The following is a 72,089-nucleotide window of genomic DNA, read 5'->3' as shown; positions in this document are numbered from 1 at the left end:
ATGAAAACTTGGCTTATTAGGCAAATCGGGCCTTGAATAGTAGGCTGATAAGTGCGTTCTGGCTACTAGGTACGACATATATATATATATATATATATATATGTCGTACCTAGTAGCCAGAATGCACTTCTCGGCCTACTATGCAAGGCACGATTTGCCTAATAAGCCAAGTTTTCCTGAATTAATATATTTTCTCTATTTTTTTTCTTACGAAATGATAAAGATACCCATTTCATTATGTATGAGGTCAATTTTTTTTATTGGAGTCAAAATTAACTTAGATATATGACCGAACCTAACCAACCCTACCTAACCTAACCTAACCTATCTTTATAGGTTAGGTTAGGTTAGGTAGCCGAAAAAGTTAGGTTAGGTTAGGTTAGGTAGGTTAGGTAGTCGAAAAAACATTAGTTCATGAAAACTTGGCTTATTAGGTAAATTGGGCCTATCATAGTAGGCCGAGTACGACGTTCTGGCTACTAGGTACGACATATATATATATATGACAATGTCAGACCACGGAGGATAAATGAAACAGGATATTGCCTTAAGTACTTTCGTATATTAAATACATCTTCAGAAGGTCCTTCTGGACCTTCTGAAGATGTATTTAGAAGAAGAAGGGGTGGACGATGGTCGTCGGGTCAGCCGCCGGGAGAGGGTAGCTGGGTGGGCTGGCGAGGCCTGTGGGAGGCTAGGGAGAAGGATGTAGCCAGAACGCCATATATATATATATATATATATATATATATATATATATATATATATATATATATATATATATATATATATATATATATATATATATATATATAAATATATATATATATATATATATATATATATATATATATATATATATATATATATACATATATATATATATATATATATATATATATATATATATATATATATATATATTTATATATATATATATATATATATATATATATATATATATATATATGTATATATATATATATATATATATATATATATATATATATATATATATATATATATGGCGTTCTGGCTACATCCTTCTCCCTAGCCTCCCACAGGCCTCGCCAGCCCACCCAGCTTCCCTCTCCCGGCGGCTGACCCGACGACCATCGTCCACCCCACGACCGATGTCGAGCAACGCCCACCATCACCTCCCACGCATCGTCACCCAACGCCCACAGTTACCCCACTCCCACCGGCACCCCACGCCCACCGTCACCCCACGCAACCCAACGCCCACCGCCACCCCACGCCCACCGTCACCCCACGCAACCCTACGCCCACCGCCACCCCACGCCCACCGTCACCCCACGCAACCGAACGCCCACCGCCACCCCACGCCCACCGTCACCCCACGCAACCCTACACCCACCGGCACCCCACGCCCACCGTCACCCCACGCAACCCAACGCCCACCGCCGCCCCACGCCCACCGTCACCCCACGCAACCCAACGCCCACCGCCACCCCACGCCCACCGTCACCCCACGCAACCCTACGCCCACCGGCACCCCACGCCCACCGTCACCCCACGCAACCCTACGCCCACCGCCACCCCACGCCCACCGTCACCCCACGCAACCCTACGCCCACCGGCACCCCACGCCCACCGTCACCCCACCCAACCCTACGCCCACCGCCACCCCACGCCCACCGTCAGCCCACGCCCACACACGTCACACGCCCTACGGCTCCCTCACCAGGAAAGGGTGGAAGGGCACATGTGGTGGGGTCAAGAGACTGGGTCACCAGTGTGCCAATAAGTGCTTGAAAAAGATAAGTTGAGTCCAGTCCTGTGGTGACTGGACAATTGTGAGTATCGTGTTGAGAGCACCACACCCAGTGAGCCAGGACACATTCACCAGTGTTTAGTGACAAAAGGAAATTATCCAAGTGTTACGTGCCACATCAACCCTCCCCCCACCCCCTGAGTGTAGTGCCTCCCCCCCCCCCAGTGAGTGTAGTGTCTCCCGCTCGCCCGCTCCACCTGTGTAGTGTCCCCCCCCCCTCCGTGTGGTGCAGTGTCTTCCGCTCCCCCGCCCCCACCTCCCACGATCAGGTGGTCGCGCCTTCCCCTCCCCGGCCCCCCTCCCAGACCAGGCCAGCGCAGCCTCCAAACCCCCACCCACCACCTCCACGAGCCCACCCACCCCAGACATCTGCCCAGACATGACGCATAGTATAGGGGACAACCTCGTCCCCCCCAGCCAGGAGGGAGAGACAAATACTCCAGTGCAAGGTGACAGTCACTTCACCTAAGGGGATGGCAGAAGAAGCCGCTACCAGCCAGCTCACCCCTCCCGAAGCCAATCAAAGGAGAGACACATGCAGTGTTTGTGGGAGCAACATCAGCATCAACTCGGTCTCCAGAGTCATACGCCAGCATGGCGACTGTCCTGGGTCAGGGAGGCCTCCCGTGGGAGGCCTCCCTGACCCAGGACACTTACACTTAGTGTATACCAGACAGAGGTACGCTTAGGTGTACCAGACAGAGGAGGCAAGACACTGACCTCATCCGTCAATAAAGCAATTAGGGATTTTCCTAGGGCTGACAACCTAGTCCGCCTCCCCAAACACACCAAACACCGCCGAGGGAGACCAAGTACGACAATCAGCGACAACAGAAAATTAGGTACCCAAGTCAGCAAGAAAATTGAAGAGGGCAATACAGTCGGGGCACTCAGGTTGATCACAAGTGAGGACAAAATTTTGCCCAGGGATGAAACCACAGCCCAAGCACTGAGAGAAAAACACCCCCTCAGGGCCGTAGGTGGACCTCCCCCACAGGTCAGGCTCGCCCCTAACCAGGAACCTCTCGTTCTCCGGGAGTCAGAGGTTTATAAAGCTATCGTTTCATTTCCCCCGGGCTCCTCAGGAGGCTACACAGGGGTAAGATCTCAACATGTGAAGGAAATGGTGAACCCTGTTCTTGGCCCAGCTGCAGAAGCGCTCCTGACAGAAATCACAATGTTTGTCAACAACTGCCTCGCCGGGTTAATCCCTGATGAAATCAAACCATTCTTCTTTGGTGCATCCCTATGTGCCCTGAAAAAGAAGGGGGGAGAGATCAGACCCATTGCCGTTGGTAATACCCTTCGCCGCCTAGTTGCAAGGGCTGAATGGAAGCAACCACCATGCTGCAACCCAACCAGCTGGGGTTTGGAGTCCCCCAAGGCTGTGAAGCAGCGGCTCATGCTGCACGAGCCTACATTAGCTCTCTTACTAAAGACCAGGCAGTAGTAAAATTAGATTTTAAAAACGCTTTCAACTCGGTCAAAAGGGAAGCAATCCTCACTGCAGTCCAGGAACATTGCCCAAGCATTCTCCTGTTTGTGTCAGCAGGCTACAGCAAAGACTCAACCCTCCTGTTTGGCAAACATGAAGTCACCTCAGCAGAGGGAATTCAACAGGGAGACCCATTTGCACCGTTCCTCTTTTGCATAGCGGTTCGAGAAATTACAACCAGACTGTCCAGTGAGCTCAACATCTGGTTCCTGGATGATGGCACTCTGGCAGGCACACAAGATTCCCTCCTGGAAGACCTACAGCTGGTGAAGACACGGGGGGAGTCCATGGGTCTCGTTCTTAACCCCTCCAAGTGCGAAATTATTGCATCCAGTGAAGTAATTATGAGAGCAATGAAATCAGTTTTACCAGAAGCCTCAGTCGTTAAACCTACCGACAGCACACTACTCGGAGCACCTCTGGGCCACAATGCCATTGCTGCAGTCCTTGACGAAAAGTTTAGAGACCTAAAGAGGATGGAAGAGAGAATTGGGGACTTGGACTCCCACGATGCCCTCTACCTTCTCACAAAGTGCCTTACCTTGCCCAGGCTAACATACTTCTTAAGGTGTGCACCAACTTTTGGCAACCCGCTTCTAAATCAATATGATGAGCTCCTCAGGTCAATATTCAGGAAGGCGCTCAACCTAGATTTAGATGACAGTCAGTGGGACCAAGCAACACTACCAGTGAGATTTGGAGGGATAGGCATACGAAAGGCAACTGAGGTGGCACTTCCAGCATTCTTATCCTCATGTACAGCAGCCAACGAATTGGTAGGGCAGATCCTACCAGAGCGTATGAGAGAGACAGCGGGAACTCATGATCAAACGTTCATCGAAGCAGCCAGACAATGGGACACCATTGCACACCCTCAACCCCGACCACAAGTCCCAAAAAGACCACAAGCAGGCCCACTGGGATAGCCCCATAATGGAAAAGACTGTCACAGCAGTGATTGACAACACTGATGCTGAAAACAAAGCCCGCCTCCTAGCGGTAACAGCACCCCACGCCGGGGATTTTTTATTTGATGTGCCCAATGCAGCCCTGGGAACTCGCCTCAGTCATGACGCTCTCCGCATTGGAGTTGCCCTTCGCCTTGCCGCCCCCATCCTCACCGAACATAGGTGCATCTGCGGAACTGCGATGGCAGACCAATATGGTCGTCATGGTCTGGTATGTCGTAAATCACAGGGTAAAATTGCAAGACATGAAGAAGTCAAAGACATCATCAAGAGGAGCCTCGCCACAGCCTGCTGCCCAGCACAAAGAGAACCACACTTATCCAGACCTAACGACCCTCAGAAGCGCCCTGATAGGGTCACCTTGCTACCTTGGAAGGATGGTAAGCAAGTGGTATGGGACTACACGTGCGCTGCCACACTGGCCAGAACCTACCTCCACTACAGCACACGTGAAAGCGGTGGTGCTGCTTCTTTCAGGGAATCGCAGAAAATTATTAAATACAGAGGTCTAGCACACTGCTACAGCTTTGTTCCGATCGGCTCGGAGACCCTCGGTTCGTGGGGAAAATGTGCATTGAAGTTCCTGAAGGAATTAGGGGACAAATTGATCAGCGCTTCAAAAGACCAGAGAGCAAAAAGTTTCTTGTTCCAGCGCCTCAGTGTTGCGATTCAGAGGGGAAATTCCTGTTGTGTCTTGGGCACTAGTCCAACTTCAGAGGAATTCGAGGAAGTGTTTGACTTCCAACAATCATCGAACCCGTCTGTGACATTCATCAATGTTTCCCATTGTTGTGTTTTTCAAGAGATCCATAACCTTTAATCACCTTTTTGCATTATTATTTTTGTATCAACCCATGTATATCTTGTAACCATCAAATGCATAATAAAGCACAAAAAATAAAAAAGGAAGGGGGTGGTAGGAGAAAAGCACACAGAAACTGTATTGGAGGGGATCTAAACATTCCCTCTAATGCGTTATGCGTGGTTTCCTCCGAGGCTAAGGGACCCCCTTCTTCCAGCTAGAGGTGGTACTCCCTTCCATTTATATATATATATATATATATATATATATATATATATATATATATATATATATATATATATATATATATATATATAAATATATATATATATATATATATATATATATATATATATATATAAGCCTATACTTGCATAAACCACAAGTGAAGATAAACAATCTTTGGACAACACCCACCAGTGGGACTCGAACCCAGAAAGCACAACTACCTTCCAGTAGCTGGCATAACTAGTATGCTTTAACCCACTACGCCATCAGACTTCTTTTGTAAGGTCTGATGGCGTAGTGGGTTAAAGCATACTAGTTATGCCAGCTACTGGAAGGTAGTTGTGCTTTCTGGGTTCGAGTCCCACTGGTGGGTGTTGTCCAAAGATTGTATATATATATATATATATATATATATATATATATATATATATATGTCGTACCTAGTAGCTAGAACGCACTTCTCAGCCTACTATGCAAGGCCCGATTTGCCTAATAAGCCAAGTTTTCATGGATTAATTGTTTCTCGACTACCTAGGCTGAGAAGTGCATTCTGGCTACTAGGTATGACATATATATATATATATATATATATATATATATATATATATATATATATATATATATATATATATATATATATATATATATATATATATATATATATATATATATATATATATATATATATTATTAAATATGACCGAAAAAGTAAGATTAATAATTTTAACACGAATTTTCTCAATCTTTCGTACATTACGCTTCACTGTTGGAGGTAAATCAAAAATCACTTCTCCAAAATTCATTTTTATTTCTAGTCTGACGCGACACGGGCGCGTTTCGTAAAACTTATTACATTTTCAAAGACTTCACAAATACACAACTGATTAGAACGTATCTCTGATTTTATATCTACATTTGAGTGAGGTGGTAAGGGTGATGTGGCATTAACACAAGACAGAACAGGAGGGGATATTAATAGGGTATTAAAAGTATCAACACAAGACAGAACAGAAGCAATGGGTATTGAATAGAAGTGTTTGTAGAAAGCCTATTGGTCCATATTTCTTGATGCTTCTATATTGGAGCGGAGTCTTGAGGTGGGTAGAATATAGTTGTGCAATAATTGGCTGTTGATTGCTGGTGTTGACTTCTTGATGTGTAGTGCCTCGCAAACGTCAAGCCGCCTGCTATCGCTGTATCTATCGATGATTTCTGTGTTGTTTACTAGGATTTCTCTGGCGATGGTTTGGTTATGGGAAGAGATTATATGTTCCTTAATGGAGCCCTGTTGCTTATGCATCGTTAAACGCCTAGAAAGAGATGTTGTTGTCTTGCCTATATACTGGGTTTTTTGGAGCTTACAGTCCCCAAGTGGGCATTTGAAGGCATAGACGACATTAGTCTCTTTTAAAGCGTTCTGTTTTGTGTCTGGAGAGTTTCTCATGAGTAGGCTGGCCGTTTTTCTGGTTTTATAGTAAATCGTCAGTTGTATCCTCTGATTTTTGTCTGTAGGGATAACGTTTCTATTAACAATATCTTTCAGGACCCTTTCCTCCGTTTTATGAGCTGTGGAAAAGAAGTTCCTGTAAAATAGTCTAATAGGGGGTATAGGTGTTGTGTTAGTTGTCTCTTCAGAGGTTGCATGGCTTTTCACTTTCCTTCTTATGATGTCTTCGATGAAACCATTGGAGAAGCCGTTATTGACTAGGACCTGCCTTACCCTACAGAGTTCTTCGTCGACTTGCTTCCATTCTGAGCTGTGGCTGAGAGCACGGTCGACGTATGCGTTAACAACACTCCTCTTGTACCTGTCAGGGCAGTCGCTGTTGGCATTTAGGCACATTCCTATGTTTGTTTCCTTAGTGTAGACTGCAGTGTGGAAACCTCCGCCCTTTTCCATGACTGTTACATCTAGAAAAGGCAGCTTCCCATCCTTTTCCGTCTCGTAAGTGAAACGCAGCACGGAACTCTGCTCAAATGCCTCCTTCAGCTTCTGCAGATGTCTGACATCAGGTACCTGTGTAAAAATGTCGTCAACATACCTGCAGTATATGGCCGGTTTCAAGTTCATGTCGACTAAGACTTTTTGCTCGATGGTACCCATGTAGAAGTTTGCAAACAGGACACCTAGGGGAGAACCTGTTTGGCCTTGAATAGTAGGCTGAGAAGTGAGTTCTGGCTACTAGGTACGACATATATATATATATATATATATATATATATATATATATATATATATATATATATATATATATATATATATATATATATATATATATATATATATATATATATATATATATATATATATATATTAGTAAATTTTGGTAGCAGTCTTTCCTGTAGACATATATTATTAAATATGACCGAAAAAGTAAGATTAATAATTCTAACACGAATTTTCTCAATCTTTCGTACATTTCGTTTCACTGTTGGAGGTAAATCAAAAATCAATTCTCCAAAATTCATTTTTATTTCTAGTCTATTGAAATAAAAATGAATTTTGGAGAATTGATTTTTGATTTACCTCCAACAGTGAAACGAAATGTACGAAAGATTGAGAAAATTCGTGTTAGAATTATTAATCTTACTTTTTCGGTCATATTTAATAATATATATATATATATATATATATATATATATATATATATATATATATATATATATATATATTTATATATATATATATATATATATATATATATATATATATATATATATATATATATATATATATATATATATTGGTTTATACTGGCAGCAGGTTTTCTTTAAAACATGTCTCATTGAATATGACCGCATATTCTGTGTTTACTATCTTCTGGTTTAGGACTTATATCCCTCAAACTATTATTCTTGCATCAGGGTTTAGTTGAAATAGGAGTTCTCCAAAAGTCTTGTTCGATTTTCAAGGTGAAGAAAAAAGTAAATTACTATAGAATGTATTACATTTATTATACAATTGCACAACGTTTCGAACCTACATGGTTCATTCTCAAGTGATTAGAAATTACAGATCTTGTTAGATTTATACCAGTATGGGGTCACGTGAGAAAACAATTTGAATAAAGGAAAAGGCAAAAAGATAAATAGGAGGAAATTAGGGGACGAAGCACATACAAAGGTTAATCGGGTGTAATAGGCCTATTATGTTGAGCAGTGTCTTCTGTGTTGGCATCGTTATGTTCCGGTCTTGTTCTTACTCTCATGGTGGGTAGAGTAAATAGTTCTGTGATTTGGGTATTCATGGTAGGTTGTTCTATTCTTATGTAGATTACATCAAGAATTTGTAATCTTCTTACATCTTGGGTTTTGTCTATTATACGAGTGTTTAATTCAGCATTTCTCTTGTTAGGGTGATTTCATGGGCTTTTCTCATGTGATTCCTAGGGGCACTGGATTGAAGATGACGATCCGGTCATCAACTTAACAAGAGAAATGCTCAATTAAAACGCACCTTTCATTGAGATATATTGAAGGGATACCCTGCTGTACCCGGTTTTCATCTCCCTCCTCTTTCCATCGTTACCACGTATTCTCCTCTCATCACCATATCTCCCCATGGATCCCTAGTCCCAATTCCCTTGGACCCCCCCCCCCTTCTGTCCCTATCATCGTCCTCCCCATCTTCACTCCCATTCACAATTTCTCTCCCTATTCCTTTCGCTTAGAAATTTTATTATTAAAAAACACTTGAACATCTGTATAGGTCCCACAGAAAATATATTAAGGTAACTGAAAATTTCATTGAAAACGTCTGAAAATATGTTAAGATCGCCACCATGTATTTCACACTTGACGATGAAAATCGCATGTGGTTCTCAATAAATGATAATATTTATTAAAGAATTTAATTTAGGCCGACCCCACTTCCTGTCGCTTAAGTAGAATCCCAGGTTATATAAATTGTTCAAGGTCAGGGTGGTACAGCAGTCGAGGTTGCGGCTGCAATTCGGTGGTCACGGGTTCGAGTCACCTAAGAGCTACAGTTGATTTTCTCATTGATATATATTACGATAATATGATGTTTCTCTGTGTAACCATTTTCTCTGAACTCCAACACAACCTACGACCAGTACGTGAGCTACTCCTATGAGTATTAAATACCCTTTAAAATTACCATTCCATATACCTCGATACGAAAGAGATTTCCAGATGGACACTTCGCACGTGACTTACATATGGTCACAAGCGAGTCCGTGTATTGAGTACACAAACCCATCACCCATCAGTGTCAAGGTCAGAATGAAAGAGCATCGCAAAACTGAATTGTTCTAGTATGAATCGCGGTGTTTAGTGTGTAACCCAGACAGAATGTTTTGTAAATGCACCTGAGAAAATGATAATACATGTAGCAATAATTAACCGCAAAAAGCATCATTAAGGGTGCTCAGATAACGGCGTGTATTACTGCAATTCTTACAGCACTGAATTAGGTCTCAGATGAAGTGAATGCACATATAATCGATTTCAAAGATCTTCTGCCATTGAAGCGGGTCACTAAATGGGCAGAACAGCTGAAATCGAACTTGCAGATATATATCTTGCCACTTGAAGATAATTAAGTCTGAAAATTTGTTTACTTCGACTCAGAGAGCGCACGTAATATCCTGAGTAATAGCGCAGAGTAATATCCTGTGATGTTATTTTGTTCGTCAAACAAACAAAAAATAACATGACAGGATATTTATATTCAATGATATTTTGATGAATGGTTTAGCTACTGAAGGAAATACATGTGAGATTACATTCTTCTATGTACCATCTCAGGTTGGATTCTGAAGGCAGGATACTTTAGATTAGCTTAAAAAAAATATCTCCAGGAGATCAGCAATAAAAAGCCATTATAAGTATTTTATTAACTATGATAAAGAAAACTGAAGCAAGTGTCTGATGAAAATCTTACTGAACGAACAAATATGCAAAGACCTCAAAGTTGCAGCAATAAAAATTATAACGAATAATGTTAGGAAATGTTTATATATGGAATTAATAAAGCAAGAACTCGTCAACACGATGTTTAAGTCGGTCAGATATGCCGGGGTTTCTGGCGTTTACGGAGCATTTCTGGCAGTGTGACGGTCCTAGTTTGTGACGCAGAAGTCTGCCAGTATGCAGGAGTGTGACGGTAGGAGTTTGGGTGAACGATGGAGTGTGATGGTAGGAGACTGGATGTATGCAGGAGTGTGGCGGTAAGGATTTGGATGTATGCTGGAGTGTGACGGTGGGAGGGAGGATGTACTGTACCTTGTAGTTTGACAGCGGAAGAATGGATGTACAGTGAGGTGTAGAGGCAGGGGTCTGGAGAATGCTGAAGTGCAACGAAAGCGATCGTAATGACAGTTGGAATATGACGTAGGAGTATTGATTCAAACTAAACTATGACGTTTGGAGTGTTAATGTTATTAAAGGAGGGATTTTGAGAGTCTGTATGTACATGGTAGTGTGACAGTTGTGGAATACATGGCAATTGGGCGAGTGTCACAGTGAGAATTTTCAATGTTTTTTCCCTGTTTTGCCCAGGCAATGATCATCATGCCTATCATTATAATGATGAAGATAGGCATGACGACCAGTTATCCACAATACCAAACTATTATCAGTGCTCGAGGTACTACGAGCATTTCATTCACGTGGCTATTTCACCTTCATTATATAACGATAAGAAAGAGTTTTCCGAGTGCACACGTCACACGGGACTTAATATGTCATTGATGCTTCCGTGTATTGAGATTATAAAACAAACGCCCAATAGTGCCATGGTCAGAGTGAAGAAACATCGCAAAACCTAACTGTTCAGGTATGAATCGCGGCGTTTAGGTTACATTAACATTCCAGCCAACTAATAGAATTGACTTTGTTAACCTTACCAGCAAGTTGAAGGCTATTGGAATTGATAATTGCCGGTGTTGTGTGCTCGGAAGATCAGATCTATACGAGGAAATATTTATGAATGTGTTTCATAATACTGCTTACGTGCCATCACCTTTGACCCAGGTTGAGGCACTTGGCACTGTTACCGTCGATATAAAAGGCGCGACGCTTCTTCTTGAAGTCAATTCACTTGGAGCCTTGCTACAGCCAACATTATGGTAAGACATAATTTACCTGTAGCTGGTTGATTATTAAAGTAGAAAAATTTAATTGATAATATTTTGCTACATTGTTGAACATTAAAATATATATTAGAACAAGTAGTACACAGATTGCCAACATATACTATGCGCAGTATATGCGTGAACTTGATGTAATGTGTATACTCCTTACTGAGGTAAGGTCCATACTTTATTAATTTTCAGAAGCTGGTGATAGTGTCGATGAGCGTTGCCGTCCTGGTGGCCTGCAGTTGTGCTGAACCCGATGCAAGTTCCTTCTCCACCTATCCTTACGCAGGTGGAAGCTATGGGCTCTCCAGTCCAGGCATTGGAAGAGGCTTCGGTTCATTTGGTGGAGGAACACGTTACGGTTCCTTTGGAGGTGTTGGTGGAGGCTACGGTTTGGGAAGCGGAGCCACGAGTCATTCCATTTTCAACCTTGGAGCGCCACAGGGTAGATATGGAGGCAGCTTTGGACGCGGCTTCGATAGAGGTTACATCGGAGGATCCTCTGGCCTAGGTTTCGGTGGCAGTTCCCTTGGTGGAACCTACGGTGGCAACTTCCAAGGTGGAAGACTCGGTGGAAACTCCTTTGGGAGTGGTTACGGTGGTAGCTTCCTTGGCAGTGGTTAAGGTGGCGGCTCCACTGGCAGAGGGAAACAGAGTTATTGTTTCACAATGGAAATGAATACGGGAATTGCACAAACAAGTGAACGTATAGATTAAAGGAAGTCTGACACCTTATCTTTACTTTTTTTTGTTCAGCACTCACATGACAACTTTCGTATAAAATAATTTCAAATAAAAAATTCAAAGTCAAATTATGTGCCGTTTGATATGACGGAATAAGTCCCAGTCGTGTGAAATTGGTTTCAATTCATCTCAGTAGAGTTCATGTATGAATCAAGGTCCGAATATGCAAGTCTTATTTCGTTTTGTATTATTATTGATGTATTTTAGAAGCAAAAATAAAGAATAATATAATGCATATTGATTTAATATCGTTAAAACATTGATATCTATAATCAAGGTGTATATCTGCCAGCCACTGGAGCAAGGCTCAGAAAATGAACGACAGAATGGCCGATGAAACATAAATGCTGAAAATGAAGGATTCTCAGGATTATTAATGGTGATAAAGTTAAAAATATGTCATCCGGAAAAGGCTGAAATTCCGATGTATGAATGCGTAAAGGTCTGGGAGTTATAAGTTATAATTATTAATTCACTTTTTTGTGACTAATACATAATGAATATTTTGTAGTACTACTGAGCAACTGCTTAAATGATGAGCATGAAGTGTACAACACGCCAATGATGAGCAAAGAATGAAGAGCAACTAATTATTAAGCATAGAGAATGTATAATATTCAATTATTAAGCATATAGGTTCTACAATATACAATAGATGGGCATATAGGAAGCACAGTAACGAAACAAGGATCATGAGGTGAACATTATCCATATCAACTGGAACCTGCCAGTAGATTTTGTAACCTGAGGGTGATAGAATCAATTTTAAAAAATTAACAATAAAAAGCATTAATAAGGGTGCTTAGTTTGTAGGTAAGGGCGTGTATTAGTGCAATTCTTACGGCTATGAAGTTGGTCTAAGATATACCGCATGCACATATAATCGATTGAAACGATCTTCTGCCATTGATACAACATTGTAGCGGGTTAGATTCCTTTCGATATTGGTCTCCGAATGCATTTTATAACTAATGAGTTAGCCAAAACATTTGCTCATAAAGAGGTAATTGATTACCATTTTGGACTGACTTTGAGCAGTCTGAGGTTAGAAATATTCCGGGAACATCAACAAACTCTCGTAGACTTGAAGCAAAGTAAAATTCACACTAGTTACTCCCTCTATCATCATTGTATTATGCAGGAAGAACCGCATGTCTATGGATCATCTAATAAGGTTAGCAGACTATTTACATGTTACCACTGTTAGGCTTAGTCTCAGCTACAAATATCTCTGGGAGGTTACAACATCTGCTGATGTAGATTTGACTAAATGTAAACTCTGATAGCAGAACTATTAGCATACTTTGCGTCATTATATAATGGAATGTGAAAAAATTGCGAAATTCAGAGATAACACCATCAATGGAATCCAACAAATGTGTAAGTACTTCCTTCATGATGATGTGCTACCGGGAATCTTAGCGAAGTATCCAAAATTTGCTTACAGTGGGTTTTTTCGCAGTGAAAAAAAATACAGTTTAGGGCCCGCAGTGCGCGGGCCCTAAACTGTAGGTTTACATGCACATGACTGTAAAGCTGCGGCCCAGATGGGTGGGTGTGGAGCAAGACTAAGTAACTACGTGACTCATCATAGATGTAAAGTACCTTGTACAGGGACGGTTGTGATCCTCTTGTTGAATCATTTGTGATATAGAAAGATTAATGATATGAATATGAATTTGTGTAAGTGATTGTATATATATGAGCAAATGAATGTAACTTTAACAATTGTGTAACAACCTTCAAAAGATTGTCACTTGCTAAGCAAAATAAACTATAGGGTTCAGTTCTTGAACCGATTATGTGCCTCTTTCCACCACTGTCCACGGAATGGATATGGGGTGCACAATAAAGAAACTAAAATTGGTCACAGAATGAGCAGTACAGCTCAAATCGAACTAGCAGATATATATATATTGTCACTGAACTGGTAAAAGACCAATAAAGTTTGAAAATTTGTTTACTTTAAATCAGAGAGCAAGTGTTTGGCACTTAACGAACAAAATAACAACAATGGAAATTTATATTCAATGATGTCCTAATGAATGGTTAAGCTTCTGAAGGAAATTCATATGAGATTACATTCCTCTTTATAACATTGAATGTTGACATCTGAAGGCATGATACTTTTGACATGCTTAAAAAAAATAACTCCATGAGATCAGTAATAAACGAGTTTTTAAGTATTTCCTTAACAATGATAGAGAACACTGAAGCAAGTGTCTGATGAAAATCTTACTGATATCAAATACACAAAGGCCTCAAACCTCAACATTTAAAAATTATAACGAATAAGGTTAGGAAATGTTTATATATATATATATATATATATATATATATATATATATATATATATATATATATATATATATATATATATATATATGTCGTACCTAGTAGCCAGAACGCACTTCTCAGCCTACTATGCAAGGCCCGATTTGCCTAATAAGCCTAGTTTTTCTGAATTATTATATTTTCTCTTTTTTTTCTTATGAAATGATAAAGCTACCCATATCATTATGTATGAGGTCAATTTTATTTTATTGGAGTTAAAATTAACGTAGATATATGACCGAACCTAACCAACCCTACCTAACCTAACCTAACCTATCTTTATAGGTTAGGTTAGGTTAGGTAGCCGAAAAAGTTAGGTTAGGTTAGGTTAGGTAGGTTAGGTAGTCGAAAAACAATTAATTCATGAAAACTTGGCTTATAAGGCAAATCGGGCCTTGCATAGTAGGCTGAGAAGTGCGTTCTGGCTACTAGGTACGACATATATATATATATATATATATATATATATATATATATATATATATATATATATATATATATATATATATATATATATATATATGTCGTACCTAGTAGCCAGAACGCCCTTCTCAGCCTACTATGCGAGGCCCAATTTGCCTAATAAGCCAACTTTTCATGAATTAATTGTTTTTCGACTACCTAACCTACCTAACCTAACCTAACCTAACTTTTTCGGCTACCTAACCTAGCCTAACCTATAAAGATAGGTTAGGTTAGGTTAGGTAGGGTTGGTTAGGTTCAGTCACATATCTACGTTAATTTTAACTCCAATAAAAAAAATTGACCTCATACATAATGAAATGGATTGCTTTATCATTTCATAAGAAAAAATTTAGAGAAAATATATTAATTCAGGAAAATTTGGCTTATTAGGCAAATCTGGCCTTGCATAGTAGGCCGAGAAGTACGTTCTGGCTACTAGGTACGACATATATATATATATATATATATATATATATAGATATATATATATATATTGTGACAATAATCTCCTTCAAGAGATTGAGCCTGCTCTTCCCTCCACAAACACGTCGTTGAAATTATATAAAACGACTATGGAAGACATGTCCAACAGAAACAACAACACCAGCAAGGCTTGCCAGGGTGAGCAAACGTATGCAGCCAGCCACCTGTTCGTACTCAAACCACCAAACTACATGTTGATCGCTACCGGCTCCGCTGATTGGTCGCCGGTCTGGCTGCACCTGCACTCGCCCCCCCATACTACTTGATGTCTGGGGTCGCCCCAAACCCCAGACTCAGAATGTTCAGTGCTCTCGTTGTCACCACTCCTCCCAGCTAGACGCTAGCGTGTACTGAGAGAAGTGGTGGCTTAAAGCCAATATTCCAACACCTCCCATTTCCTTTGTATTGCACTTCTTGTTATTTTGCCTTAACGTAACTTTTCATTGTGTCATTTAATTATTCTTATTATTTTGATTGATTTTATTATATGAATTTGTTTGTGCATTTTATTCATGTTTTGATTTAATTAACGTAATTAAAAATTTCATTGTTAAAGTTTACTTGTGTTTTGTGTGTCTTCTCCTTACCTTACCACAGACGAAGTTCCAGTTTTTTCTATTTTTTTTTATAACTATGTGACGAGGCCATACCCCTAGCCTTAAACAGCCGAACACCAACGCGTTACCGTCACAAGTTATATGGGGGCCTGTCCGGGAGCTTCACTCAGGTACTGGTGCCAAGTGGTAATTTATGGTAAGCGTATTTAACTTTGTTAACGTAGCTTTACTATTTTTCATTCAATTTCATTTTTTATAAGGTGCGGTGTATTGTGCATTACGAGAGTAACATATAGTGAAGGTGAGACAACTTTGGATTACGTGGTGACTGTAGGCCTCAGTCATACTCTTAATTGGTCATCTCTCCCTCCTTGTTATTACTCGTGTTTACCATCTATGTCCCTTGAATATTTCTCATTCTGACAGATCATCATATTGGTACCCTGGTACTGTGGTCTGCCCCGGGTCAAGAGTACCCAATCTTCTGCAATCTGACTGTAGGAGGACAAAGAGGGCCATAGTTCCTCTAGCTCGAACTTTAGTTGCTGAATTGGGACCTCAGCAGCAGTTCTCGTCACCAGTTGACACCTCGCACCCCTACACGTCAGTCAGAGATGATGATACATACAACGGTAGGGAATTAGCTTATTTTTTCAGAGCACAAAAGTTCGCTAATTCTGTAAGTATCATATTAAATTCAGTGGGAAAACTTGCTTTATGTCCTATAGAGACGTGGCAAGGTATGCCTACATCCTTGGACTACCAATTTTACTTTTGAAGCATTTAACTGTTTCATTTGTTTTCGAAACTTTGTTTCATTTGTTAGTAGGATTTTCTTGCCCTTATCCTCTTACATGAGTACCGGGTACAAGATTTCCTGCGCCCTTGATTTAATTTAATCATTTAATATCTTTCACTTAACGTTAATTGTTAAAGATCACACAGGATAGGTGCCAGTTGCCACGTTGTCCTGTTTCTGACATTTCACTATTGAATATTCGTGTACCTTTATTTGCTAATTTCACCATGTTTCGTCTCCAAACTTTCCGTGCAAATCCAGCAGGTGAAATAGGGACTTTAAGTCGTGCCAAGAGGACTGAATTACAAACTCTTGCACATGAGTATCAACTAGAAGTTCCCTACCAAGCCAACAAAAATGACCTACACAACCTGTTGCTGGATTACTATTTAGAGCAAGGTAAGATAGACTCTGAAACTCATGAAACTTACTATATTGCAGAGAAAACTGACTTGGCAACGATGAAACTTAAACTAGAGCTGGCCAAGATTGAACGTGAGCAGCAAAGAGAAGCAGCTGCCATACGAAGAGAAGAACACGAACGTGAGGTCGCATTACTCCGTGAACGTGAACGAGTACAGCTTGAAACCAAACAACGCGAGTTGGAAATACAACGCGAACATGACAAGCAACAAGCAACTCTGGCTCTAGAGTGTCGTCAACGCGAAATCGCCTTGGAAACTTCCCACTTCACTCAACGCCAGCAAGCTACTGCCAATCTTCCCGTCAGTTTTAATATATCACATGCAAGTAAGTTAATGCCATCCTTTGTAGAAGCAGAAGTTGATGTGTTTTTCACCACCTTTGAAACCCTTGCTAATCAACTCAGTTGGCCTGTCGACCAATGGGTGTGGGAACCGACCTGTGAGATTTATATTTATTTAATTTATATGAATATATATTTACGTTAATTTATATACTTCGATAGCAATTTGTATAATGATAAGTGGACTGTATTTCTGCAATAATCTCATAATCTCACAAATCGATCCTCTACACATTAGGGGGGGTTTATTAGTTTATATATATGCAGCCAATCAAACTACAGTAATAGCTACATACATTGAAGAGGTTCCTTATCTTATAGTACAGCAGGTTAGTCCACCAGGTATAACTAGGGTGTAGACACCAAATTATCCTCTTTGAGGTAGCTTCCATATCACCCAGTAACTGGTGCACAAATCTTGCATCCTCGTCTTGACCTGTCAAAAGGGCGCTAGCTGTGAAGCCAGAAACCTAGTATATGACAAGTATATCAGAGAAAACACTATACAGTACATGGAACATTGAAGACCTGGCTTAATTACCTTTAGTTTGAGGCTTCCACGTAATCTAACCGGGTCACCCTATATCCTGACATTAATGGCCATAAATGAATGATAAACGGGTTTCGGATAGACACTTAACTTGAATGTAGACAGCGTGTTGAAAAATGGTACACCTTTGGGTTCCATAACACTACGTCCAAGTAAATTTAACAGGAGCCGAATTTGCTCCCGTGTGAGCCTCTGGTCTCAATAAACAATGCTGTTCAACACTCCATACTATTGACGTTACTGGCCGACATTGTCCAGAATGATAGGAGCCGAATTTGCTCCACACGTCTCGGAGGTGACACAACAATGGCTGCCCTCCTTCCCCACTCTCGCCTGGCCTACTTTGTCCAGATTTCAGAAAGTGATAGAAGGGTCACATTTACTCTACTTTAATATTGATAATTAAGTTAATTTATATAAGATGTTTTTATGATGGTAAAGTCCAAAGACTAATGTATTTAAGAATAATTCCCACCATAATAGGTGGTGAATTATAATAGTATGTGGTGATGATATCCCGTTTTCTTTAGACGGTAATTCCACTACAAGTTACGTTTTCTATGGGTAACTTGTTGGTAACACAGCTCTTATCTGTCTGTATGATATTATTATTAAATGGTGTCGGATTTTCCGACATAATTCCCCAGGGGGCTGCTCACGGGTCGAAGTCCTATTTAGAACAGACGAACACCGATACTCCTCCTTCGAATTATTAGATTAATTTGATGTTAGTAGTTAGTAAGCACACATTTGTGCGTCTGTTCGTACAGGACGGATGTCCCGTACTAGAGTTGCAAGGGTTAGAAGTCTAATGCGATTTCATTTTCCTGTCAACTCTTGAAAGGCTAATATTCAAGCCTTATTACATATTATTTAACCCAGAAGACTGGATGTGATCAAGTACTACAGTCAAGTATGATTCAGGGACTGCAGTGAGATCAGTGACATTAGATATAACTTGAAGTTTCTTCAGGTAACTGGTCACTGATATATAAACACTGAGGCCCATGGAATGCATCTTGATTAAATAATAAATGTATCAAATCAGTCATCAGATTTATTGGGGTTTAATTTAATTAATTGATTCAGAAGATTGAATAGCTCATCATTAAAGTAAAGTATGGTTCTGAGACTGCAGTGGGTTCAGTGACATTGGTCGCAGTGACTTGTAGCTGTTTTAGGCTACTGTTCACTGATTTGCCACTGAAGCCTCATGAACTCATCTCCAGCTTTAAATGATGATACTAACATCAACCTCTGTTACTATAGTCAGCTGTAATCTCCTTAGTATAATGCTACTGGAGAAATATAATCAGCTGACAAAATTAGATTTCTACTGGTATTGTTTATCTGCAGGCATAGGTCTCCTCAGGCTTGATACTGGGCCTGAGAGTAATTTACCTCCTGCAGAGTTTAACATGGTTATGCCCTGATATTTAGTAGGGCTACCAATGAATTGATGGAAGTAGTCTGTCCCCACAAGGACAGCCATTTGGCATTTGATTTGCTCAAATTTACCTGCAGCTGCTTGATAATAGCTTTCCAGGTCAGCATAATCAACTGTTGATTGTTGTGACAAATCTTCACATTTCTTGATCTGTCTTGTTAAGTGGCCTTTAAGACCTGCAAGGATTCTTTTCATTCTTCCTGCATTATCCATACTGGCTAGTTGGTGAAGCCTTGTGGGACTTGTACTTGGGCTGCTCATAATACTGAACAAGCTCTAATGGTAGCCTAGGGTAAAATGCACTCACTAGGCAATAATCCTACCTCTACTAGAGGTTAGCACTTAAAATTAATACACATTATATATATACAATCATACACACTAATGATTTGAGTGATAAACCAGTGTCACTGGAAGTACCTTTAGGTTAGCTCTTCTATATCACCCTAGGATGGTAGAGACACTAATTAATCACTCAAAGGTGTAATGATCATAAGTAAATTATTATATATACACAACTCAACTCGAGTTGATAAAAATTACACCCAAAATAGAGTCAGCACCATTCATTAATGGTGTTAGGTTATTCAATATAGTACAACTGACTATGGTAATAATGGGACTAGGATGAGCAATAATAGTTCAACTAGTCAATGGTTAATATCCTACCCTGTTGTGGGTTGGCAATTAGTAAATATTATACTGTGATCACTAGTGCAATATATATTAAATAATTCTCTATTTTGGAGAAATAATATACACAATTATTAATAATAGCCTCTTAATTAGCCTCTATAAAACTTCTAATATTATCAAGAAGTATTAAATATTATTAGTGACCTCGCGAAATAAACTCCACAAAATCCGTGAACAATCTCGCGACACAGTCACTAATTTGGCTGGATTCTATATTAGCGCTGTCATTTCACGAAATAACACGCCACCAAATATCTGTGGGTGTGCATGAAACCGCTGACGAAGCTGAACTGGGCTGAGGGAGGCTCCTGAGCTCCCTCGAGGCTACGCTGCCGTCTTGACTGCTGGCTTTGTTTAAATAACACTGCACTAGTATATTTAATGAATCCACTGGTTAACTGGTTCATCCGGTACTAAGATGACCAAATGTGGGTTCAAAGGATCAAATAATCCGTCATCCGGTTCGAAGATGACCAAATAATGTGGGAACCGACCTGTGAGATTTATATTTATTTAATTTATATGAATATATATTTACGTTAATTTATATACTTCGATAGCAATTTGTATAATGATAAGTGGACTGTATTTCTGCAATAATCTCATAATCTCACAAATCGATCCTCTACACATTAGGGGGGGTTTATTAGTTTATATATATGCAGCCAATCAAACTACAGTAATAGCTACATACATTGAAGAGGTTCCTTATCTTATAGTACAGCAGGTTAGTCCACCAGGTATAACTAGGGTGTAGACACCAAATTATCCTCTTTGAGGTAGCTTCCATATCACCCAGTAACTGGTGCACAAATCTTGCATCCTCGTCTTGACCTGTCAAAAGGGCGCTAGCTGTGAAGCCAGAAACCTAGTATATGACAAGTATATCAGAGAAAACACTATACAGTACATGGAACATTGAAGACCTGGCTTAATTACCTTTAGTTTGAGGCTTCCACGTAATCTAACCGGGTCACCCTATATCCTGACATTAATGGCCATAAATGAATGATAAACGGGTTTCGGATAGACACTTAACTTGAATGTAGACAGCGTGTTGAAAAATGGTACACCTTTGGGTTCCATAACACTACGTCCAAGTAAATTTAACAGGAGCCGAATTTGCTCCCGTGTGAGCCTCTGGTCTCAATAAACAATGCTGTTCAACACTCCATACTATTGACGTTACTGGCCGACATTGTCCAGAATGATAGGAGCCGAATTTGCTCCACACGTCTCGGAGGTGACACAACAATGGCTGCCCTCCTTCCCCACTCTCGCCTGGCCTACTTTGTCCAGATTTCAGAAAGTGATAGAAGGGTCACATTTACTCTACTTTAATATTGATAATTAAGTTAATTTATATAAGATGTTTTTATGATGGTAAAGTCCAAAGACTAATGTATTTAAGAATAATTCCCACCATAATAGGTGGTGAATTATAATAGTATGTGGTGATGATATCCCGTTTTCTTTAGACGGTAATTCCACTACAAGTTACGTTTTCTATGGGTAACTTGTTGGTAACACAGCTCTTATCTGTCTGTATGATATTATTATTAAATGGTGTCGGATTTTCCGACAATGGGCCACACTTCTCAGAGTCCATCTTACAGGTAGAGCTGCAGTCACACTCAGTACTTTGGCGTCTGAGAATGACTACTACACTCTGAAACAAGCAGTGTTAGACGCCTACCTACTTTCCACCGAAAGTTATAGAAGGAAATTCCGTGACCACCTGAAGGCAAGTACCACTACCTTCCTCGAGTTTGCTAACACGAAACGGAGATATTTCATGAAATGGCTGGAAGCAGCACATGTCTCTACTTTTACAGAACTCGTCAACCTGATGCTTGTTGAAGAATTCTTGAGACGTGTGCCGCCTCCTGTCCGCCTCTACTTAGCAGATAAAGAAGAAACCGACTACCTGAAGTGTGCTAAGTCGGCTGACACTTACAGCCTCATCCACCGGCTGACACCCGAACCATCCTCCAGTAAGAAGTCGTGGTACAGTTACGAGAAGGTGAGCCCCGATCAAGCTGGTTCACAACTGTACTGCAAGTATTGTAGACTCTATGGACATACCATAGACAAGTGTGGTAAGTCTCAATACAAGGGAACCACTGACCAACAACGACCCAAACCAACTCCTCCTAAGTCCGGTAAGCCTGTGATGAATGTTGGTGTTGATGTTAATGATCTTTCTCTTTTCAGTAACCACCTGTATACTGGAACTGTCTCTGCCAACGGTTCAAATCCGGAGGGACGTTTCAAATTGAAGATCTTGAGGGACACAGCGGCTCTACAATCGATCATCTTGAAGTCGGCTGTGCCCAACATAGTCTACACCGGGGAAACAGTCTTCATCACTGACCTCACTGCTACCACTCCATACCCTCTCGCCAGAGTCCACCTGGATTGTCCCTACGTGAACGGGGAAGTCCAAGTCGCCGTCAGGGAAAACCCTTTTCCCATGCCTGGAGTGCAACTTCTCCTAGGCAACGACTTGGCAGAAGACCTGCAACCGACCAACCTGATCGTCATGGACAAACCCCAGGTGTGTAACTCTGTGCCAATAAACCCTATTCTTGAGTATGTTCCAGCAGAGGTTCAAGAGAGTGATGAAGTTTCTCCTCCGGTTCTCGTGACCACCCGTGCACAAGCCGCACGTCCACAGCCAGCTGACTCTACTGCTACCGCTGTCCCTCAAGACCCTCAGAAACTCCCCCCGCATCTGACCAAGTTGGAGTTCCGTAAGTTGCAGAGGGAAGATCTTACTTTAACACCATTGTTTTTCCAGGCTGAGACTCAACCCGACAGTATTCCTGGGTTCTTCCTAGAGAACGACTTGCTCTACCGCAGATATAGACCCAGTAAACTGAAGGAGGAGGACGATTGGGCCAACATCGAACAACTTGTGATTCCTACCAGTCTGCGGCCCACTATTCTACACCTGGCCCACGGAGCATTCTCCCACTACGGCTTCAACAAGACTTACCATGGGATTCGTCAAGACTACTACTGGCCAGGTATGGTAAATAACGTCAAACAGTACGTAAAACAGTGTCATACATGTCAGATGGCAGGCAAACCGAACGTCTCCATTCCCAGAGCACCACTGATTCCCATACAGGTGCCTGCGGAACCTTTCCACAGACTCATAATAGACTGTGTTGGTCCTTTACCTCGGACCAGTTCAGGTAACGCCTACATCCTAACCATCCTGTGTCCTACCACCAGATTTCCCATAGCAGTTCCAGTGAAGAACATCACGGCTGCTACGGTTATCAAACATCTATTGAAGATCTTCACTCAATACGGATTTCCCAGGGAGATTCAAAGTGACTGTGGCACCAACTTCACCAGTGATCTCTTCAAAAGGACACTGGAGGAGTTCAACATCAAACAGGTATTGTCCAGCCCCTATCATCCTGCTTCACAGGGTTCTCTTGAACGTAGTCATCAGACCATCAAAGCACTCTTGAAAAAGTTTTGTAGTGAAACCTCAAAGGATTGGGATAAGCAGATTGACCTAATAATGTGTATTTTCAGAAGTCTCCCCAATGAGTCCCTAGGAGTATCTCCTTATGAGATGCTCTACGGCCGTAAGTGCCGTACTCCCCTTAAGGCTTTCAAAGACTCTCTCCGAGATGCCACCTTCAGTGAGCATCAGAATGTGCCCCAGTTTCTTCAAAACCTTCAACACATTCTAGAAAGAGTCCACCGCTTTGCCCATGATAATCTATTGAAAGCCCAGGTGAGAATGAAGACTCATTACGACCAAACCAGCAAAGTAAGAAAATTCAAGCCGGGAGACTTCGTCCTTGCCTATTTCCCTATCCCAGGTTCACCTTTACAAAACAGATTTTCAGGACCCTACTGCGTCAAAGAGTGCAGAAGCAACAACACTTACGTCATAGAGACTCCAGATAGGCGGCGGAAGACCCAGCTGTGCCACGTCAACCTCTTGAAGCAATATAATGGTACTCCTCCCACTGTCTTGACTAACTATTCCACATTCACAGAACCCTACATCCACAGTGAGACCTTCCCAGCTCCTCCTCCCGAAAGCACTGACAAGGAGTCAGCGCTTTCTAATTCCGAAATCCTTAATGATCTTCCCAAATGCTTTCAGGATAATAATCGTGCTCCTTTGCCCTCTTCTAATTCCACTCTCACCTCGTCAGATAAACCCTTCATCCTCCATGTCGACGCTAGGGGTACCGACGTTGGTGGTGTCGTGATGCAACAACGAGGCGAGAAGAATACACCTGTCAGCGACTACTGCTACAAGGATCTACGGAACAATTGGCAAGGAGCTACTCTTCCTCATCCTGAAGCTTCAGCACTTCGCTCCACCCCTGAAAAGTGCTCGGTCCACCATCAACACGGACCACACCACCCTACACCTCCTGCAGCACGCCCACTTCTCATCTCAACGTCTTCTACTATGGGCTTGCTACCTGCAGAAATTCAACCTGGAGACACGCTATACCAAGAGTCTGACAACATCTTAGCCCATGATCTCTCCAGAGTTTATAAAGTAGAAGCGACTCCATCCATTACTCCACCACATAACGACGTACTTCTTCCAGAACCGCAGGCTTCGGGGGAGAGTTGTGACAATAATCTCCTTCAAGAGATTGAGCCTGCTCTTCCCTCCACAAACACGTCGTTGAAATTATATAAAACGACTATGGAAGACATGTCCAACAGAAACAACAACACCAGCAAGGCTTGCCAGGGTGAGCAAACGTATGCAGCCAGCCACCTGTTCGTACTCAAACCACCAAACTACATGTTGATCGCTACCGGCTCCGCTGATTGGTCGCCGGTCTGGCTGCACCTGCACTCGCCCCCCCATACTACTTGATGTCTGGGGTCGCCCCAAACCCCAGACTCAGAATGTTCAGTGCTCTCGTTGTCACCACTCCTCCCAGCTAGACGCTAGCGTGTACTGAGAGAAGTGGTGGCTTAAAGCCAATATTCCAACACCTCCCATTTACTTTGTATTGCACTTCTTGTTATTTTGCCTTAACGTAACTTTTCATTGTGTCATTTAATTATTCTTATTATTTTGATTGATTTTTATTATATGAATTTGTTTGTGCATTTTATTCATGTTTTGATTTAATTAACGTAATTAAAAATTTCATTGTTAAAGTTTACTTGTGTTTTGTGTGTCTTCTCCTTACCTTACCACAGACGAAGTTCCAGTTTTTTCTATTTTTTTTTATAACTATGTGACGAGGCCATACCCCTAGCCTTAAACAGCCGAACACCAACGCGTTACCGTCACAATATATATATATATATATATATATATATATATATATATATATATATATATATATATATATATATATATATATATATATATATATATGTCGTACCTAGTAGCCAGAACGCACTTCTCAGCCTACTATGCAAGGCCCAATTTGCCTAATAAGCCAAGTTTTCATGAATTAATGGTTTTTCGTCTACCTAACCTACCTAACCTAACCTAACCTAACTTTTTCGGCTACCTAACCTAACCTAACCTATAAAGATAGGTTAGGTTAGGTTAGGTAGGGTTGGTTAGGTTCGGTCATATATCTACGTTAATTTTAACTCCAATAAAATAAAATTGACCTCATACATAATGATATGGGTAGATTTATCATGTCATAAGAAAAAAATTAGAGAAAATACATTAATTCAGGAAAACTTGGCTTATTAGGCAAATCGGGCCTTGCATAGTAGGCTGAGAAGTGCGTTCTGGCTACTAGGTACGACATATATATATATATATATATATATATATATATATATATATATATATATATATATATATATATATATATATATATATATATATATATATATATATATATATATGGAATTAATAAAGCAAGAACTCGTCAACACAATGTTTCAGTGGGTCAGAAATGCCTATTTTTACGGGCGTTCGAGGAGCTTTTCTGGCAGTGTGACGGTCCTAGTTTGTGACGCAGAAGTCTGCCTGTATGCTGGAGTGTGACGATAGGGTTCTGGATGTATGCTGAAGTTGTATGCTGAAGTTTGACGGTAAGAGTTTGGAGTGGTTGTAGGTGGTAGGGGTTGTTGCTGGTGGTGTTGGTTGTTGATGATGATTGTGGTTGTTGGTTGTTTGTGGTAGTGGCTGTTGGTGGTAGTTGTTGTTTTGTTGTTGGTGGTGGTTGTTGTTGGTGGTGGTGGTTGTTGGTGGTGGTTGTTGTTGGTGGTGGTTGTTGTTGGTGGTGGTTGTTGTTGGTGGTATTGGTTGTTTGTGGTAGTGGCTGTTGGTGGTAGGAGTTGTTGTTTTGTTGTTGGTGGTGGTTGTTGTTGGTGGTGGTTGTTGTTGGTGGTGGTTGTTGTTGGTGGTGGTTGTTGTTGGTGGTGGTTGTGGTTGTTGTTGGTTGTAGTTTTTGTTGGTGGTAGTGGTTGATTTTTTTAATGGCTGTTGTTTGTTGATGGTGGTAGTATCTGTTTGTTGTTGTTGCTAGTAGGAGTGGTTATTAGTGGTATTGGTTGTTGGTGGTAGTGGTTGTTGGTAGTAGTCGTTGTTGATGGTAGTGGTTGTTTTATTGTTGGTGGTGGTAATAATTGTTGGTTGTAGTGGTTGTTGGTGGTAGCGTTTGTAGGTGGTTGTTGGTAGTTGGTGGTAGTGGTTGTTGGTGGTAGTGGTTATTGGTTGTTGGTGGTAGTGATTGTTTATGGTAGTTGTTGTTTGGTTGTTGTTAGTGGTACCGAATATTGGTTGTAGTGGTTGTTGGTGGTAGTGGTTATTGGTTGTTGGTGGTAGTGGTTGTTTATGGTAGTTGTTGTTTGGTTGTTGTTAGTGGTACCGAATATTGGTTGTAGTGGTTGTTGGTGGTAGTGGATGTCGGTGGTTGTGGTTGTTGTTGATGGTGGTTGTTGGTAGTTTGTAGATGGTTGTTGGTTGCTATTTAAGGTAGTGGTAGTGATTATTGGTGGTTGAAGAATAAAAATAGGGAGAGGAGGAGAACGCTGTTAGATGGAAGGAAGAGGAAGCTGAATGAAGGAGGTGTGGTAGTGTTGGAGGAAGGTGTGGTGGTGTTGGGGGAAGGTTCAATAACACACACACACAAAAAAAAAAAAAATATATATATATATATATATATATATATATATATATATATATATATATATATATATATATATTTATATATATATATATATATATATATATATATATATATATATATATATATATATATATATATATATATATATATATATGTCGTACCTAGTAGCCAGAACGCACTTCTCAGCCTATGCAAGGCCCGATTTGCCTAATAAGCCAAGTTTTCCTGAATTAATATATTTTCTCTAATTTTTTTCTTATGAAATGATAAAGCTACCCATTTCATTATATATGAGGTCAATTTTTTTTTTATTGGAGTTAAAATTAACGTAGATATATGACCGAACCTAACCAACCCTACCTAACCTAACCTAGCCTATCTTTATAGGTTAGGTTAGGTTTGGTAGCCGAAAAAGTTAGGTTAGGTAAGGTTAGGTAGGTTTTTTAGGTAGGTTAGGTGTAAGTAAAGCAGTACAATTCGTTATTGAAGAAGCCATCTCTCAATCAATTTGGTGAGCATCTTCTGACAGATGAACAAACAAAGCATTAGACAATTGGCCATGTCTTACAGAGTATTTATGTTGCGAAATTCTACATTTCAAATCTTTAGATGCTTGCCCAACATAGAACTTATTACAGTCTTTACAAGGTATTTTAAAATGACACAATAATCACTACGAGGGCTGTTTCTAACTAATAGCTTACCAACAGTATTTTCGTAGCTAAACAATACATGAATATTAATTAAAAAGTTTCAAGGCCTTGACAATATTCTCAAACCCAGAGAAATATGGTAAATATAACACATTCTTAGGGCGAATTCTTTCACTGCATATATTATTATAATATGTAAGATATGTACATATTATTCACTGCATATATTATTATAATATGTACGATATAATATGTGTTATGTTTACCATATTTCTCTGGGTTTGAGAATATTGTCAAGGCCTTGAAACTTTTTAATATACATGTATTTTAATATACATGTATTGTTGTAACGAAGTTCATATTTGACGTAAAACAAGAACATAAGAACATAAATATTTTCATATGTTTCTCTTCAACGTTTTAATTTGGTTAAAGAATGCAACTCATTCAAATTATTCCAGAATGCTCTTATTTTTTCTCTGTGGCTACACCCTAAACTCAGCATCACTATATCCCAAAAGTATTAAGTTTGAGAATGAGGTTTGTAATTCTAAATAACCAATGAATAAGTCAGTCATAATTTGTGCTAGCGGATTCCCTATTCCTAAGCTATATTTCTGTCTATAGGGCACTATATCTTCAAAGAAAGTATTATAAACTATGCATAGTTTTACTAGTTCAAAAACTTGTTAAAACATATCCCACCCTCCTATGACCATCCCGAATCAACCACTTGTCACCCTGTAATGTTTGGTCAGACTAGCCTTAAACATCTGGGTCACCCTACTTTGCAGGATGACTAGTAAGGCTTGTGGATGGACATAGGTCGTGATGGACGCTCATGCCCATCTCAACACATAAAATTATGCCAATTTACAATTTCACTCTGTGCCAGACTCCTCCTCGCTAAGATTTACCAATAAAAGAATTTTCTGCAATTGGATTAAGTATTTGTCTTATGTAGTTTAATTATTATCATGGAAGATAATGTGTGGTGACCACAGTAATGTAACCATTAATGTGATTACAATTATGAAGAAAAACTGGTGGTTAATGGTAGAAACCATCTCAAGGAAGGGAAGATGGTGAAGGGTAGGGAAGATAATGGAGTTTAGGGAAGGTGGGTTAAGGGTATGAAAGAGCTGAGGCAAGAGAAAGTAGTATTAAAGGGTATGAGGAGGAGATGGAGAGTAGGGAACGATGTGAAGGGTAGGGAAGGTTGTGAAGCCTAGGAAACGTGGTGAAGTATAGGGAAGGATTTGAAGGAGAGGGAATTTAGTGAAGGAGGAGAAGAAACACTCAACTACAGGAGTCAGAGAGAAATAGTGATTTGGGAATGGATGTAATTCCAACAGTGTCTCTAGAGGCACACATAAACAATGAAACATCAGAGCATACGGGACGCGGGCAAACATTAGAACGTCACTTAGAATCCTAAACCGGGGCTCTTTCTATGCAATCTACGCATACTTCTCGAATATGTTGCACCGGCGTAGAATTTAAGCTCGAAAAGATTCTAAAGTCTTCAGAAAATGTCCCAATAACGTTGGTGAAAACAAGACATTCAACCCATAAATCCATATAAATAATAATGTATATGTTCGTTTGTTCAAAATCGTTAATCTCCGAAAGTTCTTCACCGATTACTTTCAAATTTTCACACAACGTTCCATTCGCACCCGAGCGGGTTTTTATATACATAATATATGGATGTCACGTCTGTGACTGGAAAAAAACATATATTTTTTTAAAACTGTGATTTTCATGTGAAGGAAATCTTCAAAACCTCTTTACCGATTGCTTTGAAATTTTGACACAACGTTGCATTCGAATAGGCGCGTGTTTTTATATACCTATTATATACATGCATCACCTGTGACAGGAAAAAAAATTAAAAACAAAAAACAGCGCCATCTGTATGACGTAAGAGCAACACACGCTGTAATATTTGAAAGTTCTCCAATTGCTTTGAAATTTTGACAAAACGTTTCCTTCGAATACGTGTGCGTTTTTATATACCTGCTATATAGATTCCACACATGTGACAGGTAAAAAACATGCGTTTTTTGAGAAACAGGGCCATCTGTTGCACGTAATATGCACACACACGCCATACTAAATATGTTACGATTCCATTTCAGGATTTCCGATATCATTGATAAATTGAATTTAGATATATTTCGATTTATTTTCATTTTGATTTAATTATTCTGTGACATTGTGTTGGAATTGAGTTGTTTTGTTTACCATACCGTTCATTTCGTAAGTGTAAGTATGGATGCAACACCTGTGACAGGTAAAGACATTCTTTTCTTATGACACAGCGCCATCTGTTGCACGTAGGAGTAACACATGCTATACTATATATGTTACGATTACATTTCAGTGTTTCAAATTTCATTGATAAATTGAATTTTCATAGATTTCCATTTATTTTCATTTTGATTAAATTATTTTGTGTGACATTCCGTTGGAATTGAGCTGTGTTGTTTACCATACTGTTCATTTCGTTAGTATAAGTACAGATGCCACACCTGTGACAGGTAAAACATGCCGTTTTTGAAAAACAGAGCCATCTGTTGCACGTAAGAGCAACACATGCTATACTTAATATATTACGATTCAATTTCAATGTTTCTGAATTTCATTAATATATGGAGTTTTCATAGATTCCGATTTATTTTCATTTTTATTTAATTATTTTGTGTGACAATGCGTTGGAATTAAGCTGTGTTGTTTACCGTAGCATTCTTTTTTGTGAATATAGTTTATTTTTCTATTTTTTCATTTCGTTTTTAATTAACTGCTTTTCTTATATTATATGGAGGAAGAGAGGACAGGGGTGGGGGACGGTGGGGAGGACTAGGGGACAGGGGAGGGGGAAATGGTAGGGAGGACGAGGGGGACGGGAGAGTTGGGGATGGTTAGGAGAACAAAGGGACGGGGGAGTGGGAGATGGTGGGGAGGACAAGGGGACGGGGGAGGGTAGGAACGGTGGGCAGTACGAGGGGGCGGGGAAATGAGGAATGGTAGAGAGGACGAGGGGACGGAGGAGGAGGGATAGTGAAGAGGATGTGAGACAGGGGAAGGTTGCTGTGGCTCAGCACTGCACAGGCTGAGCTACAGCAATACTGAGCCACAGCTAGTCTGAAAATAAAATAATTGACGACGTTTCTGTTCATCCTGGACCATTATCAAGTCATGTAATACAAATAAGAGTGGTTGAGATAATTATGACTTTCTTCACCTTTCTCTTGCACTTACACGACTTGATAATCTTCCAGGACGTACCGAAACGTCGCAAATTCTATTATTTTCGGTTTAAACGTTTGCAACGAAGCAAGTCCAAGAATTGTGATGGGGGATGAAGTGTGAAGACAGACTGAATGAGCTAAACTTGAGGGCGCTAGAAAAGAGGATGGAGGAGAAACATGATAGAGACGTGTAAAATACTTTAGACGATTTGGAGGATAAAATACTTTCCTACTCACTCAGAACAGGAAAATAGGAAAAGTTCACAATACATACTAAAAGAACCAGAGGCCATGGTAGGAAGCTAGAGAATCATCTGAGTTCTAGAGATCTTAAAATATTCTTTTAGCGTAAGAGTAATAGGAAAATGGAATGAACTTGAGGAACAGGTTGAAAAATCCAGCTCCATTTACAATTTTAAAAGCAGATATGATCGGGAAATAGGTCAGGAGTCATAGCATAAGAAAACCGGCAGCAATTAAGGTGGGGGCCCAAGAACTTAAGATCGATCCTGGTGGCACAAATAAGAGAGAACACACATTCTGTAAAGAGTGTGTGAATGAACACACTCACACTCTCACCTGTAAAAGTGTGACCGAAGAAATCAGTGTGGACAGCGATGTCAACAAACATGTCGTTGGTGGTTGACATTATTGAAGATGACATTCATCTTGTAATGCCAGTAACAAAGCTCAGAGATTGTTGTTTTAGAGTCAGCTACTCAGAACAAAAAGTTCCATGTAGCACGGGCTATGTTGAGCCCATAGTGGACTTGCCTGCCACAAGAGCGGGGCTATAACTTGCGCTCAGAGATGTTGTTTTTGTTTTAGATTCTGCCACTCGGAACAAAACTTCCATATAACACGGGCTACATAGAAACGTAATTGAGTTCGGTTATTCGCAATAACCTTGTTACTGTGATATCTGGGTCAAAGTTTTAAATGAATGTAGAATTTCCATCTTTTCGCACTGATTTTAGTCTTTTGTTTTAATAACGTTATATTGGTGGCGGATATAGCTGCACAATGTTCACTAGTGTGTCCCATTCTTCAACTGATTTTTTAACCATAGTAGTCACTGTAGATTTTGCATTTAATTCAGGTGCTCTTGTTGGTTGAAGGTTGAGTTTGATGCGCAGGGCTTCAATTCTTCACATTCCAGTAAGTAATGTAATAATAACATTTCTGCATCTGTTCCACAGATATGATACTCTTTAAGAATTGGTTTATTACCTTCCAGCAGAACTTGTAGCCAAGTCTGAGTCTGTGTAAGGCTACTCCAATATTTCTGGATATGTTTTTGCCAGGCTTGAAAGATGAGTTCCCAATGGCTTGTTCGAACCACATCGCAGTGGGTCTGCCTTCCGGTATTTTGGCTCTGTCGTTACAATTGATAGTTGGGAGTATTTCCCTTCATGATTTTCTCCTTAATCTGTAATAAATTTGGAGGTATTTTTACCTGTACAACAGTTAAAGCAGTAGCAGCTTTTGCTAGTGAGTCTGCCAATTCATTACCCTCTATGCCAATGTGATTTGGAATCCAATTTAGGGTGATCAATAGTCCTAGATTGTGTGCCTCTTTTCCTATATGTAGGATTTCAGTGATGTGTTTTATATTATCTCTGTGCAGGCTGGAAAACAATGCCTGGACCGAAGATTTAGAGTCGGTAAGACTCATTTTAGGAGCCTTCTTGTACATTATTCTCAATTGCATAATTTATGGCCACTTTCAGGGCATTTAATTCAATTTGTAATGTTGAGCACCCACTTTTCTTGTACGTAAAACGTTTGAATATAGCAGTAGGTGAGGCAAACGTGTGATTAGGACATAAATATAAAGGATTAAATTCGTAATATTATTTTCTTTAAAGACTATATCAATTAGGCTCATGGTAAAAATTGAGTGAAAACCTTCGCTATTGTCATACACATTTCCTCACTTCAAATGTGTTTTCCTTTTTCCTTAATAATCTAATACCCTCTTTACCTTCTGTAATATTTGATAATGTCCTTTTTTAATAACATTAAAAGTGGGAGATTGGGAAGACTGTCTGGAAGATTATATATGTGAACCAGTGTGGAATTTTCCCGGTACGTTGAACTGCCTCAACCCAGCTTCAGTCAACACGGCCGGTTAAGTGATAGTGCCGCAACACTTCCTAAACCAACAAGCGTCATACTGGGGCGTCTGCAGCTCTGGCAATAATTGTGAAATCTGTTGTTTACGGTGTAATGCTTCGTGTGAAAGTCAGCATCACGATAAGACTTGAAGCACCAAGGTCTCTTGTGACTCCAGACCATATATATGCTGTCACTGTTGTTACCGCCACAGATCGTCCTGCTCACTCCAACACCTCCAACATGGTAAGCTCTCACATGATGCTCAGAGCTTCAGAGCTGTTAAGGGAACCTGAGTTCGCCTGCAGAAATACGTTAAGAAAATAGTTAAATGAATGTGCGGACGGCCTCTTTGACCATGCGATACATTCATTACCTTTTACTCATTATTTACCGTCTGACTGAAACCTTCCTGTGAGTTTTTTTTCAGTGATGTTACTGTAGCTTGTTCCATAAATCGTCAACATTATTCACTGACTTGCAGTCAATCGTTTTGAATATAATCCTAAATTTATCGATTTTGATTTAACTATTTTGTATTCTTCCTTTTGTTGACATTTACCTGCTCCCACATGGTAACTCTCACATGATGCTCAGAGCTTCAGAGTTCTTAAATCATTCAGAGAACACATTTGGTCATATGAATCTTCAGACGGCATCTTGGACCACGGGAAACATCCATTCATTCTTACTCATATAATTGTCTAGTCGATGGTTGAAACTCTCCTGTGAGTTTTTTTCTCTTTTGTTACTGTAACTTGTTCCATATATCGACACCACTGCTTCTTTACTTGGAAGCATCTAATTTATTTACACTCCCAAATTTATTGAAAATGATTACATTATTTTGAATTGACCGGTTGATATTTGCATGAATTTATGGACGTCAGCCTCGTCTCTCCTTCAGCTACCAATTTATGGAAAATGTAAACTTAGGTTATGACTTGGTGCCTTCTTTCGATAATATAATTACATTTGATTATGAAATCACGAGCTTTTCAATGTAAAAAATTACTATATGATATCAGAGTTGTCCGTTAATGTTCCCAATTCCATTCCAGAGGTTTGCATGTATCGTCGTTGTGGTGACGCTCCTGGTCGTCTCCTGCCACGCCGACCCCGGAGGCTCTGGTGGAGGTAGAGGTGGAGGCTCTGGTGGAGGTGGAGGCTACGGAGGAGGAGGTGGAGGCTCTGGTGGAGGTGGAGGCTACGGAGGAGGTGGAGGCTCTGGTGGAGGTGGAGGCTATGGGGGAGGTGGCGGAGGCTCTGGTGGAGGAAGTTATGGAGCCGGTGGAAGTTCTGGAGGTAGTGGCGGAGGATACGGAGGCTCAAGTAGTAGTGGAGGCTCCAGAGGAGGTGGTGGTGGTGGCGGAGGATATGGAGGATCAAGTGGTGGTGGAGGAGGCTCTGGTGGAGGTGGAGGCTACGGGGGAGGTGGTGGAGGCTCTGGTGGAGGAAGTGGTGGAGGAGGATATGGAGGCGGTGGAAGATCTGGAGGAGGTGGGGGCCACGGAGACAGTGGAGGTTCTTCAGGAGGTTATGGAAAGTAACATAATTCGCAGATAATATTTTGTCATATCTGATCTTAAAAATATTTAAACAAACTGTTAGTATTAATAAACTTTGGTAAATTATTTAATGGCTTTTATTTATGTTTATTAATGGGATTCATAAATTCAAAATTTGAATCAAATTTACATGAAATTGGAAAGGGTCCCCGGCGTTGCTCGGGTGATGGAGAAAACCGCTTACCTTGCGGTTACCTTGTTGTTACCTTGCGGTTACCTTGTAGTTACCTGGCGGTTACCTTGTTGTTACTTGGCGGGTACTCTGTGATTACAATGCAGTTACCGTGTGTTGATTCCAGAAGGTCAAGAGCTCCACGGCCCGGTCTCTGACCAGGTCTCCTAGTTGTTGGTCTGGTCAACCAGGCTCTTGGACGTGGCTGCTCACAGCATTACGCATAAATCACAGCCTGGTTGATCAGGTATCATTTGGAGGTGTTTAACAAGTTCTCTCTTGAACACTGTGAGGGGTCGGCCTGTTATGCCTCTTTTGTGTAATGGAAGTGTGTTAAACAGTCTCGGGTCTCTGATGTTGATAGAGTTCTCTCTCAGAATACCTATTGCACCTCTTTTTTTCAACGGAGGTATTCTACACATCCTGTCATGCCTCCTGGTATCATATGATGTTACTCATTTGATCTTGTGAACAGATTTGGAACCAGCCCCTCTAATATTTTCCATGTGTAATCTACGCCACATACTACACTACATAAGGTTGACTACATACATTTTCGTCACTGTAACCAACTTCAGTACACGCAACCTTTAACACTGTAACCATTTACACCACGCACTGCCTTCTCTATCTCTGCAGTCATCTTCACAATATGTGGTCTTCATCACTATCGCCACCTTCTTTATCTGGGCACTGCCAGTTCCAATCAAGAACCATCACTGTCACCAACTTCCTTCTCCTTCACCAAATTCCCTCTCCTTTCCTATACCTCATCACTTTTCTTAGTCTTCACAACCTTCCCATCGTTCCCTACCCTCCACCTCCCCTTACCTTTTACCGTCACCTTTCCTCTTTCAATACCCTTAACCACCTTCCCTACCCTTCTCCATCTCCCCTACCATTAACCTCCATTTTTCTTCATAATTGTAACCATATTGTAGTTACATTACTGTGGTCACTATACATTACCTTCCTTGATGATAATTAAACTACATAAGACAAATACTTAATCCACTTGCAGAAAAACCTTTCTTTGGTAAATCTTAGAGAAGATGAGTCTGGCACAGAGCGAGATTGTAAATTGGCATCATTTTAGGTGTTGAGATGGGCATGAGCGTCCATCACGACCTATGTCTAACCACAAGCAACAACTAGTCATATTGCAAAGTATTGTGACCCAGATGATTTTGCTAGTCTGACCAAACATTACAGGGTGACTGGTGGTTGATTCGGGATGGTCATAGGAGGGTGAGTATGTTTTAACAAGGTTATTGAACTTGTAAAACTATGCATAGTTTTAATACTTTCTTTGAAAATATAGTGCTCTATAGATAGAAATATAGCTTATGAATTGGGAATCCGCTTGCACAAATTATGACTGACTTGTTCATTGGTTATTTGGAATTACAAATCCCTTTCCCAAACTTAATCTATTGAGATATAGTGATGCAGAATTATTTTCGGTATAGCCACAGAGAAAAAATGAGGAAAAACTACGGGAATTAAACCTCACGTTGCTGGAAGATTGGAGAGATAGGGGGACATGATCACCACATACAAGATTCTCAAAGGAATTGATAAGGTACACAATGTAAGGTAGAGTTTGTTTAGTGTCAGAGCAGTTAATAAATGGAATGCATTAGGAAGTGATTGGGTGGATAGACTCCTTACACAGTTTCATGTGTAGATATGATAGATTCCAATAGGCTCATGAACCTGTACACCTGTTGAATGACGGTGAAGAGGGGGGACCACAGAGCCGAAACTAAACAAACGTAAGCACATCTAGGTGAATACAACTAGGTACATCCTGTACACACACACACACACACACACACACACACACACACACACACACACACACACACACACACACACACACACACACACACACACACACACACACACACAAATCTAGTGGAACATCTGGAGCGAAGGAACTTTGTGACACAACACCAACATGGTTTCAGGGATGGCAAGAAATACCTCGCAGGATTATTTGAATTCTACTATCAGACAACAAGAACCAGAAAAGAAAGAGAATGGTGGGCAGACTGCATGTTTTTGTATTGCCAGAAAGCCTTTGACACAGTACCCCACCAGAGACTAGTGCGAAAGCTGGAGATGCTGGCTGGAGTGAAAGGAAGGTACTCCATTGGATAAGGGAGTGCCTAAGTAATAGACGACAGCGAGTCACTGTGAGGGATGAGGCCTCAGATTGGCGAGACGTCACCAGTGGAGTCCCGCAGGGTTCAGTCCTATGACCCATAATGTTTCTTATATATGTAAATGATCTTCCAGATGGGATAGAATCATTCCTCTCTTTGTTTGCTGATGATGCAAAAATTATGAGAATGATTAAGACAGAGGAGGACAGCTTGAGGCTTCAATAAGATCTGGACAAGCTGCAGGAATGGTCGAACAAATGGTTGTTAGAGTAGAGGGTAGGGAGCAGGAGACCAGATAAAAGGTATTATTTGCGAGATGAAATACTTCAAGAGTCAGAGAGAGAGAAAGACCTGGGGGTTGATATCACACCAGACCTGTCCCCTGAACCTCATATTAAGAGGATAACATCAGCGGCATATACCAGGTTGGCTAACATAAGAACAGCCTTTTAAAACTTGTGTAAGGAATCTTTCAGAACATTATATACCACATATGTCAGACCAATCCTGGAGTATGCGGCTCCAGCATGGAGTCCATATCTAGTCAAGCATAAGACTAAATTGGAAAAGGTTCAAAGATTTGCCACCAGACTAGTACCCGAGCTGAGAGGTATGAGCTACGAGGAGAGACTACGGGAATTAAATCTCACTTCGTTGGATGACAGAAGAGTTAGGGGCGGACATGATCACCACATTCAAGATTCTCAAGGGAATCGACAGGGTAGATAAATACAGGCTATTTAACACAAGGGGCACACGCACTAGGGGACACAGGTGGAAATTGAGTGCCCAAATGAGCCACAGAGACATTAGAAAGAACTTTTTTAGTGTCAGAGTGGTTGACAAATGGAATGCATTAGGAAGTGATGTGGTGGAGGCTGACTCCATACACAGTTTCAATTGTAAATATAATAGAGCCCAATAGGCTCAGGAACCTGTACACCTGTTAATTGACGGTTGAGAGGAGGGACCAAAAAGCCAGAGCTCAACCCCCGCAAGCACAATTAGGTGAATACACACACAAATGACAAAAGTCGTACCGAATTTCAAGAAAGGTGATAGGGAGGAGGTACATAACTACAGACCCGTATCACTGACAAGCATCCCCTGTAAAATACTTGAAATAATAATTAAGCTAAGACTTGCTGCACACCTGGAGAGCATTAGGTTTGTAAACAAATACCAACATAGGATCTGAACAGGGAAATCATACCTAACAAACTTTTTGGAGTTCTACGATAAAATAACAAGGATAAGGCAGGGCAGAAAAGGTTGGGCAGAATGAGTATTTCTAGAGTGCCAAAAAGCCTTTGTTACAGTACCGCAAATGAGACTTGAAAGGCAGGCAGGAGTAAGTAGAAAGGCCCTAGCATGGGTAAAGAACTATCTAACAGGAAGGAGCCAGAGAGTAATGGTAACGGGCGAGAAGTCGGAATGGCGAACAGTAACGAGTGGTGTACTACAAGGATCGGTGTTGGGACCAATTCTATTTCTAATTTACGTAAATGATATGTTTACAGGAATAGAACCCTACATGTCAATGTTGGCGGATGACGCCAAATTAATGAGGAAGAGTGGTGACAGATGAAGATTGTAGGATCCTCCAAGAGGACCTGGACAGATTGCAGAGATGGTCAGAGAAATGGCTACTGGAGTTCTACACGAGTAAATGTAAATTTATGGAAATAGGATCAGGTGATAGAGACCACGATAACCTTGTTACTGTGATATCTGGGTCTAAGTTTTAAATGAAGGAAGAGTTTCCTTCTTTTCGCACAGATTTTAATCGTTTGTTTTAATATCGTTATGTTGGTGGCGGATATAGATGCACAATGTTCACAAGTGTGTCCCATTCTTCAACTGATTTTTTAACAATTGTAATTGCTGTAGGTTTTGCATTTAACTCAGCTGCTCTTGTTGATTGAATGTTGAGTTTGATGCGCAGGGCTTCAATGTCTCACATTTCATTAAGTAATGTAATAATAGCATTTCTGCATCTGTTCCACAGATATGACACTCTTTAAGTATGGGTTTATTACCTCCCAGCAGCACTTGTAGGCAAGTCTGAGTCTGTGTATGGCTACTGCAATATCTCTGGATAGGTTTTTGCCAGGCTCGAAAGGTGAGTTCTCAATGGCTGGTTCGTACCACATCGTACTGGGGTCTGCCTTCTGCTACTTTGGCTCGGTCGTTACTTTTGATAGTTGAGAGTATTTTCTTCTTGATTTGCTCCTTAATCTGTTATAAAATTGGATGTATTTTTACCTGTACAACAGTTAAAGCAGTAGCAGCTTTTGCTAGTGAGTCTGCCATTTCATTACCATCTATGCCAATGTGATTGGGAATCCAATTTAGGGTGATCAATAGTCCTAGATTGTGTGCTTCTTTTCCTATATGTTGGATTTCAGTGATGAGTTTTATATTATCTCTGTGCAGGCTGGAAAACAATGCCTGGACCGAAGATTTAGAGTCGGTATGACTCATTTTAGGAGACTTCTTGTAAATCATTCTGAATTGCATTATTTATAGCCACTTTCAGGGCATTTAATTCAATTTGTAATGTTGAGCACCCACTTTTCTTGTACGTAAAACGTTTGAATATAGCAGTAGGTGAGGCAAACGTGTGATTAGGACATAAATATAAAGGATTAAATTCGTAATATTATTTTCTTTAAAGACTATATCAATTAGGCTCATGGTAAAAATTGAGTGAAAACCTTCGCTATTGTCATACACATTTCCTCACTTCAAATGTGTTTTCCTTTTTCCTTAATAATCTAATACCCTCTTTACCTTCTGCAAAATTTGATAATGTCCTTTTTTAATAACATTAAAAGTGGGAGATTGGGAAAACTGTCTGGAAGATTATATATGTGAACCAGTGTGGAATTTTCCCGGTACGTTGAACTGCCGCAACCCAGCCTCAGTCAACACGGCCGGTTAAGTGATAGTGCCGCAACACTTCCTAAACCAACAAGCGTCATACTGGGGCGTCTGCAGCTCTGGCAATAATTGTGAAATCTGTTGTTTACGGTGTAATGCTTCGTGTGAAAGTCAGCATCACGATAAGACTTGAAGCACCAAGGTCTCTTGTGACTCCAGACCATATATATGCTGCCACTGTTGTTACCGCCACAGATCGTCCTGCTCACTCCAACACCTCCAACATGGTAAGCTCTCACATGATGCTCAGAGCTTCAGAGCTGTTAAGGGAACCTGAGTTCGCCTGCAGAAATACGTTAAGAAAATAGTTAAATGAATGTGCGGACGGCCTCTTTGACCATGCGATACATTCATTACCTTTTACTCATTATTTACCGTCTGACTGAAACCTTCCTGTGAGTTTTTTTTTCAGTGATGTTACTGTAGCTTGTTCCATAAATTGTCAACATTATTTATTGACTTGCAGTCTATCGTTTTGAATATAATCCTAAATTTATCGATTTTGATTTAACTATTTTGTATTCTTCCTTTTGTTGACATTTACCTGCTCCCACATGGTAACTCTCACATGATGCTCAGAGCTTCAGAGTTCTTAAATCATTCAGAGAACACATTTGGTCATATGAATCTTCAGACGTCATCTTGGACCACGGGAAACATCCATTCATTCTTACTCATATAATTGTCTAGTCGATGGTTGAAACTCTCCTGTGAGTTTTTTTCTCTTTTGTTACTGTAACTTGTTCCATATATCGACACCACTGCTTCTTTACTTGGAAGCATCTAATTTATTTACACTCCCAAATTTATTGAAAATGATTACATTATTTTGAATTGACCGGTTGATATTTGCATGAATTTATGGACGTCAGCCTCGTCTCTCCTTCAGCTACCAATTTATGGAAAATGTAAACTTAGGTTATGACTTGGTACCTTCTTTCGATAATATAATTACATTTGATTATGAAATCACGAGCTTTTCAATGTAAAAAATTACTATATGATATCAGAGTTGTCCGTTATTGTTCCCAATTCCATTCCAGAGGTTTGCTTGTATCGTCGCTGTGGTGACGCTCCTGGTCGTCTCCTGCCACGCCGACCCCGGAGGCTCTGGTGGAGGTAGAGGTGGAGGCTCTGGTGGAGGTGGAGGCTACGGAGGAGGAGGTGGAGGCTCTGGTGGAGGTGGAGGCTACGGAGGAGGTGGAGGCTCTGGTGGAGGTGGAGGCTATGGGGGAGGTGGCGGAGGCTCTGGTGGAGGAACTTATGGAGGCGGTGGAAGTTCTGGAGGTAGTGGCGGAGGATACGGAGGCTCAAGTAGTAGTGGAGGCTCCAAAGGAGGTGGTGGTGGTGGCGGAGGATATGGAGGATCAAGTGGTGGTGGAGGAGGCTCTGGTGGAGGTGGAGGCTACGGGGGAGGTGGTGGAGGCTCTGGTGGAGGAAGTGGTGGAGGAGGATATGGAGGCGGTGGAAGTTCTGGAGGAGGTGGGGGCCACGGAGGCAGTGGAGGTTCTTCAGGAGGTTATGGAAAGTAACATAATTCGCAGATAATATTTTGTCATATCTGAACTTAAAAATATTTAAACAAACTGTTAGTATTAATAAACTTTGGTAAATTATTTAATGGCTTTTATTTATGTTTATTAATGGGATTCATAAATTCAAAATTTGAATCAAATTTACATGAAATTGGAATGGGTCCCCGGCGTTGCTCGGGTGATGGAGAAAACCGCTTACCTGGCGGTTACCTTGTTGTTACTTGGCGGTTACCTTGTAGTTACCTGGCGGTTACCTTGTTGTTACTTGGCGGGTACTCTGTGATTACAATGCAGTTACCGTGTGTTGATTCCGGAAGGTCAAGAGCTCCACGGCCCGGTCTCTGACCAGGTCTCCTAGTTGTTGGTCTGGTCAACCAGGCTCTTGGACGTGGCTGCTAACAGCATTACGCATAAATCACAGCCTGGTTGATCAGGTATCATTTGGAGGTGTTTAACAAGTTCTCTCTTGAACACTGTGAGGGGTCGGCCTGTTATGCCTCTTTTGTGTAATGGAAGTGTGTTGAACAGTCTCGAGTCTCTGATGTTGATAGAGTTCTCTCTCAGAATACCTATTGCACCTCTTTTTTTCAACGGAGGTATTCTACACATCCTGTCATGCCTCCTGGTATCATATGATGTTACTCATTTGATCTTGTGAACAGATTTGGAACCAGCCCCTCTAATATTTTCCATGTGTAATCTACGCCACATACTACACTACATAAGGTTGACTACATACATTTTCGTCACTGTAACCAACTTCAGTACACGCAACCTTTAACACTGTAACCATTTACACCACCCACTGCCATCTCTATCTCTGCAGTCATCTTCACAATATGTGGTCTTCATCACTATCGCCACCTTCTTTATCTGGGCACTGCCAGTTCCAATCAAGAACCATCACTGTCACCAACTTCCTTCTCCTTCACCAAATTCCCTCTCCTTTCCTATACCTCATCACTTTTCTTAGTCTTCACAACCTTCCCATCGTTCCCTACCCTCCACCTCCCCTTACCTTTTACCGTCACCTTTCCTCTTTCAATACCCTTAACCACCTTCCCTACCCTTCTCCATCTCCCCTACCATTAACCTCCATTTTTCTTCATAATTGTAACCATATTGTAGTTACATTACTGTGGTCACTATACATTACCTTCCTTGATGATAATTAAACTACATAAGACAAATACTTAATCCACTTGCAGAAAAACCTTTCTTTGGTAAATCTTAGAGAAGATGAGTCTGGCACAGAGCGAGATTGTAAATTGGCATCATTTTAGGTGTTGAGATGGGCATGAGCGTCCATCACGACCTATGTCTAACCACAAGCAACAACTAGTCATATTGCAAAGTATTGTGACCCAGATGATTTTGCTAGTCTGACCAAACATTACAGGGTGACTGGTGGTTGATTCGGGATGGTCATAGGAGGGTGAGTATGTTTTAACAAGGTTATTGAACTTGTAAAACTATGCATAGTTTTAATACTTTCTTTGAAAATATAGTGCTCTATAGATAGAAATATAGCTTATGAATTGGGAATCCGCTTGCACAAATTATGACTGACTTGTTCATTGGTTATTTGGAATTACAAATCCCTTTCCCAAACTTAATCTATTGAGATATAGTGATGCAGAATTATTTTCGGTATAGCCACAGAGAAAAAATGAGGAAAAACTACGGGAATTAAACCTCACGTTGCTGGAAGATTGGAGAGATAGGGGGACATGATCACCACATACAAGATTCTCAAAGGAATTGATAAGGTACACAATGTAAGGTAGAGTTTGTTTAGTGTCAGAGCAGTTAATAAATGGAATGCATTAGGAAGTGATTGGGTGGATAGACTCCTTACACAGTTTCATGTGTAGATATGATAGATTCCAATAGGCTCATGAACCTGTACACCTGTTGAATGACGGTGAAGAGGGGGGACCACAGAGCCGAAACTAAACAAACGTAAGCACATCTAGGTGAATACAACTAGGTACATCCTGTACACACACACACACACACACACACACACACACACACACACACACACACACACACACACACACACACACACACACACACACACACACACACACAAATCTAGTGGAACATCTGGAGCGAAGGAACTTTGTGACACAACACCAACATGGTTTCAGGGATGGCAAGAAATACCTCGCAGGATTATTTGAATTCTACTATCAGACAACAAGAACCAGAAAAGAAAGAGAATGGTGGGCAGACTGCATGTTTTTGTATTGCCAGAAAGCCTTTGACACAGTACCCCACCAGAGACTAGTGCGAAAGCTGGAGATGCTGGCTGGAGTGAAAGGAAGGTACTCCATTGGATAAGGGAGTGCCTAAGTAATAGACGACAGCGAGTCACTGTGAGGGATGAGGCCTCAGATTGGCGAGACGTCACCAGTGGAGTCCCGCAGGGTTCAGTCCTATGACCCATAATGTTTCTTATATATGTAAATGATCTTCCAGATGGGATAGAATCATTCCTCTCTTTGTTTGCTGATGATGCAAAAATTATGAGAATGATTAAGACAGAGGAGGACAGCTTGAGGCTTCAATAAGATCTGGACAAGCTGCAGGAATGGTCGAACAAATGGTTGTTAGAGTAGAGGGTAGGGAGCAGGAGACCAGATAAAAGGTATTATTTGCGAGATGAAATACTTCAAGAGTCAGAGAGAGAGAAAGACCTGGGGGTTGATATCACACCAGACCTGTCCCCTGAACCTCATATTAAGAGGATAACATCAGCGGCATATACCAGGTTGGCTAACATAAGAACAGCCTTTTAAAACTTGTGTAAGGAATCTTTCAGAACATTATATACCACATATGTCAGACCAATCCTGGAGTATGCGGCTCCAGCATGGAGTCCATATCTAGTCAAGCATAAGACTAAATTGGAAAAGGTTCAAAGATTTGCCACCAGACTAGTACCCGAGCTGAGAGGTATGAGCTACGAGGAGAGACTACGGGAATTAAATCTCACTTCGTTGGATGACAGAAGAGTTAGGGGCGGACATGATCACCACATTCAAGATTCTCAAGGGAATCGACAGGGTAGATAAATACAGGCTATTTAACACAAGGGGCACACGCACTAGGGGACACAGGTGGAAATTGAGTGCCCAAATGAGCCACAGAGACATTAGAAAGAACTTTTTTAGTGTCAGAGTGGTTGACAAATGGAATGCATTAGGAAGTGATGTGGTGGAGGCTGACTCCATACACAGTTTCAATTGTAAATATAATAGAGCCCAATAGGCTCAGGAACCTGTACACCTGTTAATTGACGGTTGAGAGGAGGGACCAAAAAGCCAGAGCTCAACCCCCGCAAGCACAATTAGGTGAATACACACACAAATGACAAAAGTCGTACCGAATTTCAAGAAAGGTGATAGGGAGGAGGTACATAACTACAGACCCGTATCACTGACAAGCATCCCCTGTAAAATACTTGAAATAATAATTAAGCTAAGACTTGCTGCACACCTGGAGAGCATTAGGTTTGTAAACAAATACCAACATAGGATCTGAACAGGGAAATCATACCTAACAAACTTTTTGGAGTTCTACGATAAAATAACAAGGATAAGGCAGGGCAGAAAAGGTTGGGCAGAATGAGTATTTCTAGAGTGCCAAAAAGCCTTTGTTACAGTACCGCAAATGAGACTTGAAAGGCAGGCAGGAGTAAGTAGAAAGGCCCTAGCATGGGTAAAGAACTATCTAACAGGAAGGAGCCAGAGAGTAATGGTAACGGGCGAGAAGTCGGAATGGCGAACAGTAACGAGTGGTGTACTACAAGGATCGGTGTTGGGACCAATTCTATTTCTAATTTACGTAAATGATATGTTTACAGGAATAGAACCCTACATGTCAATGTTGGCGGATGACGCCAAATTAATGAGGAAGAGTGGTGACAGATGAAGATTGTAGGATCCTCCAAGAGGACCTGGACAGATTGCAGAGATGGTCAGAGAAATGGCTACTGGAGTTCTACACGAGTAAATGTAAATTTATGGAAATAGGATCAGGTGATAGAGACCACGATAACCTTGTTACTGTGATATCTGGGTCTAAGTTTTAAATGAAGGAAGAGTTTCCTTCTTTTCGCACAGATTTTAATCGTTTGTTTTAATATCGTTATCTTGGTGGCGGATATAGATGCACAATGTTCACAAGTGTGTCCCATTCTTCAACTGATTTTTTAACAATTGTAATTGCTGTAGGTTTTGCATTTAACTCAGCTGCTCTTGTTGATTGAATGTTGAGTTTGATGCGCAGGGCTTCAATGTCTCACATTTCATTAAGTAATGTAATAATAGCATTTCTGCATCTGTTCCACAGATATGACACTCTTTAAGTATGGGTTTATTACCTCCCAGCAGCACTTGTAGGCAAGTCTGAGTCTGTGTATGGCTACTGCAATATCTCTGGATAGGTTTTTGCCAGGCTCGAAAGGTGAGTTCTCAATGGCTGGTTCGTACCACATCGTACTGGGGTCTGCCTTCTGCTACTTTGGCTCGGTCGTTACTTTTGATAGTTGAGAGTATTTTCTTCTTGATTTGCTCCTTAATCTGTTATAAAATTGGATGTATTTTTACCTGTACAACAGTTAAAGCAGTAGCAGCTTTTGCTAGTGAGTCTGCCATTTCATTACCATCTATGCCAATGTGATTGGGAATCCAATTTAGGGTGATCAATAGTCCTAGATTGTGTGCTTCTTTCCTATATGTTGGATTTCAGTGATGAGTTTTATATTATCTCTGTGCAGGCTGGAAAACAATGCCTGGACCGAAGATTTAGAGTCGGTATGACTCATTTTAGGAGACTTCTTGTAAATCATTCTGAATTGCATTATTTATAGCCACTTTCAGGGCATTTAATTCAATTTGTAATGTTGAGCACCCACTTTTCTTGTACGTAAAACGTTTGAATATAGCAGTAGGTGAGGCAAACGTGTGATTAGGACATAAATATAAAGGATTAAATTCGTAATATTATTTTCTTTAAAGACTATATCAATTAGGCTCATGGTAAAAATTGAGTGAAAACCTTCGCTATTGTCATACACATTTCCTCACTTCAAATATGTTTTCCTTTTTCCTTAATAATCTAATACCCTCTTTACCTTCTGCAAAATTTGATAATGTCCTTTTTTAATAACATTAAAAGTGGGAGATTGGGAAAACTGTCTGGAAGATTATATATGTGAACCAGTGTGGAATTTTCCCGGTACGTTGAACTGCCGCAACCCAGCCTCAGTCAACACGGCCGGTTAAGTGATAGTGCCGCAACACTTCCTAAACCAACAAGCGTCATACTGGGGCGTCTGCAGCTCTGGCAATAATTGTGAAATCTGTTGTTTACGGTGTAATGCTTCGTGTGAAAGTCAGCATCACGATAAGACTTGAAGCACCAAGGTCTCTTGTGACTCCAGACCATATATATGCTGCCACTGTTGTTACCGCCACAGATCGTCCTGCTCACTCCAACACCTCCAACATGGTAAGCTCTCACATGATGCTCAGAGCTTCAGAGCTGTTAAGGGAACCTGAGTTCGCCTGCAGAAATACGTTAAGAAAATAGTTAAATGAATGTGCGGACGGCCTCTTTGACCATGCGATACATTCATTACCTTTTACTCATTATTTACCGTCTGACTGAAACCTTCCTGTGAGTTTTTTTTTCAGTGATGTTACTGTAGCTTGTTCCATAAATTGTCAACATTATTTATTGACTTGCAGTCTATCGTTTTGAATATAATCCTAAATTTATCGATTTTGATTTAACTATTTTGTATTCTTCCTTTTGTTGACATTTACCTGCTCCCACATGGTAACTCACATGATGCTCAGAGCTTCAGAGTTCTTAAATCATTCAGAGAACACATTTGGTCATATGAATCTTCAGACGTCATCTTGGACCACGGGAAACATCCATTCATTCTTACTCATATAATTGTCTAGTCGATGGTTGAAACTCTCCTGTGAGTTTTTTTCTCTTTTGTTACTGTAACTTGTTCCATATATCGACACCACTGCTTCTTTACTTGGAAGCATCTAATTTATTTACACTCCCAAATTTATTGAAAATGATTACATTATTTTGAATTGACCGGTTGATATTTGCATGAATTTATGGACGTCAGCCTCGTCTCTCCTTCAGCTACCAATTTATGGAAAATGTAAACTTAGGTTATGACTTGGTACCTTCTTTCGATAATATAATTACATTTGATTATGAAATCACGAGCTTTTCAATGTAAAAAATTACTATATGATATCAGAGTTGTCCGTTATTGTTCCCAATTCCATTCCAGAGGTTTGCTTGTATCGTCGCTGTGGTGACGCTCCTGGTCGTCTCCTGCCACGCCGACCCCGGAGGCTCTGGTGGAGGTAGAGGTGGAGGCTCTGGTGGAGGTGGAGGCTACGGAGGAGGAGGTGGAGGCTCTGGTGGAGGTGGAGGCTACGGAGGAGGTGGAGGCTCTGGTGGAGGTGGAGGCTATGGGGGAGGTGGCGGAGGCTCTGGTGGAGGAACTTATGGAGGCGGTGGAAGTTCTGGAGGTAGTGGCGGAGGATACGGAGGCTCAAGTAGTAGTGGAGGCTCCAAAGGAGGTGGTGGTGGTGGCGGAGGATATGGAGGATCAAGTGGTGGTGGAGGAGGCTCTGGTGGAGGTGGAGGCTACGGGGGAGGTGGTGGAGGCTCTGGTGGAGGAAGTGGTGGAGGAGGATATGGAGGCGGTGGAAGTTCTGGAGGAGGTGGGGGCCACGGAGGCAGTGGAGGTTCTTCAGGAGGTTATGGAAAGTAACATAATTCGCAGATAATATTTTGTCATATCTGAACTTAAAAATATTTAAACAAACTGTTAGTATTAATAAACTTTGGTAAATTATTTAATGGCTTTTATTTATGTTTATTAATGGGATTCATAAATTCAAAATTTGAATCAAATTTACATGAAATTGGAATGGGTCCCCGGCGTTGCTCGGGTGATGGAGAAAACCGCTTACCTGGCGGTTACCTTGTTGTTACTTGGCGGTTACCTTGTAGTTACCTGGCGGTTACCTTGTTGTTACTTGGCGGGTACTCTGTGATTACAATGCAGTTACCGTGTGTTGATTCCGGAAGGTCAAGAGCTCCACGGCCCGGTCTCTGACCAGGTCTCCTAGTTGTTGGTCTGGTCAACCAGGCTCTTGGACGTGGCTGCTAACAGCATTACGCATAAATCACAGCCTGGTTGATCAGGTATCATTTGGAGGTGTTTAACAAGTTCTCTCTTGAACACTGTGAGGGGTCGGCCTGTTATGCCTCTTTTGTGTAATGGAAGTGTGTTGAACAGTCTCGAGTCTCTGATGTTGATAGAGTTCTCTCTCAGAATACCTATTGCACCTCTTTTTTTCAACGGAGGTATTCTACACATCCTGTCATGCCTCCTGGTATCATATGATGTTACTCATTTGATCTTGTGAACAGATTTGGAACCAGCCCCTCTAATATTTTCCATGTGTAATCTACGCCACATACTACACTACATAAGGTTGACTACATACATTTTCGTCACTGTAACCAACTTCAGTACACGCAACCTTTAACACTGTAACCATTTACACCACCCACTGCCATCTCTATCTCTGCAGTCATCTTCACAATATGTGGTCTTCATCACTATCGCCACCTTCTTTATCTGGGCACTGCCAGTTCCAATCAAGAACCATCACTGTCACCAACTTCCTTCTCCTTCACCAAATTCCCTCTCCTTTCCTATACCTCATCACTTTTCTTAGTCTTCACAACCTTCCCATCGTTCCCTACCCTCCACCTCCCCTTACCTTTTACCGTCACCTTTCCTCTTTCAATACCCTTAACCACCTTCCCTACCCTTCTCCATCTCCCCTACCATTAACCTCCATTTTTCTTCATAATTGTAACCATATTGTAGTTACATTACTGTGGTCACTATACATTACCTTCCTTGATGATAATTAAACTACATAAGACAAATACTTAATCCACTTGCAGAAAAACCTTTCTTTGGTAAATCTTAGAGAAGATGAGTCTGGCACAGAGCGAGATTGTAAATTGGCATCATTTTAGGTGTTGAGATGGGCATGAGCGTCCATCACGACCTATGTCTAACCACAAGCAACAACTAGTCATATTGCAAAGTATTGTGACCCAGATGATTTTGCTAGTCTGACCAAACATTACAGGGTGACTGGTGGTTGATTCGGGATGGTCATAGGAGGGTGAGTATGTTTTAACAAGGTTATTGAACTTGTAAAACTATGCATAGTTTTAATACTTTCTTTGAAAATATAGTGCTCTATAGATAGAAATATAGCTTATGAATTGGGAATCCGCTTGCACAAATTATGACTGACTTGTTCATTGGTTATTTGGAATTACAAATCCCTTTCCCAAACTTAATCTATTGAGATATAGTGATGCAGAATTATTTTCGGTATAGCCACAGAGAAAAAATGAGGAAAAACTACGGGAATTAAACCTCACGTTGCTGGAAGATTGGAGAGATAGGGGGACATGATCACCACATACAAGATTCTCAAAGGAATTGATAAGGTACACAATGTAAGGTAGAGTTTGTTTAGTGTCAGAGCAGTTAATAAATGGAATGCATTAGGAAGTGATTGGGTGGATAGACTCCTTACACAGTTTCATGTGTAGATATGATAGATTCCAATAGGCTCATGAACCTGTACACCTGTTGAATGACGGTGAAGAGGGGGGACCACAGAGCCGAAACTAAACAAACGTAAGCACATCTAGGTGAATACAACTAGGTACATCCTGTACACACACACACACACACACACACACACACACACACACACACACACACACACACACACACACACACACACACACACACACACACACACACACACACAAATCTAGTGGAACATCTGGAGCGAAGGAACTTTGTGACACAACACCAACATGGTTTCAGGGATGGCAAGAAATACCTCGCAGGATTATTTGAATTCTACTATCAGACAACAAGAACCAGAAAAGAAAGAGAATGGTGGGCAGACTGCATGTTTTTGTATTGCCAGAAAGCCTTTGACACAGTACCCCACCAGAGACTAGTGCGAAAGCTGGAGATGCTGGCTGGAGTGAAAGGAAGGTACTCCATTGGATAAGGGAGTGCCTAAGTAATAGACGACAGCGAGTCACTGTGAGGGATGAGGCCTCAGATTGGCGAGACGTCACCAGTGGAGTCCCGCAGGGTTCAGTCCTATGACCCATAATGTTTCTTATATATGTAAATGATCTTCCAGATGGGATAGAATCATTCCTCTCTTTGTTTGCTGATGATGCAAAAATTATGAGAATGATTAAGACAGAGGAGGACAGCTTGAGGCTTCAATAAGATCTGGACAAGCTGCAGGAATGGTCGAACAAATGGTTGTTAGAGTAGAGGGTAGGGAGCAGGAGACCAGATAAAAGGTATTATTTGCGAGATGAAATACTTCAAGAGTCAGAGAGAGAGAAAGACCTGGGGGTTGATATCACACCAGACCTGTCCCCTGAACCTCATATTAAGAGGATAACATCAGCGGCATATACCAGGTTGGCTAACATAAGAACAGCCTTTTAAAACTTGTGTAAGGAATCTTTCAGAACATTATATACCACATATGTCAGACCAATCCTGGAGTATGCGGCTCCAGCATGGAGTCCATATCTAGTCAAGCATAAGACTAAATTGGAAAAGGTTCAAAGATTTGCCACCAGACTAGTACCCGAGCTGAGAGGTATGAGCTACGAGGAGAGACTACGGGAATTAAATCTCACTTCGTTGGATGACAGAAGAGTTAGGGGCGGACATGATCACCACATTCAAGATTCTCAAGGGAATCGACAGGGTAGATAAATACAGGCTATTTAACACAAGGGGCACACGCACTAGGGGACACAGGTGGAAATTGAGTGCCCAAATGAGCCACAGAGACATTAGAAAGAACTTTTTTAGTGTCAGAGTGGTTGACAAATGGAATGCATTAGGAAGTGATGTGGTGGAGGCTGACTCCATACACAGTTTCAATTGTAAATATAATAGAGCCCAATAGGCTCAGGAACCTGTACACCTGTTAATTGACGGTTGAGAGGAGGGACCAAAAAGCCAGAGCTCAACCCCCGCAAGCACAATTAGGTGAATACACACACAAATGACAAAAGTCGTACCGAATTTCAAGAAAGGTGATAGGGAGGAGGTACATAACTACAGACCCGTATCACTGACAAGCATCCCCTGTAAAATACTTGAAATAATAATTAAGCTAAGACTTGCTGCACACCTGGAGAGCATTAGGTTTGTAAACAAATACCAACATAGGATCTGAACAGGGAAATCATACCTAACAAACTTTTTGGAGTTCTACGATAAAATAACAAGGATAAGGCAGGGCAGAAAAGGTTGGGCAGAATGAGTATTTCTAGAGTGCCAAAAAGCCTTTGTTACAGTACCGCAAATGAGACTTGAAAGGCAGGCAGGAGTAAGTAGAAAGGCCCTAGCATGGGTAAAGAACTATCTAACAGGAAGGAGCCAGAGAGTAATGGTAACGGGCGAGAAGTCGGAATGGCGAACAGTAACGAGTGGTGTACTACAAGGATCGGTGTTGGGACCAATTCTATTTCTAATTTACGTAAATGATATGTTTACAGGAATAGAACCCTACATGTCAATGTTGGCGGATGACGCCAAATTAATGAGGAAGAGTGGTGACAGATGAAGATTGTAGGATCCTCCAAGAGGACCTGGACAGATTGCAGAGATGGTCAGAGAAATGGCTACTGGAGTTCTACACGAGTAAATGTAAATTTATGGAAATAGGATCAGGTGATAGAGACCACGATAACCTTGTTACTGTGATATCTGGGTCTAAGTTTTAAATGAAGGAAGAGTTTCCTTCTTTTCGCACAGATTTTAATCGTTTGTTTTAATATCGTTATCTTGGTGGCGGATATAGATGCACAATGTTCACAAGTGTGTCCCATTCTTCAACTGATTTTTTAACAATTGTAATTGCTGTAGGTTTTGCATTTAACTCAGCTGCTCTTGTTGATTGAATGTTGAGTTTGATGCGCAGGGCTTCAATGTCTCACATTTCATTAAGTAATGTAATAATAGCATTTCTGCATCTGTTCCACAGATATGACACTCTTTAAGTATGGGTTTATTACCTCCCAGCAGCACTTGTAGGCAAGTCTGAGTCTGTGTATGGCTACTGCAATATCTCTGGATAGGTTTTTGCCAGGCTCGAAAGGTGAGTTCTCAATGGCTGGTTCGTACCACATCGTACTGGGGTCTGCCTTCTGCTACTTTGGCTCGGTCGTTACTTTTGATAGTTGAGAGTATTTTCTTCTTGATTTGCTCCTTAATCTGTTATAAAATTGGATGTATTTTTACCTGTACAACAGTTAAAGCAGTAGCAGCTTTTGCTAGTGAGTCTGCCATTTCATTACCATCTATGCCAATGTGATTGGGAATCCAATTTAGGGTGATCAATAGTCCTAGATTGTGTGCTTCTTTTCCTATATGTTGGATTTCAGTGATGAGTTTTATATTATCTCTGTGCAGGCTGGAAAACAATGCCTGGACCGAAGATTTAGAGTCGGTATGACTCATTTTAGGAGACTTCTTGTAAATCATTCTGAATTGCATTATTTATAGCCACTTTCAGGGCATTTAATTCAATTTGTAATGTTGAGCACCCACTTTTCTTGTACGTAAAACGTTTGAATATAGCAGTAGGTGAGGCAAACGTGTGATTAGGACATAAATATAAAGGATTAAATTCGTAATATTATTTTCTTTAAAGACTATATCAATTAGGCTCATGGTAAAAATTGAGTGAAAACCTTCGCTATTGTCATACACATTTCCTCACTTCAAATGTGTTTTCCTTTTTCCTTAATAATCTAATACCCTCTTTACCTTCTGCAAAATTTGATAATGTCCTTTTTTAATAACATTAAAAGTGGGAGATTGGGAAAACTGTCTGGAAGATTATATATGTGAACCAGTGTGGAATTTTCCCGGTACGTTGAACTGCCGCAACCCAGCCTCAGTCAACACGGCCGGTTAAGTGATAGTGCCGCAACACTTCCTAAACCAACAAGCGTCATACTGGGGCGTCTGCAGCTCTGGCAATAATTGTGAAATCTGTTGTTTACGGTGTAATGCTTCGTGTGAAAGTCAGCATCACGATAAGACTTGAAGCACCAAGGTCTCTTGTGACTCCAGACCATATATATGCTGCCACTGTTGTTACCGCCACAGATCGTCCTGCTCACTCCAACACCTCCAACATGGTAAGCTCTCACATGATGCTCAGAGCTTCAGAGCTGTTAAGGGAACCTGAGTTCGCCTGCAGAAATACGTTAAGAAAATAGTTAAATGAATGTGCGGACGGCCTCTTTGACCATGCGATACATTCATTACCTTTTACTCATTATTTACCGTCTGACTGAAACCTTCCTGTGAGTTTTTTTTTCAGTGATGTTACTGTAGCTTGTTCCATAAATTGTCAACATTATTTATTGACTTGCAGTCTATCGTTTTGAATATAATCCTAAATTTATCGATTTTGATTTAACTATTTTGTATTCTTCCTTTTGTTGACATTTACCTGCTCCCACATGGTAACTCACATGATGCTCAGAGCTTCAGAGTTCTTAAATCATTCAGAGAACACATTTGGTCATATGAATCTTCAGACGTCATCTTGGACCACGGGAAACATCCATTCATTCTTACTCATATAATTGTCTAGTCGATGGTTGAAACTCTCCTGTGAGTTTTTTTCTCTTTTGTTACTGTAACTTGTTCCATATATCGACACCACTGCTTCTTTACTTGGAAGCATCTAATTTATTTACACTCCCAAATTTATTGAAAATGATTACATTATTTTGAATTGACCGGTTGATATTTGCATGAATTTATGGACGTCAGCCTCGTCTCTCCTTCAGCTACCAATTTATGGAAAATGTAAACTTAGGTTATGACTTGGTACCTTCTTTCGATAATATAATTACATTTGATTATGAAATCACGAGCTTTTCAATGTAAAAAATTACTATATGATATCAGAGTTGTCCGTTATTGTTCCCAATTCCATTCCAGAGGTTTGCTTGTATCGTCGCTGTGGTGACGCTCCTGGTCGTCTCCTGCCACGCCGACCCCGGAGGCTCTGGTGGAGGTAGAGGTGGAGGCTCTGGTGGAGGTGGAGGCTACGGAGGAGGAGGTGGAGGCTCTGGTGGAGGTGGAGGCTACGGAGGAGGTGGAGGCTCTGGTGGAGGTGGAGGCTATGGGGGAGGTGGCGGAGGCTCTGGTGGAGGAACTTATGGAGGCGGTGGAAGTTCTGGAGGTAGTGGCGGAGGATACGGAGGCTCAAGTAGTAGTGGAGGCTCCAAAGGAGGTGGTGGTGGTGGCGGAGGATATGGAGGATCAAGTGGTGGTGGAGGAGGCTCTGGTGGAGGTGGAGGCTACGGGGGAGGTGGTGGAGGCTCTGGTGGAGGAAGTGGTGGAGGAGGATATGGAGGCGGTGGAAGTTCTGGAGGAGGTGGGGGCCACGGAGGCAGTGGAGGTTCTTCAGGAGGTTATGGAAAGTAACATAATTCGCAGATAATATTTTGTCATATCTGAACTTAAAAATATTTAAACAAACTGTTAGTATTAATAAACTTTGGTAAATTATTTAATGGCTTTTATTTATGTTTATTAATGGGATTCATAAATTCAAAATTTGAATCAAATTTACATGAAATTGGAATGGGTCCCCGGCGTTGCTCGGGTGATGGAGAAAACCGCTTACCTGGCGGTTACCTTGTTGTTACCTTGTGGTTACCTTGTAGTTACCTGGCGGTTACCTTGTTGTTACTTGGCGGTTACCTTGTAGTTACCTGGCGGTTACCTTGTTGTTACTTGGCGGGTACTCTGTGATTACAATGCAGTTACCGTGTGTTGATTCCGGAAGGTCAAGAGCTCCACGGCCCGGTCTCTGACCAGGTCTCCTAGTTGTTGGTCTGGTCAACCCGGCTCTTGGACGTGGCTGCTAACAGCATTACGCATAAATCACAGCCTGGTTGATCAGGTATCATTTGGAGGTGTTTAACAAGTTCTCTCTTGAACACTGTGAGGGGTCGGGCTGTTATGCCTCTTTTGTGTAATGGAAGTGTGTTGAACAGTCTCGGGTCTCTGATGTTGATAGAGTTCTCTCTCAGAATACCTATTGCACCTCTTTTTTTCAACGGAGGTATTCTACACATCCTGTCATGCCTCCTGGTATCATATGATGTTACTCATTTGATCTTGTGAACAGATTTGGAACCAGCCCCTCTAATATTTTCCATGTGTAATCTACGCCACATACTACACTACATAAGATTGACTACATACATTTTCGTCACTGTAACCAACTTCAGTACACGCAACCTTTAACACTGTAACCATTTACACCACCCACTGCCATCTCTATCTCTGCAGTCATCTTCACAATATGTGGTCTTCATCACTATCGCCACCTTCATTATCTGGGCACTGCCAGTTCCGATCAAGAACCATCACTGTCACCAACTTCCTTCCCCTTCACCAAATTCCCTCTCCTTTCTTATACCTCATCACTTTTCCTACTCTTCACAACCTTCCCATCGTTCCCATCCCCCTACCATTAACCGCCACCTTTGCTCTTTCCATACCCTTAACCCCTTTCCCTACTTTTCACCATCTTCCCTACCATTAACCACCATTTTTTCTTCATAATTGTAACCACATTTATTTTTACATTACTGTGGTCACTATACATTACCTTCCTTGATGATAATTAAACTACATAAGACAAATACTTAATCCACTTGCAGAAAAACCTTTCTTTGGAAAATCTTAGAGATGATGAGTCTGGCACATAGCGAGATTGTAAATTGGCATCATTTTAGGTGTTGAGATGGGCATGAGCGTCCATCACGACCTATGTCTATCCACAAGCAACAACTAGTCATATTGCAAAGTATTGTGACCCAGATGATTTTGCTAGTCTGACCAAACATTACAGGGTGACTGGTGGTTGATTCGGGATGGTCATAGGAGGGTGGGTATGTTTTAACAAGGTTATTGAACTTGTAAAACTATGCATAGTTTTAATACTTTCTTTGAAAATATAGTGCTCTATAGATAGAAATATAGCTTAGGAATTGGGAATCCGCTTGCACAAATTATGACTGACTTGTTCATTGGTTATTTGGAATTACAAATCCCTTTCCCAAACTTAATCTATTGAGATATAGTGATGCAGAATTATTTTCGGTATAGCCACAGAGAAAAAATGAGGAAAAACTACGGGAATTAAACCTCACGTTGCTGGAAGATTGGAGAGATAGGGGGACATGATCACCACATACAAGATTCTCAAAGGAATTGATAAGGTACACAAAGTAAGGTAGAGTTTGTTTAGTGTCAGAGCAGTTAATAAATGGAATGCATTAGGAAGTGATTGGGTGGATAGACTCCTTACACAGTTTCAAGTGTAGATATGATAGAGCCCAATAGGCTCATGAACCTGTACACCTGTTGAATGACGGTGAATAGGGGGGACCACAGAGCCGAAACTAAACAAACGTAAGCACATCTAGGTGAATACAACTAGGTACATCCTGTACACACACACACACACACACACACACACACACACACACACACAAAGCTAGTGGAACATCTGGAGCGAAGGAACTTTGTGACACAACACCAACATGGTTTCAGGGATGGCAAGAAATACCTCGCAGGATTAATTGAATTCTACTATCAGACAACAAGAACCAGAAAAGAAAGAGAATGGTGGGCAGACTGCATGTTTTTGGATTGCCAGAAAGCCTTTGACACAGTACCCCACCAGAGACTAGTGCGAAAGCTGGAGATGCTGGCTGTAGTGAAAGGAAGGTACTCCATTGGATAAGGGAGTGCCTAAGTAATAGACGACAGCGAGTCACTGTGAGGGATGAGGTCTCAGATTGGCGAGACGTCACCAGTGGAGTCCCGCAGGGTTCAGTCCTATGACCCATAATGTTTCTTATATATGTAAATGATCTTCCAGATGGGATAGAATCATTCCTCTCTTTGTTTGCTGATGATGCAAAAATTATGAGAAGGATTAAGACAGAGGAGGACAGCTTGAGGCTTCAATAAGATCTGGACAAGCTGCAGGAATGGTCGAACAAATGGTTGTTAGAGTAGAGGGTAGGGAGCAGGAGACCAGATACAAGGTATTATTTGGGAGATGAAATACTTCAAGAGTCAGAGAGAGAGAAAGACCTGGGGGTTGATATCACACCAGACCTGTCCCCTGAACCTCATATTAAGAGGATAACATCAGCGGCATATACCAGGTTGGCTAACATAAGAACAGCCTTTTAAAACTTGTGTAAGGAATCTTTCAGAACATTATATACCACATATGTCAGACCAATCCTGGAGTATGCGGCTCCAGCATGGAGTCCATATCTAGTCAAGCATAAGACTAAATTGGAAAAGGTTCAAAGATTTGCCACCAGACTAGTACCCGAGCTGAGAGGTATGAGCTACGAGGAGAGACTACGGGAATTAAATCTCACTTCGTTGGATAACAGAAGAGTTAGGGGCGGACATGATCACCACATTCAAGATTCTCAAGGGAATCGACAGGGTAGATAAATACAGGCTATTTAACACAAGGGGCACACGCACTAGGGGACACAGGTGGAAATTGAGTGCCCAAATGAGCCACAGAGACATTAGAAAGAACATTTTTAGTGTCAGAGTGGTTGACAAATGGAATGCATTAGGAAGTGATGTGGTGGAGGCTGACTCCATACACAGTTTCAATTGTAGATATGATAGAGCCCAATAGGCTCAGGAACCTGTACACCTGTTAATTGACGGTTGAGAGGAGGGACCAAAGAGCCAGAGCTCAGCCCCCGCAAGCACAATTAGGTGAATACACACACAAATGACAAAAGTCGTACCGAATTTCAAGAAAGGTGATAGGGAGGAGGTACATAACTACAGACCCGTATCACTGACAAGCATCCCCTGTAAAATACTTGAAATAATAATTAAGCTAAGACTTGCTGCACACCTGGAGAGCATTAGGTTTGTAAACAAATACCAACATAGGATCTGAACAGGGAAATCATACCTAACAAACTTTTTGGAGTTCTACGATAAAATAACAAGGATAAGGCAGGGCAGAAAAGGTTGGGCAGAATGAGTATTTCTAGAGTGCCAAAAAGCCTTTGTTACAGTACCGCAAATGAGACTTGAAAGGCAGGCAGGAGTAAGTAGAAAGGCCCTAGCATGGGTAAAGAACTATCTAACAGGAAGGAGCCAGAGAGTAATGGTAACGGGCGAGAAGTCGGAATGGCGAACAGTAACGAGTGGTGTACTACAAGGATCGGTGTTGGGACCAATTCTATTTCTAATTTACGTAAATGATATGTTTACAGGAATAGAACCCTACATGTCAATGTTGGCGGATGACGCCAAATTAATGAGGAAGAGTGGTGACAGATGAAGATTGTAGGATCCTCCAAGAGGACCTGGACAGATTGCAGAGATGGTCAGAGAAATGGCTACTGGAGTTTAACACGAGTAAATGTAAAGTTATGGAAATAGGATCAGGTGATAGAGACCACGATAACCTTGTTACTGTGATATCTGGGTTTAAGTTTTAAATGAAGGAAGAGTTTCCTTCTTTTCGCACAGATTTTAATCGTTTGTTTTAATATCGTTATCTTGGTGGCGGATATAGATGCACAATGTTCACTAGTGTGTCCCATTCTTCAACTGATTTTTTAACAATTGTAATTGCTGTAGGTTTTGCGTTTAACTCAGCTGCTCTTGTTGATTGAATGTTGAGTTTGATGCGCAGGGCTTCAATGTCTCACATTTCATTAAGTAATGTAATAATAGCATTTCTGCATCTGTTCCACAGATATGACACTCTTTAAGTATGGGTTTATTACCTCCCAGCAGCACTTGTAGGCAAGTCTGAGTCTGTGTATGGATACTGCAATATCTCTGGATAGGTTTTTGCCAGGCTCGAAAGGTGAGTTCTCAATGGCTGGTTCGTACCACATCGTACTGGGGTCTGCCTTCTGCTACTTTGGCTCGGTCGTTACTTTTGATAGTTGAGAGTATTTTCTTCTTGATTTGCTCCTTAATCTGTAATAAAATTGGATGTATTTTTACCTGTACAACAGTTAAAGCAGTAGCAGCTTTTGCTAGTGAGTCTGCCATTTCATTACCGTCTATGCCAATGTGATTGGGAATCCAATTTAGGGTGATCAATAGTCCTAGATTGTGTGCTTCTTTTCCTATATGTTGGATTTCAGTGATGAGTTTTATATTATCTCTGTGCAGGCTGGAAAACAATGCCTGGACCGAAGATTTAGAGTCGGTATGACTCATTTTAGGAGACTTCTTGTAAATCATTCTGAATTGCATTATTTATAGCCACTCTCAGGGCATTTAATTCAATTTGCAATGTTGAGCACCCACTTTACTTGTACGTAAAACGTTTGAATATAGCAGTAGGTGAGGCAAACGTGTGATTAGGGCATCAATAAAAAGGATTATATTTGTAATATTTATTTTCTTTAAAGAATATATCAATTAGGCTCAAGGTAAAAATTTAGTGAAAACCTTCACTTTTGTCATTTACATTTCCTCACTTCAGATGTGTTTTCCGTTGTCCTTAATAATCTAATACCCTTTTTACCTTCTGTAAAATTTGATAATGTCCTTTTTTAATGACATTAAAAGTGGGAGATTGGGGAGACTGTCTGGAAAGTTATATATGTAAACCAGTATGGAATTTTCCCCGGTACGTTGAACTGCCGTAACCCAGCTTCAGTCAACACGGCCGGTTAAGTGATCAGTGCCGCAACACTTCCTAAACCAACAAGCGTCATACTGGGGCGTCTGCAGCTCTGGCAATAATTGTGAAATCTGTTGTTTACGGTGTAATGCTTCGTGTGAAAGTCAGCATCACGATAAGACTTGAAGCACCAAGGTCTCTTGTGACTCCAGACCATATATATGCTGCCACTGTTGCTACCACCACACATCGTCCAGCTCACTCCAACACCTCCAACATGGTAAGCTCTCACATGATACTTAGAGCTTCAGAGCTGTTAAGTGAACCTTACTTCGCCTGCAGAAATACGTTAAGAAAATATTTAGTTAAATGAATCTGCGGACGGCCTCTTTGTTCATGCGATACATTCATTCCCTTTTACTCATTATTTACCGTCTGACTGAAACTTTCCTGTGAGTTTTATTTAAGTGATGTTACTGTAGATTGTTCCATAAATCGTCAACATTATTCACTGACTTGCAGTCAATCGCTTTGAATATAATCCTAAATTTATCGATTTTGATTTAACTATTTTGTATTCTTCCTTTTGTTGACATTTACCTGCTCCCACATGGTAACTCTCACATGATGCTCAGAGCTTCAGAGTTCTTAAATCATTCAGAGAACACATTTGGTCAAAATGAATCTTCAGACGTCATCTTGGACCACGGGAAACATCCATTCATTCTTACTCATATAATTGTCCAGTCGATGGTTGAAACTCTCGTGTGAATTTGTTCTCTTATGTTACTGTAACTTGTTCAATATATCGGCACCACTGATTCTTTACTTGGAGTCAGCTAATATATTTATACTACTAAATTTATTGAAAATGATTACATTATTTTGAACTGACCGATAGATATTTGCATGAATTTATAGACGTCAGCCTCGTCTCTCCTTCAGCTACCAATTTATGGAAAATGTAAACATAGGTTATGATTTGGTGCCTTCATTCGATAATATAATTACATTTGATTATGAAATCCCAAGCTTTTCAATGTAAAAAAAATACGATATGATATCAGAGTTGTCCGTTAATGTTCCCAATTCGATTCCAGAGGTTTGCTTGTATCGTCGCTGTGGTGACGCTCCTGGTCGTCTCCTGCCACGCCGACCCCGGAGGCTCTGGTGGAGGTGGAGGTGGAGGCTCTGGTGGAGGTGGAGGCTACGGTGGAGGCTCAAGTGGAGGTGGAAGCTCTGGTGGAGGTGGAGGCTATGGGGGAGGTGGCGGAGGCTCTGGTGGAGGAAGTTATGGAGGTGGTGGAAGTTCTGGAGGTAGTGGCGGTGGATACGGAGGCTCAAGTAGTAGTGGAGGCTCCAAAGGAGGTGGTAGTGGTGGTGGCGGAGGATATGGAGGATCAAGTGGTGGTGGAGGAGGCTCTGGTGGAGGTGGAGGCTACGAGGGAGGTGGTGGAGGATCGGGTGGAGGCAGTGGTGGAGGAGGATATGGAGGCGGTGGAAGATCTGGAGGAGGTGGGGGCCACAGAGGCAGTGGAGGTTCCTCAGGTTATGGAAAGTAACATAATTCGCAGATAGTATTTTGTCATATCTGATGTTAAAAATATTTAAACAAACTGTTAGTATTAATAAACTTTGGTAAATTATTTAATGGCTTTTTTATGTTTATTAATGGGATTCATAAAATAAAAATTTGAATCAAATTTACATGAAATTGGAAAGGGTCCCCGGCGTTGCTCGGGTGATGGAGAAAACCGCTTACCTTGCGGATTACCTTGTTGTTACCTTGCACCTACCTTGCGGTTACCTTGCTGTTACCTGGCGATTACCATGTGGTTACCTTGCGGTTACCTTGTTACCTGGCGGTTACCTTGTTGTTACCTGGCGGATACCCTGTGATTACAATGCAGTTACCTTTCGTTGTTTCCGGGGGTCAAGATTCCCACGACCCGGTCTCTGACTAGGTCTCCTGGTTAATGGTCTGGTCAACCAGGCTCTTGGACACGGCTGCTCACAGCATTACGTATATATCACAGCCTGATTGATCAGGTATCCTTTGGAGGTGTTTAACAAGTTATCTCTTGATCACTGTGAGGGGTCGGCCAGTTATGCCTCTTTTGTGTAGTGGAAGTGTGTTGAACAGTCTCGGGCCTCTGATGGTGATAGTTCTCTCTCAGAGTACCTGTTGCACCTCTTCTTTTCAACGGAGGTATTCTACACATCCTGTCATGCTTCCCTGGTCTCAAATGATGTTACTCATATGATCTTGTGAACAGATTTGGAACCAGCCCCTCTAATATTTTCCATGTGTAATCTACGCCACATACTACACTACATAAGATTGACTACATACATTTTCTTCACTGTAACCAACTTCAGTACACGCAATCTTTAACATTGTAACCATTTACACCACGCACTGTCATCTTTACTTCTGCAGTCATCTCCACTATATGTGATCTTCATCACTATCGCCACCTTCTTTATCTGGGCACTGCCAGTTCCGATCAAGAACCATCACTATCACCAACTTCCTTCTCCTTCACCAAATTCCCTCCCCTTTCTTATATCTCACCGCTTTTCCTACTCTTCACAACCTTCCCATCGTTCCCATCCCCCTACCATTAACCGCCACCTTTGCTCTTTCCATACCCTTAACCACTTTCCCTACCCTTCACCGTCTTCCCTACCATTAACCACCATTTTTTCTTCATAATTGTAACCACATTAATTTTTACATTACTGTGGTCACTATACATTATTTTCCCTGATGATAATTAAACTACATAAGACAAATACTTAATCCACTTGCAGAAAAACCTTTCTTTGGTAAATCTTAGAGAGGATGAGTCTGGCACATAGCGAGATTGTAAATTGGCATCATTTTAGGTGTTGAGATGGGCATGAGCGTCCATCACGACCTATGTCTATCCACAAGCAACAACTAGTCATATTGCAAAGCATCGTGACCCAGATGTTTTTGGCTAGCCTGACCAAACATTACCGGGTGACTGGTGGTTGATTCGGGATGGTCATAGGAGGGTGGGTATGTTTTAACAAGGTTATTGAACTAGTAAAACTATGAATCGTTTATAACACTTTCTTTGTAAATATAGTGCTCAAGAGACAGAAATATAGCTTAGGAATAGGGAATCCGCTTACACAAATTATGACTGACTTGTTCATTGGTTATTTGGAATTACAAATCTCTTTCCCAAACATCATCTGTTTGAGATATAGTGATGCTGAATTTTCGGTGTAGCCACAGAGAAAAAAATTGGAGCTTTCTAGAATAATTTGAATGAGTTGCATTCCTTAACCAAATTAAAACATTGAAGAGAAACAAATTAGAATATTTATGTTCTTATGTTCATGTTTTACGTCATATATGAACTTGTCACAATTCCCTAATAATAAGTTTGCAACATCAGAGGTAGAGGAAAAGTGAGCATCCATTAGAAAATAATACGAAAATTTGTATTCAGCGCAGATGTGATGAGAGATAGTGTTTTCCTATTTGTCACAATTTCCTAATAACTAGTTTACAACATCGGAGGTAGAAGGAAAGTGAGCAGCTATTAGAAAAATAACTATTTTTTTAATTTAGGACTGATGTGATGAGCGGTAGCGTTTACCTGTATAGGGGGCTGGACCGCAGTGTATTCCACAACTGACTCACCAGAAAACTGCCAGGTACCCCGTATACGAGATGTAAACTGACCACTATAACACAGCATTCATGAGTTCTTGCTCGATTAGTCTCATGTGTAAACTTCTAGCAGTATGCATTATCATGGCTAAATATACAACTTCCAAATCACTGTGAGTTTGTTATGATTGTTCAATTGCCTTTCGTTTCAGTATTCTCCACTGTCACTGCTACTGAGACACTTATGTTGATTTCTACTCCTGGTCTTCCACAGGCTGTATTTGCAAGAATATCATCAGTATCCAACGGCATTTAGTCTCAAATATATTTTCTTTAGCAGCAAAAGCATTAATTCGAATACCTCTAATTTTTGACTGTTACTACTTTGTGCAGTCAATGCCAGGAATGTTTTTGTCAATGCCAGGAATGCAGAATGCAAGGAGGCGGCGGAACACCTGAAGGACGGTAAACAATTAAGGGAAACTACCTCCCGGTATCAACTACAGTAAGTCTCCTTGGAGTGTTTATAACACTGATCCTTCTTAGGAGGCAAACGGAAATAGGATAACTTCAGCAGTATACACTACAATGACAAAAGTTAGAACATCATTCAGGAACCTAAATAAAGAGTCATTTAGATCAGTACACCTGTCTATGTAAGGTCAGTGTTAGTGTATACTGCCCCATAGTGGAACCCTTATTTAGAAAATGCTAAGAAAATCAGAAAACGTTCAGAGGTTTAAAACCGGGTTTGTCCTGAGATTACGAGGAATGGGGGAATGAAAATGGATTGAAAGAACTAGACCTGACGTCGCTGGAAAAAATAAGAGACATAAGAGGCTTGAATGGGACTTGTAATATTTTTAGGAGGATTGACAGCCTGGAAAAGGAAACGTTCAAAGTTTATATCAAAATAATAAGAGAGATTGGACGCAACTTTGAGATACAGATGAATAAAAGGATACTACTAAGTATTACTTAAGTATACGAGTAGTGAATAAATTATATGAACTCGCTAGAACGGGGTTTCGAGTCCTTCCCAGGGAGTAATTACTGAGTACCAATACTTGACTGTTCGCCTTTGTTCCACCAACAGTAACTTGATACCAAATTCTTAACTGATTGGTGGTTTCCATTCTATGGAAAACTAGTGGGGTAAGGCTTAATATGAACAATGAAAAGGGAATGCTCTCAACCTGCTCAGTGGAGTCGGAAGCATACTGTTGCTGTACACACGTGCACACAAAAATAAAAGTAGGTAGAGAACCCCATTCATAATTTCAAAAGTAGATACGATAATTGAATTGGGCAAAAGAGTCATTAAATTAGACAACCAACGGGTAGGAAGGAGGAGGTCCAAAATTTAGAACTTGTTCATGCAAGTACAAATATGTGAACTCTGGTAGGTGTGTACACACACATACACACACAAAACTATACTAGAGAAGGCTCAGAGGTTTGCTACCAGACTAGTGCCCGAACTGAGGGACATGAGCTATGAGGGAAAAACTATGGAAATTAAACCTCACGTCGCTGGAAGATTGGAGAGATAGGGGGGACATGATCACCTCATACAAGATTCTCAAAGGAATTGATAAGGTAGACAAAGTAAGGTTGAATTTGTTTAATGTCAGTAGTTAATAAGTGGAATGCATTAGGAAGTGATTGGGTGGATTGACTCCTTACACAGTTTCAAGTGTAGATATTATAGAGCCCAATAGGCTCATGAACCTGTACACCTGTTGACTGACGGTGGAGAGGGGGGACCACAGAGCCGAAACTAAACCCACATAAGCACAACTAGGTGAATACAACTAGGTACAACCTGTACACACACACACACACACACACACACACACACACACACACACACACACACACACACACACACACACACACAAAGCTAGTGGAACATCTGGACCGAAGGAACTTTGTGACACAATACCAACATGGGTTCAGGGATGGCAAGTCATGCCTCACAGGATTAATTGAATTCTACGATCAGGCAACAAGAATCAGGCAAGAAAGAGAGTGATGAGCAGACTGCATATTTTTGGATTGCCAGAAAGCTTTTGATACAGAAATTAATGACATAATGACCACACCAGAGATTAATGCGAAAGCTGGAGATGCAGGCAGGAGTGAAAGGAAGGTACTCCACTGGATAAGGGAGTACCTAAGTAACAGACGACAGCGAGTCACTGTGAGGGGCGAGGTCTCAGATTGGCGAGACGTCACCAGTGGAGTCCCGCAGGGTTCTGTCCTTTGCACTCATACTGTTTCTTATATATGTAAATGATCTTCCAGATGGGATAGAATCATTGTTTGCTGAAGATACAAAAATTTTGAGGAGGATTAAGACGGGGGAAGATAGTATTAGGCAACAAGATGACCTAGAGAGACTGAATGAATGGTCCAACAAATGGCTACTAAAGTTAACGCGAGTAAATGTAATGTAATGAAACAGTGAAGTTGAAACAAGAGGCCAGACACAAGCTTCTGATTGGGAGATGAACTTCATGAAACGGACAGACAGAAAGATCTAGGAGTTAATATCACGCCAAACTTGTCACCCGAAGCCCACATCAAAAGAATAACATTTATGGCGTGTAAGGCTGCCTAACATCAGAACTGCCTTCAGGAACCTTGTGTAAGGAATCATTTAGAACCTTGTATACCACATATGTAAGACCAGTCTTGGAATATGCGGCGCCAGCATGGAATCCGTAACTTGTCAAGCACAAGGCGAAGCTTGAAAAAGTTCATAGGTATGCCACAAGGCTAGTCTCAGAACTAAGAGGCATGAGTTACGAGGAAAGGCTGAGGGAAATGCACCTCACGACACAGGAAGACCAAAGAGTAAGGGAGACATGATCACCACCTACAAAATCCTCAGAAGAATTGACAGGGTAGATAATATAAACTGTTTAACACGGGTAGTACGCGACCAACGGGACACAGGTAGAAGCTGAGTACCCAAATGAGCCACAGGAACGTTAGAAAGAACTTTTTCAGTGTCAGAGTAGTTAACAGATGGAATGCATTAGGCAGTGATGTGGTGGAGGCTGACTCCATACACAGTTTCAAACATAGATATGATAGAGCCCAGTAGGCTCTGGAATCTGTACACCAGTTGATTGACAGTTGAGAGGCGGGACCAAAGAGCCAGAGCTCAACCCCTGCAAGCATTACTAGGTGAGTACACACACACACATACGTTTATAGATTTAAGCTATAGAAACACTATCTCTCATCACATCTGCGCTGAATACAAATTATTGTTTTTTAAATAGAGGCGCACTTTCCCTCTACCTCCGATGCTGCAATATTGTTATTAGGAAATAGTGACAAGTTCATATATGACGTTAAACAAGAACATAAGAACGTAAAATAAATATTTTCATATGTTTCTCTTCAATGTTTTAATTTGGTTAAAGAATGCAACTCATTCAAATTATTCCAAAATGCTTCAATTTTTTTCTCTGTGGTTACACCCAAAACTCGGCATCACTATTTTCCAAAAATATTAAGTTTGGGAAAGAGGTTTGTAATTCTAAATAACTAATGAATAAGTCAGTCATAATTTATGCAAGCGGTTTTCATAGTCCTAAGCCATATTTCTGTCTATAGAGCACTATATTTTCAAAGAAAGTATTATAAACGATGCATAGTTTTACTAGTTCAATAAACTTTTTAAAACATACCCACTCCCCCTATGACCATCCCGAATCAACCACTTACCATAATGTAATATTTGGTCAGGCTAGCCATAATCATCTGGGTCACCTTACTTTGCAGGATGACTAGTTGTTGCTTGTGGATGGACATAGGTCGTGATGGACGCTCATGCCCATCTCAACACATAAAATGCCAATTTACAATCTCGCTATGTGCCAGACTCATCCTCTCTAAGAATTACCAATGCAAGTTTTTTTGCAAGAAGTTTAAGTATTAATTTTATGTACTTAAATTATTATCAGGGAAGGTAATGTGTGGTGACCAGTAATGTAACCATTAATGTGGTTACAATTAGGAAAAAAACTGGTGGTTAATGGTAGGAACCATCTGAGGTAGAGAAGATAGTGAAGGGTAGGGAAGGTAATGGAGTGTAGGGAAGGTGGTTAAAGGGGCATAATGGTGAAATATGCAAAAAAAATGCAATGAAAGAAAATTAGTTCAATTTCAATCAAACTTTTTTTGTCTAGTTGTATATAAAAAGGACTTGATCTGGTCCGAGTCTCAGCATAGTAGCATAAATAGGATGGGAGAAAAAAAATATTGTATTGTGTCAACAATTTTCCGAAATGTTCAAAAATTAACATCAAGCACAAGTGTCAACTGAACTCATGTCTATGACTCTCAGCTATCACAATACCATATAATAAAACAATTAAATAATTAGTTTTTTCCACAAAAAAATTTAGTTAAAAAGAATTAGATTTTATTCAATATTTTTTGTCTTATTTGTTTATATAGCAATTTCCATGAAACTTATACACCTTACAACACATAAGCCTATCTGTAAGGGTGAAAATCCTTGAAGAAATTGGTTGATGTCAACCTCAGTAGCAGATGGCAGCACATTAGACTTCATTTTTTATTAATTTCTTTTCAAGTAACATAACCGTAACTACTTCTCTCTCATTTTTATTTAATTTACATGACACTTGCACCTTATATGTAGAGTTTATGTTTCTACAATCTGTACGAAGAGGTTTTTTTCCTAGGATTATTTGCTGATTTTATAAATAGTAATAAACATGATAGATTTGCATAATTTTTTTTTGCGGGGGGGGGGGGGGGGCGGGACTTTGACTATTTATATTAGTAAAACTATACATATTTTGGAAAATCCGCTTATACAGATCCTTTATTATATACTACCGTGATAGAAGAGTGTTATAAAAATGATTTCACTTGAACCTTGTCGTTGTAGAGGCTTATTAAAAATGGAATGGAACTTCGTTACTTCTGTACAATTCGTTGAAAACCCCCCAAAAATCTTCCTTTCTATTTAGGTTACGATGCTGAAACTTAGAACAGTTGCAGCCCTTTTCATATACAATTCGTCAAAAAAGTTTGGTTGACATTGAACAACTTATAATAAAGTAAATGATGCCCCAATATCCATTATATCTTTCCATATTCCAGATTTCCATATCCATTATGAATATGGAAAGAGCTAAGGCGAGAGAAGTTGGTGGTAAAGGGTACGGGGAGGAGATGGAAAGTAGGGAACGATGTGAAGGGTAGGGAAGGTTGTGAAGCCTAGGAAACGTGGTGAAGTACAGGGAAGGATTTAAAGGAGATGGAATTTGGTGAAGGAGAAGAAGAAGAAACACAACTACAGGGGTTGGAAAGAAATAGTGATTTGGAAATGTATGTAATTCCAACATTGACTCCAGAGGCATACTGAAACAGTGAAACATCAAAGCATAAGGTACGCTGGCAAACATTAGAACGTCACTTAGAATCCTAAATAAGGGTTCTTTCCATGCAAGCTACGCATACTTCTCGAATATGTTGCACCAGCCTGGAATTTAAGATCAAAAAGGTTCTGAAGTCTTCAGAAAATGTTCCAATAACGTTGCTGAAAATTGGACATTCAACACATAAATCTGAAATATAAGAATTGACGACGTTTCTGTCCATCCTGGACCATTATCAGGTCGTGTAACAGAAATAAGAATGGTTGAGATAATTATGACTGTCTCCACCTTTCTCTTGCAATTACATGACTTGATAATTTTCCAGGACGTATCGAAACGTCGTCAATTCTAGTATTTTTGGTTCAAAAGTTTTCAACGAAGCTCGTCCCGGAATTGCAATGGGGAATGGAATATGAAGACAGGTTGAGTGAGCTGACTTGACGGCGCCAGAAAAGAGGATAGAGGGGAAACATGATAGAGACGTGTAAAATACTTTGCACAATTTGAAGGATAAAATACTTTCCTACTCACACAGAACAGGAAAAGAGGAAATGATTTTGGTCTTTTGTTTTAATAACGTTATCTTAGTGGTGGATATAGATGCACAATGTTCACTAGTGTGTCCCATTCTTCAACTGATTTTTTAACAATTGTAATTATTGTAGATTTTGCATTTAATTTAGCTGCTCTTGTTGGCTGAATGTTGAGTTTGATGCGCAGGGCTTCAATGCTTCACATTCCAGTAAGCAATGTAATAATAGCATTTCTGCATCTGTTCCACAGATATGACACTCTTTAAGTATGGGTTTATTATAACAGTTAGAGGAGTAACAGGTTTTGCTAGTGCGTCTGACATTTCATTATCATCTATGCTAATGTGACTTGGAATCCAATTTAGAGTGATTAACATTCCTAGATTGTGTGCTTCTTTTCCTATATGTAGGATTTCAGTGATGAGTTTTATATTATCTCTGTGCAGGCTGGAAAACAATGCCGGGACCGAAGATTTAGAATCGATATGAATTATGACATCTTTTAAATAATTCTCAATTGCATAATTTATGGCCTCTTTCAGGGCATTTAATTCTATTTGCAATGTTGAGCACCCCCTTTACTTGTACGTAAAACTTACGAATATAGCAGTAGGTGAGGGCGAAGGTGTGATTAGGGCCTTAAATAAAAAGGATTAAGTTCGTAATAATTATTTTTAATAAAGAATATATCAATTAGGCTCATGGTAAAAATTTTGTAAAAACCTTCACTTTTGTCATTCACATTTCCTCACTTTAGATGTGTTTTCCATTTCCTTAATAATCTAATACCCTTTTTACCTTCTGTAAAATTTACTAATGTCACTTTTTTAATGACATTAAAAGTGGGAGATTAGGAGGACTGTCTGGAAGATTATACATGTGAAGCAGTGTGTAATTTTCCCGGTACGTTGAACTGCCGTAACCCAGTGTCAGTCAACACGGCCGGTTAAGTGATCAGTGCCGCAACACTTCCTAAACCAACAAGCGTCATACTGGGGCGTCTGCAGCTCTGGCAACAATTGTGAAATCTGTTGTTTACGGTGTAATGCTTCGTGGGAAAGTTGGCAGCACGATAAGACTTGAAGCACCAAGGTCTCGTGTGACTCCAGACCATATATATGCTGTCACTGCTGTTACCACCACACATCGTCCAGCTCACTCCAACACCTCCAACATGGTAAGCTCTCACATGATGCTCAGAGCTTCAGAGTTCTTAAATCATTCACAGAACGCATTTGGTCAAATGAATCCTCAGACGTCATCTTGGACCACGGGAAACATCTATTCACTTGTTCCATATATCGGAAGCACTGCTTCTTTGCTTGGAGTCATCTAATTTATTTGTAATCCTACAAATCATCCTAATCCTAATAATCCTAAAGTAATCCTAATATATTGAATATGATTACATTATTTAGTATTGAACCTTTGGATGATATTTGCATGAATTTATATATGTCAGTCTCGTCTCTCCTTCAGCTACGAATTTATGAAAAATGTGAACTTAGGGTATGGCTTGGTGCCCTATTTTGATAATATAATTACATTTGACTATGAATTCACGAGCTTTTTCAATGTAAACAAAATTACTGTACGATTTCAGAGTTGTCCGTTAATGTTGACAATTCCATTCCAGAGGTTTGCTTGTATCGTCGCTGTGGTGACGCTCCTGGTCGTCTCCTGCCACGCCGACCCCGGAGGCTCTGGTGGAGGTGGAGGTGGAGGCTACGGGGGAGGTGGTGGAGGCTCTGGTGGAGGTGGAGGCTCAAGAGGGGGTGGAGGTTCTGGTGGAGGTGGAGGCTATGGGGGAGGTGGTGGAGGCTCTGGAGGAGGTGGAGGCTATG

General features: G+C 40.7%; 4 protein-coding genes across 4 annotated transcripts; all 4 read left to right on the top strand.

The window, feature by feature from the left end:
* The first annotated feature begins 33,475 nt into the window (after nt 1-33,475).
* LOC138355445 (uncharacterized) lies at nt 33,476-34,911 on the top strand. Its single transcript, XM_069310431.1, has 2 exons — nt 33,476-33,607; nt 34,423-34,911. The coding sequence occupies exons 1-2, from the start codon at nt 33,476-33,478 to the stop codon at nt 34,909-34,911; spliced, it is 621 nt and encodes a 206-aa protein (XP_069166532.1).
* Nucleotides 34,912-40,307: 5,396 nt separating this feature from the next.
* Nucleotides 40,308-41,744, top strand: LOC138355444 (uncharacterized). The gene is made up of 2 exons (XM_069310428.1): nt 40,308-40,439; nt 41,256-41,744. Exons 1-2 carry the CDS (start codon nt 40,308-40,310, stop codon nt 41,742-41,744), a joined length of 621 nt encoding a protein of 206 aa, XP_069166529.1.
* A 5,391-nt stretch (nt 41,745-47,135) lies between these two features.
* Nucleotides 47,136-48,570, top strand: LOC123754147 (uncharacterized). Its single transcript, XM_045736351.2, has 2 exons — nt 47,136-47,267; nt 48,082-48,570. The coding sequence occupies exons 1-2, from the start codon at nt 47,136-47,138 to the stop codon at nt 48,568-48,570; spliced, it is 621 nt and encodes a 206-aa protein (XP_045592307.2).
* Nucleotides 48,571-53,966: 5,396 nt separating this feature from the next.
* Nucleotides 53,967-55,401, top strand: LOC138355443 (uncharacterized). The gene is made up of 2 exons (XM_069310414.1): nt 53,967-54,098; nt 54,913-55,401. Exons 1-2 carry the CDS (start codon nt 53,967-53,969, stop codon nt 55,399-55,401), a joined length of 621 nt encoding a protein of 206 aa, XP_069166515.1.
* Nucleotides 55,402-72,089: the final 16,688 nt, after the last annotated feature.

This window comes from Procambarus clarkii, chromosome 6 (assembly GCF_040958095.1).
Source record: "Procambarus clarkii isolate CNS0578487 chromosome 6, FALCON_Pclarkii_2.0, whole genome shotgun sequence".
NCBI classification, from domain to species: domain Eukaryota; kingdom Metazoa; phylum Arthropoda; class Malacostraca; order Decapoda; family Cambaridae; genus Procambarus; species Procambarus clarkii.
This window is presented reverse-complemented; position numbering and strand designations above follow the sequence as displayed.

Excerpts from the sequence above, each read along its gene's own strand:
- LOC123754147 (XM_045736351.2), top strand. The coding sequence starts at position 47,136 with ATGCTTCGTGTGAAAGTCAGCATCACGATAAGACTTGAAGCACCAAGG. Across the intron at positions 47,268-48,081 it reads ACTCCAACACCTCCAACATG|AGGTTTGCTTGTATCGTCGC; the intron begins GTAAGCTCTCAC and ends ATTCCATTCCAG.
- LOC138355445 (XM_069310431.1), top strand. The coding sequence starts at position 33,476 with ATGCTTCGTGTGAAAGTCAGCATCACGATAAGACTTGAAGCACCAAGG. Across the intron at positions 33,608-34,422 it reads ACTCCAACACCTCCAACATG|AGGTTTGCATGTATCGTCGT; the intron begins GTAAGCTCTCAC and ends ATTCCATTCCAG.
- LOC138355444 (XM_069310428.1), top strand. The coding sequence starts at position 40,308 with ATGCTTCGTGTGAAAGTCAGCATCACGATAAGACTTGAAGCACCAAGG. Across the intron at positions 40,440-41,255 it reads ACTCCAACACCTCCAACATG|AGGTTTGCTTGTATCGTCGC; the intron begins GTAAGCTCTCAC and ends ATTCCATTCCAG.
- LOC138355443 (XM_069310414.1), top strand. The coding sequence starts at position 53,967 with ATGCTTCGTGTGAAAGTCAGCATCACGATAAGACTTGAAGCACCAAGG. Across the intron at positions 54,099-54,912 it reads ACTCCAACACCTCCAACATG|AGGTTTGCTTGTATCGTCGC; the intron begins GTAAGCTCTCAC and ends ATTCCATTCCAG.